The sequence below is a fragment of the Quercus robur genome, chromosome 6 (genome assembly GCF_932294415.1).
Source record: "Quercus robur chromosome 6, dhQueRobu3.1, whole genome shotgun sequence".
Lineage (NCBI taxonomy): Eukaryota > Viridiplantae > Streptophyta > Magnoliopsida > Fagales > Fagaceae > Quercus > Quercus robur.
This window is the reverse complement of record NC_065539.1, coordinates 42,602,131-42,674,219: the sequence shown is the minus strand read 5'-3', so window position 1 is coordinate 42,674,219 and position 72,089 is coordinate 42,602,131. Positions and strand designations below refer to the sequence as shown.

The following is a 72,089-nucleotide window of genomic DNA, read 5'->3' as shown; positions in this document are numbered from 1 at the left end:
ATATCATTGAATAATTAAAAATAATGTTAACGGCAGCTATATTAGTAATTGTAAACTCTTCTATGAAACCCTAGAGTATCTAATCTTTTTATCCAAAACAAGGTAAAAAATAAAATAAAATAAAATAAAAACTCATTTCATTTTATTAACCTTAAATTAAATTTCTAAAACTCTAAATTTGATGCTATTATAAATAAAATCTACGTATAATTTATTTGTTATCACTATTTTAATTTATGTGCTTACAAATATAAAAGTATACTAACCGTGTCAATTTTGAAGTCGAAATTATCAAATAGGTTGTGCCCATTTCAACCAGACATAACTTATTTATTAAACAAATTGAAATGGATCGTGTCTTTGGCAACCCAACATGACTTGTTTATTAAGGGTGTAACATGGATTGTGTCGTCTCCACCCACTTTATAAATTGGTTTGTTGGAGTTGAGGGGTTTTTAGTCTTGACACAATTATTAAGAACTTGTGTTCATGTTGACCCGCATAATTGAATACTCATGTTTCGATACAACACGAACACTATCAACCAACTTGAATCACAAACCATATTGTATTGGATTGTTTGCCTTGTTTCGCCTAGATAGAAAGGTGCCACATTATATCAATTGTAACATGCAAAATCCTCATCCAATTCTTAAGGGTTGTCAATGGGCTAAGTCAAGCGGGCCGGTCCCTTTTTGCTTGGGCCATGGGCTTATTGAGCTAAGTCAGGTGATCTATTGACCAATAACGGGCTGGGCCGTAAGGGAAACCCTAGCCCATGGCCCTACCTATGGGCATTGCCCATTTTGTTTTTAGTGGGCTTGGCTACTAGGCCCAGCCAAATGGGCTACCCATAGGCATTTATAATTGGATTTTCTTTCATTTAAAAAAAAAAAAAAAAAGGAAATAGTCAAATTATTTATTTTAAGGAAAGAATCAAATAAGGACAAAGTTTAGCTATAAAATTGGTTGTAGTCTAAGTCTACAATCTTACTCAATATCTTTTTATTGGAAGTGAATTTTGACAAATCTACTATTGAATTACATTTTCTTCTTATATCCTCTATAGCAAAATTTCTAGAAAATTAAAGATCAATAGGTATGTCATCAATAAATTTTTTTAAATTGCAAGTTTTTATAGTTTAAAATTATGCATAAAATATAATCTTATAGATCATATAGTAAATAATATTCAATTGACACAAAATTTGACATATGTATTAAAAGCGTAAAGAACATGCAATTTAACAGTTACATTTTCGAAATATGTAGTAATGTTAATGATATTAAGTAAAGCTGTAGTCTTAGACTACGATAAATTTTGTAGCTAAATTTGGTCCATCAAATAATTCAAAACTTATTTTATTATTTTTTCGGGTCAAAACCTAATAATTTTTTATATTAATGTTTTAATTAGTTTTTTCTTTTTATATTTTTTAATAAACAAAATGTTTAACATTTATTATTTAAAAATAAATAAATAAAAGTTACTAGACTACTAGAAAAATGTATGTTTAGAAAACATATATTATCATAATAAATTTAGGCATCCTAGTGGTTAGGTGCAAGCTCTTAAAGTATTGCTCTATCACCTCTCAAGTTTGACATCCCTTCCTCACCTCACCCTAACGGGCCGGCCTAATGTGCCCCCATGGACCCAAAAAACTAATTCATGAGGAACTGGAGGCGCCACTAGGCCGATATGGCTTACGTTATAGGAAAATGGGCTTCGCTTTCTTCTTTTGTTGGTTTTATTTGCCGTAGGCTTTCCCTATCTGTTGAAAAAAAAAAGGGTAAGTGGATCCTTTTGTGTTTATTCATTTAGAAATTCTTTTTTTAGAGAGATAGAGAGGACCATGGCAAAACCACGCCCATTTGTATCATGTGAAGCTTTCAAGTGAGGAAATAAGCTTTCAAGAAATTACGTTAATTTTCGTAGCTTATGAGATTATAGTGAAGAATAGAATAATTTAACAAATTCGTGGAGGGGTGGAGTCAATCTTTGCAGGTAGTCACTCTTCCTCATAGATTCTTTAGAACCTAAAATGTAATGTGATAGTCTTTTACAATTTTACTCAATTGATGAAACAAACAAACAGGCAAACCGGCTTTAATACAAATGGCCCCAAAAAAATGAAGTTATTAGTTGAGGTCTTAGACTCTTAGGTCCAATTAATTAATAATTTAATATGCAAACTCATAAACTAAAAAGTCTACACCTAATTTTTATAGGTAATTCACCCTCGTTTGAAAGATTCATCATTCATCTGCACAAGACCAGAATTTGGCATTCCAATTTTCAGTTGTGTCAAGCTCATAAAATTGAGCTATCAATTTGTCATAATGGCTAAGCTAGCTCTGAGTTGTTGTCTTTTGACAATAAGAATATCAATCAGTAAATAACGTACAAGATGAGAAATATGGGCTGGCCGAAAAGAAAGAAAGTATTATTTCTAGGGCGGTGTCTGCAGGTTGAAGTCATAAATATGGGCTGCTTTTACAGTTTTACTATAGAGTTAAAAAATTTCTTAGAATCTTCAAAAAAAAATGTTTGAGTCGGTGTAAAAATGATATTGCTCTAATTACAACTCGATCAATATATATAAAGATACAAAAATTTTCACAATTGTTAAGATAACCTATAATGATTGATGTATAATAAAAATAATACTAGTGTTGGTTTTATAAAAATAATGTTTTAATACTTATAATCTATCATTTTAATAAATTGGGAAAAAATATTGAATTTTTTTAAGAGAATTTCAATTTATGACATCTACTCCTGATGAAAATTCTTCAGATCTCTTATTCAATCATTAGAGACTTTACCAATTAAGTCAACTGAAACTCACAACAAAATTCGTTATATTTGTAGTATTGTTGCAACTTGACATGCCAAGAATTATGAAAATATTTTATCAAAAAAAAATTTGAACTTTTTTTATTTTGTGTGATTAGCATTAGATGGAGCTGTCAACCTGAAATAACCGGGCTTAATTACTCATGGACGAAAATGAGTCTAAGCACTCGGAATACTAATGCCGCTTCTACTTGGGCTGGGCTGGGCTGGTTAGAGTAACGGACTTAGGTTTGCAAACCAAATATGTGGAACCCTCTTTTGAAATTAATCCCTGTAGTCATTTTATATAAATAAACAAATTCCTGTAGTCCTTTAGTGAAAGACGAGCCATGACTATTATATTCTTCAAAATTGAACCAAAAATTGTTATCAGATGCAAGGTTGTAATAAGAGATGCGAATATTCCAGGGATAAATTTTATATCAAAGAAAAGGCATGATGTATTCTCTTTTTCTTTTTCTTTTTTCCTTTTAAGAAAAAGTTAATTAATACCCTAAGGTTTATAAAGTATTTTTATAAAAAATTTATGGGAAAAGAAAAAAAAGATTTTTTTATTATTTTTTATATTTTTCATGAAAATGATATCAAAATTTTTCTAAAATTATCAATTAACAAATGCCATAAAGGTACTAGTTAACCGGCTCTTTCTTTTATTCTAAAATTTTCAATACTTGGGTTTCTCTTTCTATCTCTCCCTCTCATTGATTGTGAAATCAAACCAAAACTAATCTTAAAACTCTTTCATGTAACATCAAGAAACTTTACCAACTAGATTAATTTGACTCACGTAAAAGTGGTGTTATTTTAAAGCGTGACACCTTTTAGTAGTGGCTTGATCTTAGCCGAAAGGTTAGGGATAGTATGACATTTAAGTAGAATAAGTATAAGGGAACATGTTTGTTTTTAATTTTTATAATTTGTTGAGGTGATAAATGGTAATAAATGGACAATAAATTTATTTGATGTGATAGTGATAATTCAATGATTCAAACATTTTATTTTCCTTTATTAGAGGACCAATCCTAACCATTTATGTAAAATGGAGTAGTGTTTTTCCATAGACTTGCCTTTTTAGGTAGTCTCAGTTTTCCTCTCAAAAAAAAAAAAAAGAAGAAGAGTAGTCTCAGTTTCCAATTGATTAGCTGGCCCATGCCCCAGAAGTCCAGTCAAGGTTTTAAGGTCATATCATCAGCTTGAGCCCATTAGCGTTAATTATGAGGTTTGGTCTATGCCAGCTTTCTCAAACTGGCAATAGTGTATTTTCTTCTTCTTCTTCTTCTACTTCTTCTTCATTTTCTTTTCTCCTTATCTTTTCACCCTTATTGAAAAGTGAGGACTGAGAGGATAAGGTCTCTGAGACCTTCTTTTATAATTTTTTTTTGGGTGAAGAAAGTTTCTTTGATCAAATTTGGGTCAATGCCTTTTGAGGCATCTTGAATCCCAGCTGAAAAGACACTAAGACCAACATATTTAAATATTGGTTGAAAGATGACACATTGAATCTGGAATCAAAGTTCTCATTTTTTAGAACATTGCACTAGTACCAATCAAAAACTAATTGATACTTTTCTAAACAGAAATGATGTGACATATATATGTATGTGTTCAAAATTTTTAAAAGAAATAGGTTACTAGTCTTTCTATATGGAAACAGATAAGTCTTTATAAATTTCGATCCTATAAATAAAAATCCCTGAAACCATGTTTTATAGTTGTAATAGTTAGAAATTTTACTGTTACATTTCGTGTTCAATTGCTGTGCTTGCCTAAGTAATCACATTAGTCTTCAACATCCCAACCCCTATTAAAAAATTCTTATATATAGGTTTAACAAACTTTTAATTTAGTCATTTGAACTTCTCATGAATTAAACTAAAATTGTTAGGATTTTGTCCAAATTATTTTTTTTTTAAATGTAATTTTGGACAAATTTTCAATTACAGCTTATCTTCTTTTAGCATGGACTTGTTGTAATTTTTTTTTTTTTTTTTAATGAGTGACCTATCACAATTTTTTCCCACAACTTTTTGATGGTTACATTTTAACCTCTTTAACTTTGGATTAAAATGAAACCGTTATAGAGTTTTGTAATGGAATTCTAATAATTGCATTTTAGTCTAAATTTTAGAAAGTAATGTAACAATTAAAATTTTGTGAATTAAATAATGATAAAACCAAACAATAAGGAGGTAAATTATAATATACCTTAGTATATAGTAGTTAAATAACCCGCATTACCAAAATAAGGCTTTTTTTTTCCTCCTTTAATTTTAAATTTACGTCCCTTTCCACTTCCTACCAAAAGTATACCCATTAGACCAATAAATAAACAATAGCATCTTCTAGGTGAGGTCATTTCTCACCAACGAATTAATTAAAGCACATTCTTTAGGTACCAATTGCCAAATTGCCGGAAACACAATTCAATGATTTGAAACTAAAAAAATGGCACAAAGATTGCAATTTTTATTATAAACTAGTTTGTAAGAGCATTTGCATTAGTTTGTACAAAAAATTTTGTTTATTTTAGTATAAGAACCTACTTTTTTTCATTTTACATTTTCATTTTTCAAAACACCATACATTAGATTATCTATTTTACACTACATTTCATTAAAATATCAAATTTTCTTGATTTTTTTCTAATTGTTTCTCTTACTTCACATACAACAATCACCGTCCACTCTTTCCCTTCATCCTCAAGGTACATAAAGAAAGAATAAACATCTAAATACAAAATTAATAGTGTCAATATAAATTTACATGATTACTATAATAAACTTGTAAATTTAAACAATTATACACAAACTGATGTGATTTATTTTAAAATGGTGTAAATTTTACACTTTTTTTTTCCATTATATACGAACAGATAAAAATGCTCTAATTTGTGCTTACGCACAAAAACATTCAACAACAACAACAATAATAATAAGCGGTCATTTTTGACTTTTGCACTAGCTGCTGACTATTATAAGTGGGTGACTTAATTTTTAAATTAAGAAAATTAAAATGAATACTTAACTGCAATTAAAAGCTAATTTGAATTTGATTTGGACTATGACTATGCTTCAACTTTAATATAATATTATTTAGCCAAAAAAAAAAAAAAAAAACTTTAATATAATATACTAGTTTATTCTTTTACTCTTATGAGTCCGGTTCAGATCATTCAGTGTAATATACGTATAATTTTGCCATTCTGAAGTGTCTCACTTGAATATTGTTATATATGGTCCATAATGAAGAACCACAGGAAATGGATTGCGTCTGCGTAACTGGAACACCTCTGCTGTCCCTATCTTCCATTATCAACCACATTCTGAACTCAATCCCAACATATTTTTCAAAATTTTGATACCAAGTTAATAGCTTAATGATGTGGCTCTTAGACCATTTGAATGATCATTGATTAAACTAATTACGTTTAATATATAGAAGTTTGAAAATTCAATGTCAATCCCACCCAGGAGAACAACTTTTTTTCTTTCTTCTTTAAATAACCATCAATTCTCTCCTTTTCCTTATGTTACTAATCAAATCTCTCATTTTCCAGAGGTTACTTCTGATTGGACTTGAAAACTCTACCTACCCAACCTCAAATTTTTTAATGAGATGCTTCATCAATTTAATAGGTAACTAATAGGATTGTTAATGTTTTAATTACAAGGATCTTGCTCGGATATTCTTATTAACAAGTAATAATAATATATTAAGGTTGCTCTCTATATATGTATTTCTAGATCTTAGCATGTAAAAGTGCAGGTATCTTTTTTTTTTTTTTTTAATGAATTAAAATGAATGTATCTTACATTGCTGAGCTCTAGAAGATGAATTTTAACTTCTCATTCAATAAAAAAAAAAAAAAATATATATATATATATATAATAATATAAAAAAGAGCATGAATATCCACATTGTGAAGGTATTTTCACTCAGTGTAGTTGGTAGGTCCAATGGAGCTTCAATGAAATATTTATGTCTATGCATTTTTTTTTTAACATACCATCCTTTTCATCCAATACAAATATGAAAGCTTTTCACTTAAGCATAAGTTCTTTTGGGAGCTTCAACCTTCAAGTTATTAGCTAAAACTATTTCTTTTATTTTCTCTTGGGGGTGGGGTTTACCTAGATGCATTGCTTAAATCATGTATCAAAATCGAAGTTGACTAGTCTTCCAATTCATTACTAAGGCATGAAAACAGAGTCTAGTTAAAAATATTTTTTTTAAATCTGTTGACTGGGCTTATACTTGGACCCCCCCAAATTTTTGAAAATAGAGGCTCGAGTGTCAATTCTATGCGTTTCTCAAAAACGAAAAAGCAAAAGTCAATTCTATGGGTACCCATCTAATAGAATGAAACAGTATAATTTTGCAGTACATGGGACCAATGAGACTGCGAAGAATAGGTTTGATGTAGAATTAATTTCATGAAAAGTCTAGACGTATCCAATCTCAACTGTGCATTGAAGAGAGTTTATCAAAAAACTGTGCATTGAAGTGAAATCTTCCCCTAGCAACTTAAATGCTTTTAATTTATATAATGCACTTCTCTCCAATTCATTATTCATGCGTGGCAAGCACATTGTAATGTCACATTCAAGTGCTTAATATTAAACAAAAAAAAAAACACCGGTCACCACCAACCCAAAAGATAATATATATAAATAAATAGGTAAATACATATTTTAATAATAAATAAAATGATAGAATTTAAACCTATAACACCCACTTATTTATGATTGTTATTTGTGATTGTTAAACATGGAATAGCCATTATCATGGAAAAAGCAACAATACTAGTATCTCAACAATTACACAATTTTTGTCACAACTTGTCACGTGGTGAGTTATAAGTAGTGAGTGGGGTGAAAGTGTAAACCCACATGGTCGCACTATTTTTTTTATTTTTACTGCTCTCAACTTGCTGCATGATGAGTTGTGACAAAAACCATATAATTTTTTTGTGGTTCTAGCAATTTTTTTTTTCATGAAAAATGATTAACTGCCAACCGATATCTTGGTAGTTGGTAGTTAGTGTACGCATAATCATCGTCATACTTTGAGTCATAGGACCACCTTGCTGCCCATCTGCAACTTTAGATCGGTGAATTATGAAGGTTATTGTTCCCTAAAAAATAGTCTAAATGGCCCCATATATGATAAATCGTGCAATAGGCAAGTTTGCGTATATACATAAGAAATTATATATGATTGTGATTGTTCCCTTGATAGTGTTGATGGGTCCGTCATATATATCATGATTAATGCAATAGGTGAGGTTATGTTTATGTATAGATATGAGCACGTTTTTTAAACATAGATTCTTTCCAGTAGTAACTTTTAATTACCAATCAATAAATTTATCATTCCCCTCAAAAAAAAAAAAAAAAATTAGCATAATGTTTAATTTTTGAAAAATGCAGATTAGCCTCATGAACGTGTTATACGCATATTTAAAAATACAAAATCCTTTTCTTTCTTATTTTTGAGCTAAAATTCTCTTTTAGTATAAAATGTTGCATTTTTATCCTATGAATATAATTATTAGTATCCATACGCAATATGTATCATATCATACCTATAAAGTTAAATAGAAAAAAAAAGAGTTATCATATTGTAAATACGTATCAACCATATTTATAATTGTATAGCGTATAGATATATATCATGGGTTTAAATTGAGTTTTTTTGCTAATTTTTTTGCTTTGACTTTAGTCATCGTTCAAGTTATCCTTTTGGGGTTTAATCGTTCTCTAAATGCTATAAATAAAAAAGCTATATAAGCTTGTTAATTAAAACAAACTATGGTTACAATTATGAAAATTATGATTAAAACTAAGTGTAATTTTTCAAGCGGTTGTTTGGAAATTGTGAGATATATATATATATATATCTTTTTCATTTATTATACTACTATGATTTTATCTTTTTCATTTTTCTGGAAATAAAGAGAGCCTAGTTTATGATTTTAGTTTTCATAAATCTAATGTTATGAATATACGATATCATATCATTTAAAAATATATTATACTAAATGAATGATAATTAATTGTAAATAATGTGTAGGAGCCTTATACTTTAGTGATATTTTTCAATTTTCCTATTAATTAAGAATTTGGGTTCATTCTCTTCCCTTGTTGTTGTAATAATAATTATTATTATAATAATAACTATCAAGTAGATTTCATTTACTAACTATCGAGTAGCAGTAATATATTTGTTATTAACTATCAAATATTTATTATGACATGGATTTTCTTTATTTAATAATAAATTGTGATGATGCTTTTCCGAGCTTCTAAGGATATACAGTATTTGTTAGGATTTTTTAAGGCCGTTAAAATTCAGGAGTCTTTATTTTAAAGTCAATTAATTCATACAATGACTTTACATCAAAGAGAGGCAATTTTCTTATTCCACAACTTAGAAAGCTACTACACATAGAACAGATAAGCATCAATATTAAATTGATGTTTACAGATGTGATCATAAATATAGAGCTAGTTTCGGTCGTCTAATTATTGTGTGTCTACAAATCTCACATTATAAATCGCTCCCATCGATCTCTGTCTGATGCATCATTGTTGTGTTGAACTTTGGGCTACTAGCTAGTGGCACGCCATCAATTGCCGAGAGTGACATTAAGCTGGCAATTGGAGTTAAATTTCACTATGAAATACTCCTATATTAATTGAAAAAACACACATTTAGAAAATTTTAATATAATAACCACTGAGAGAATGAGTGATCCATGATTTGATAGGGATCAACTTTCTGAGTTCCTTCCTTTGAAAGTGCAATGTCAAGTCAAGTGACATGTCTACCGGTTAAAATGATTAGAGTTTCACTAGGATTGAGCTCAAATTACAACTAATAAATTAACCTAAAAGAGAACCCTTTACTATTTTTTTTTTAATGGGAATGAAGTATTTATTAAATACAACAAAGAAGCTACAAATAAGCAAAGACTTTTTGCCTCAACTTTGATAATATACTCAAAACAAGGGAGGTAACAACCTCTCTCTCTCTCTCTCTCTCTCTCTCTCTCTCTCTCTCTCTATATATTCTAACCAAATACATTATGAGAGAGATCATTTATGGGCCCTTATTGTAGCCCGTGCTACTAAATCGGCTGCTTTATTTTTGGTACCAACAGTTAAGAATTTAAAGAGACACACTATCAAAATAGATCCATTTATGAAATTTCTTATCTAAATGGCAATCAAGAAAATTCAAAGTTAGATTTATGAAACTTCTTATCTAGATGGCAATCAAGAAAATTCAAAGTTAGATATATTTAAAGAAATAAAAGATAAAGACAAAGAAAGATTCTTGTTTGAAAGACCTCTTATGACTATTCTTTTCGACTCTAAACAATAGAATCGTCCATTCCGATATATAAAAAATGATTGATTTGAAAATGCTATATAAAATGAAATGTCACAATATTTTTTTCATACATGTAAAAGTGATGGAAAAGAAAGAATATCCTTCACGTATCCACTAGCCTACCAACTTTTCTGAAAATGATACAAAGATAATAACTCTTTACAATCTAGATTCTAGACTTTTCAAACATTAATTTTTTCTATTAGTAAAAGTTATTATAATCACGTTTATATATATCCACGATTAGACACTCCTTTAACATTATTTTTTCATTAACCAAAAAAAAAAGGTCAAATATAATAGTAAGGATTAGCATTGTTGTTGTGTGCTTTTGTGACCAAGCGAGCATTTGGATTGCATTGGGGATGAAGATTTTTTGTGTTTTGCTGAAAAATGGTGCATCCCACGGTACTGTTTATGTATTTTTTGATATTATTCATGAGTCTCACTTCACTTTTTGTTACTATTTATGGACCCTACTGTACTATTTCAACTAAATTTTACCTTTATCTACAGTACTTTTAATAATAAGTTTTTAATTTAAGTAAAATAAACTGTATCCAATAACATCCTAATTTTTTTTTTTTTTTCCTTCATTGTTATGGTTAAGAGGCGACAAGCTGTGACTTCGAAAGAAAGACACAGCATGCTCTTTCCTTTCGGATTTCAAATTCGTTGGCCTTCAATTACCATCGAAGTTTGTGTGTGTTTGTGTATGGGGCTACGAAGTGCATGGAAATGCAAACCCTGTTTCTTTTGGAGTCAACAACCTAATTATTATTGTTATTATTTAAAAAAAAAAAATGAAAGAAAAAAGGAATCTGTCCTTGGTAGGGCATTAGGTGCTTCTGATCATCCTCGTGCTCGAAAATTTTTTTTTACTCAGCTACTTCAATCTGATTCCCACACCACACAGCACACTTAATTAATGATTGATAATGCTCATAATGATAATAGTAGTAAGTGAGAAGTTGGTTTTCTTTCCTTTTCTTTTAAATGGTAAAATAATTCACAAATCAATATCAATAAGTTTAATGACATAAAACATTTTACCAAGTTTAGTTTACAAACAGTTAAAGATGGCATGTTATGATTGATAATGAATTTGGTAAACTCATACTAAATATTGCCCCAAACACAATTTGTTAGCTTAATAAATTGTGAAAACAAATTATGCATATTTTTATATCTCTATCCTTAAGTATTTCACTCATAAACCACCGTTAGGTGTGATTTGATGGTAGGAGTTCTCGAATTGTTTCACTTGGTGAGCGATTCGAGTGATAGCTCCAGTAAGGTCCCAGTGGTACAAGTTGTATTACTCGCGACGTGATGGGGTTAATGAGTCCACACCAGAGACCTTTTTTTTATCCAGTAAAAAAATATATATTCCTCCCATAATGGCATAATTGGAATAATCTTTTTAATTTGAAGAATATTTTGAGAATAATACTAGAATATATATACTTAACCTTATACTTTTTGCTTTATTTCTAATGATTATTTTTTATTATCAAATCAAGATATCAATTAATTTATAGTGCAGACAAAAATTGAATTTTATATCTCTTATTCAGCGATAACCCGCTACCAAAACTTACCTCGAATACTACCATTGGGACTTGCTACAAATGAAATTGGAAAATATATTTATTCAAGCATAAATAAACAAATAAATAAATAAAATAAAAAAGCAAAAGAAACTGCTGGAAACTTGTTACTGTAGTAGGATACTTTGTAGCAAAATCTGTTAATATGAAAGTTGCTAGGAAGGGCGGTTTGACCAGAGAGCTGTACGTTCATATTTACTACTGCTGTTGTGCACAGCATGTTGAGATGCGAGATGAGATGAGTTGGTATCTAGCCTAGAAAATAGAAATACGAGCATCCAATAAAGCTGAGCTACACGTGGAATATAGTGAGATTCTAGAAACATGAGTAAAATCCAACCAGCAAAGCTTGCTCCTTCAAGTTCAACCTCAGATGTCAACACCATGGGGAATAGCCTAAAAGGACTGCCTTGATTATTACAGCCTGTTAATTGATAGCTGGAATTTAATTTGTTCTTTAATTAGTTTTGATAAATAGAAAAATATGGACTAGTTAAGTATTACTTTCTTCTCATCCACAAAAAATAATAATAATAATAAAGAAAATAAAAATTGTGTGTTTAGGCCTTAGTTTAATTTCATTGATTTAAGTTGTTCAAAATATTTAGTAAAAATGACATTTAAACCCCTACAATATAAAGGATGGTACAAATTAATCTTGGTAATTTCAAAAGTAACAAATTAAAATTTTTTAATTAAAAAATAAATAAAGCACTATAGTTTCCAAAAATACTAAATCAAATTCTACAGAGTTGTGCCCAAAAAGAGTGCAATTTAAAAAATTGTACCTAAAAAATAATCCCATTTACTTCTATTTTAATCTAGACCAAACAAAGTATATAACATATATAAACAAGTATAATATAAAAAACAAATACTCATTTTCTTTCTTCATTGATCAAATTTTGAATGTTCGGTTATTTGAAGAATTTGTTGTTATAGATAGTATTAACTAGTCAGTAACCCGTATAATGTATGAGAAAGTTTAACAATATATATATATGTAAGGACACGATTTCTAACGAACCGTAACAGTGTTGGGTTCGCACGTAAAAAGGTCCAAACAATATCATTTGTAGAACGTGGGTTTGAAAGGTTAGGCCTTGATCACCAAACGGTGGGTTTTTTGTGGTGTTCATACATGGTTTAAATCGTATTCGCCCTGGGAGTCGCTCTCCTGGAGGCGGGCTGGGAGGCTCTAGTTTTTGGCCATTTTTCCCAACCTCTTCTCTAGATTGCTTACTTTTCCTTTTATACTAGCTTGCGTTCCTTATCCTTCGTCCACGTGTAGGATCGACATTCCAAGACTGATACTTATCCCATCAGCCCATATCCAGAGTGGTTGGGGGTAGTTGTAAAAGCTAGAGAGTATGGCTCTGTCAGGTGCAGAGTATTGAATGGCAGTAAAAACAGCTTTCCCTGGTCGTTATACTTTCCAGCATACCCTTTTCATTGACACAGATATTTTAGATTTTTTTCCCAAGTTGTTTCTATACCATTTTTGCCCTTTCTTTTTGTGAGATCTCGGACATGCCGAGGACTGAATCGTCATCAGCTGTGTCCCAAAGCTATTTTGTACTTGTATTACCGATCCTGGACTCTAACCCTTCTCGGCTCGGGCCTTTAGACCTCAATGAATAAATGGGCCAGGGCCACAAACTATTGGGCCCCACAATATATATATATATATATATATATATATATTCTTCCTTATTTCTATTAATTTTTTTAAAATATAAAATTGATAATTATGGTAGTTATTAATAGGTATGTACTATGATTATATTTTGTTGGTGCAAACAATAATAATAATGGAAATAACACAAAGATAAGTTGAATAATACTTTTGAATATTATTAATATGAGATTAGAGAATACACAATACTATTTGGACTAGGCGCAGTACTCGCTCTCTATAAGGAGATTCAAGCCCTTGGTTGGCTAATGTTTGTGGATATTAATATGATGGGCTGTTACGTAGGAGGATCCAAGAGGTTGATTCATTTCCATTTTTGACACCTCCTCCTTTTACCTTCCCCTTACGCACGTATCTAACCCAATATCTGAGTCAATACATATTAGCCCATCAATCACCACAATTAAAAATAATCAAATAGTCTCTCTCCTTTTCAATGTGAGATTAAACATTTTCACTAATTCATCATCTTCCATATTCACTCCCACATCTTTAAATTTATGTTGTAATATTTATTCATTTTAATTAAATAATATTAAATTGCTCCAACAATCCCCCATTCATTTTAATATTAAATTTTTTTAGTTAAAGAGAGATTACCAGGCAAAGACAGGTCACTATGCATCATGAAAGTGTGCTTTACATTGAACCTTCACTTAGTAAAACAACGATCTCAACTCTAGAGTCGTAGTGGTCTCCGACTTGAACTAGGACTGCTTTGAAGAAATTAAGTGTCACTGCTTACATATAACAACTTAGGTGTTAACATGAGCTTTTATAGCTAGCACTTTACAGTCACGTACTAATCCTAGTTTCAAGAGTGTATTTGAGATTAAGTCCAAATTTCATAGGAAGCAGCCCCACTCTCACACTCACATAGGTGAAATTTTGTCAAGGATGCTCCTATAATTCTGACACCCCATTCATACGAGCTACAAATTTCATTAAGAGTTTTTTACTCAACCTCTCCATATTACAGGATAAATGCACTTACATCATAGGGATGAACAATTAAAAAATTATTTACAAAATAAATAATTAAAGAAATAAATAGTGCATTTCTTACAACCATCATATGATTCGTTTTTCTCATTGAACCCAATTCTCAGGATCACATGTCCTTAGATTGGGTATCCTCATACATGGCTCATGCAGGTCTGTTTTGTTTTAAGAAAAATTCAAATCTACATCTTATAAAGATGCAGATCTGTTTTGTTTTAAGAAAAATAATTGTTCACATGCAAATTTATTAACATTCAATAAAAAGATTAAAACAATCATATAGAAAATATCATGCTTTAAACAAAAGGACAATTAACAATTCATAGATATTTGAAAAAGAAAGAGATATAATATGCACAATCACATCACAAGAGAAGGGTGAAGGAAACAACCACTTGTATGAGCACACTTTGTTCTTGAGATGATGTTTTAGGGTTCAAATAAATTTTTTCAATTCTCTTTGAAACCTAAAACCCCTAATTTTGCAGCAACACTCATAGAGATGATCAGAAAATATGTGTGGTTTGAGAGTAAAAAACGTATGCCTCTTAGAGAGTAAAAAAAAAGGTGCTGAATTATGAGGTCTAGTCTCTATTTATAGATGCTAAAAGACTCTAAAAAGAAAGGTACGAACGATTAGGGTTTGAATCCGGAAGCATCCTTTTGCGAAAAGGTCGAAAAGGGTGTGCCTTATTGTCACCCAAAGGCCATTGGGCTAAAGCACACATGATGGCAATTCGGCACTCCAAATGTGCCGAATTGGCTCCTGGAGGCCAAACGCACATTCGTGATCGGGTGCCATTTGGTCTCTCCTTCTAGGGTTTTTTGGCCTGTCCTTGTACCTAGACGTGTTTTCAACCTCCGTTTATAATTTTATCTCTTTTCTGGATAATTCAGGCTTTTTTAAAAACAATTATCTTGTGGATAAATCCCTTAAAATAAATCTTGATAATGTTCAGATTATCCCCAATTTTGTTATTATCCAATCATCCCTTTTATTCCTATGTATGCATCCCTATTTTAAACAGTAATTATCAACTAATCACAAAATTATCTAATTAATTTTAATTGTTTAACAAATCAAAATTAATTTTAATTAATCATGTGCGGTCGATTCTACCTAGACACAATGCATGCTGACTGTACAAACTTGATCATGCGATATCTTTCGATCTGATGGTCCGATTCGAAAACCGGAAACACCGTTGCAACCGTTAGAATCTCAAGATCTTTTTTATGATATGCAATGAATGAATTAATGCATGTAATGCAAAGGAAAAATGATGCATGTGATGCAAGAATGACTTTTTTTTTGGTACATGGATGGTCACTCCAGTCATCTTCCTTGATTAAATCATGGGTACAAAATCAAGCATCTACATACTTCTAAATAATATTAATATGAGATTAGAGAATACACTATACTATTTGGACTGAGACGCGGCACTCGCTCTCTTTAAGGAGATTCAAGCCCTTAGTTGGCTAATCTTTGTAACTGGTGTAGACCTTTTCTGACTCGTCTCCCCTAGGATACAACAGCCCAACAAATATTGTATGGCTAGAACAACCTTTGCAAAATGTGTTCGAGCCCAAAGCTCCACCAGAAATAACACATTTCTTTGCCAAGAACCTCTCTGTTTTTTAGTGTATAAGAATGCTTGCAATTGCGGGATTTTGTATGTGTTTTTGTTGTAACTTGTATTGGGGCAGAGAAGACTAAAGTAGAAGAGGACCATTAAAATTTTCATTATATATTTGAACTCTCCAATGGAATTTTGACACATCATATTTTATTTAAATGGTAGTATATATAATTCCATTATAAAAACATAACATGATAAATGCCTAATGGTAGAATATGCTTTTCTATATAAAAATATTCATAATAAATGACAACTAATGTCTACCATAATTATAAAATTTCATATTTACCCAATAAAAAAAAATTCAGCAATTGCAAGCATTCTTATACACTAAAAAATAGATATGTATTGACTCAAGAAATGTCCTTTTCTACTTGAGTCTTCTCAAAGTCAATTAAACCTTTGATTGATTTTTTGTGTGTTTTCGTTGTAACTTGTATCTAGCCCAATATCTAAGTCAATACATATTAACCCATTAATTACCACAATTAAAAAGAATAAAATAGTCTATCTTCTTTTCAATGTGGGATTAAATATTTTCACTAACTTCTCATCCATATTCACTTCCACATCTTTATATTTATATTGTAATATTTATTCATTTTAATTAAATAATATTAAAATACTCCAACATATTTAAATATAGAATAAAATAATTGGAAGTCAGTTGTAAAATATAGTATATTAAAATAATGAAAAGTAGAATTTTGAGACATTAAAAACATAAGTTGCAAAGTATTATGAAATTAACTGAAAGTCAAATGTTTTTAATTTTATATATTACTTGTTATTAATTCGTGCAATGCACAAAATTTTTTTACAAAATATAATTTGTTATTATTATTGTTCTATAAAATATATATGATTTATTTTAATCTCTTTTATTTTTTATTTCTAATATGAAATTTGTTAATAATGGAAATTATTAATAGTCTTATATTTATTGTCTGAATATAAAATTTACAAATTACGGTAGATATTAATAGGTAATTATGGTAGTTAATAATAGTCATTATTTTAATTGTGTAAGTATTTTTATTAAGGTTTTTTTTTTATATATATAAAATGATTTAAGATTTATTAAAAATATGAGGACATGTAAAGTTGTAAGGCTTCCAAAAGTTATGTGATAAAATATTATGGAGCTAACCAAAAGTCAAACAACTTCAATTATATAAATGAATATATATATATATATATATATATTTACATATTATTACTAGTCAATAACTTGTAAAATGCACAATAAAGTTTTTATTTTTTATTTTTTTTATAAATGCAATAAAATTTCAACCTATGACTTTCACTCTATGATAATTGCTCTTTATTTTCAATATAATTGAATTGGAACCTGTAGGGCCGGGGAGCTTATGATCCGGCCCACGCTCTATCCGGGCTCAGGGCCCGTGCCGAGGAAGTAATGTGCCGAGGACGAGTGATCAAAGGTCGAGGGGTTAAGGGGAACAGCCGAGGACGATTCTATTCTCTGCACTCCAGGACTTCGATGAGAAGATCAAAGTCTTACTGAAGGCTATCCCCAAACCGCCCGCTGAAGGGTATGTGAGTGGAGTAGGGCCCACGTGGAGGTACGGTACAAAATTGATTCAAGGAAAGTACGTCCCCTCCACATTAATGAGAAAAGACGCTTGGACGGTGTAACTTCGATCATCGCAACTAACAAAAAGTAAGAGGGGACAACTGATGGGACAGGTACAGAAGTAAGCACCTGCCTGACCAACAAGTGGAGGGCTAAGATCAACCAAGAAGGACTATATAATGTAAAAATTAGTTCGCCAAAAGGAGGGGGGGAAAAAAATGGCTAAAAACCAGAGCCTCCCAGCCCGCCTCCAGAAAGACTCCTACGGCGAAAATGACTTAACCATGCATGAACACCACGAAAAACCCACCGTTTGGTGATCAAGGCCTAGCCTTTCAAACCCACGCTCTACAAATGATATTGTTTGAGCCTTTTTACGTGCGAACCCAACACTGTTACGGTTCGTTAGAAATCGTGTTCTTACAGAACCCATGGAAAAGTTCAACAATTTATTTTATTGGGTAAATATAAAATTTTATAATTATGGTAGACATTAGTTATCATTTATTATGAATATTTTTATATAGAAAAGCATATTCTACCATTAGGCATTTATTATGTTATGTTTTTATAATGGAATTATATATACTACCATTTAAATAAAATATGATGTCTCAAAATTCCATTGGAGAGTTCAAATATATAATGAAAATTTTAAATTTAATTATATATATATATATATATTTATTTATATATAACTAAAGACAATTAATTTTTGTTGACAACTTTTTTATATTTTCTAAAATGATATCAAATTTTTTTTTTTTTTTTTTGAAAATCATCCATTAAAAAAATTCTCTAAGAATATTCGTTAACATGATTACCCTTTTATATATATTAAATATATTGATAAATTATAGATATAGATAACTTTTATAATTTATTATTTATTTTAGGCTAAAATATAATACTGATCCTCTAAGTTTCACTTTTTGTCATTTCAGTTCTCTAACTTTATGTCCTGTTTGGATGTTTAAAAAATGAGGGGGAGTAGGGTAGAGAGAGGGAGAGTAATTCAATTACTTTGTTTTGAAGTTTTTTAAGGAATGAGGGGGAGGGGTTTCAACTACCTCTAACCCCTCATTTTTAATTTCCCAAATTGAAGAGATTTGGAGGGAGAGTAGAGTAGAGTAGATAAATTATTGACCAAATGAATTTTCCAATTTACCATTTTTAAATTAACAAAATTTAAAACTGATTATATAAATAATCTTTGTTTGTTTCTTGACAAAATTTAAGGTGAATGGAAAAAAAAAAAAAAAAAGTCAATTCTTCAAAAAAAATTTTGAAAAATTCAAGATTTGCATAGTATCACTTCCCACAATTTTGAAAATCAGCAATTTGCAATTCAAGAAACATATCAATTGAGTCTACTACAACTAATTGCACTCAAACTAGGTTAAAGAACTTATCTTTCTCTCAATTCCACTTTCTACCTCATTTTCTCGGTAACCAAACAAAAAAAGGAAAGGAAATTTTGGAGAAAGAAAATAAAAACCCTACTTGAGAAACTGATTTGCTATAGGAATAAGGAAGAATACCAGGAGGGTGAGTCTTCTCGTAATGGAGCTTGTACCTTCCTTCTGGGGTTTTGAAGTATGTCTTCAACCCTTGCTGCTGCGTCGATTGCCCATTCGTTGAAACTAAAGAAGGAGACAACGACGTTGTTGTGAGAGACACTGACGTCATCACTCCATTACCGTAGCCATTGTTTCCGTTATTGTGCATCATCATTCGTTCCTCGCCAATTCGCTCTATTCTCCGTTTTCTCTTTCTCTCTCTAAAATCTTTCGCTCTTTGACATTTTCTAGTTTCTCTCTCTAAAATCTTTTTTCCTGTTGGTTTTGGATTTTAATGTTTTGCTTAGTTTCTATTTTGGAAGGTAGTGCCTGGATTTTCTAGTTTCTCTCCCTAAAAATTTTGAAAATTTTTCAAATAGGGGTAAATTTGTCTATTTAAATCATTTCCTCTTCTCTCTATCCTAATTTTTAAAACATCCAAATAAGAGGAATGGCTAGTTACACCATTTCCTCTTACTAATTTTAAAAAAATCCAAACGAGGTAGAGGATAACCATTCCCCTCTACTCTCCTCCCCACTACTATCCTCCCCTACTCCTCTCTTCTCTTCTCCCTCTCTAAACTTTCAAACAAGCCATTAGTTTCAGTCAATTTAGTCCTTTAAGTTTCAAAAGTGTTTCAATTCAGGCCTTCCACTAACTTCTATTAATGCTCTACCATTAAGTGCTTCTTCTTCTTTTTTTCTTCAGTTTTTTATATTAAAAAATGTAGAAAACTAATTTTAAAAAATTAAGAAATCTCGTAACACACCACAAACCCAGCACACAAACAACAAAAAATTTCTTTACATTGATCACCAAAAAGAGAAAAAGAAAAGAAAGCAAACTCACTCACGTCATGTAAATCGGAGATCAAAATGAGCTCCATAGACTTAAGATCAGATGCCTATGCCTCTATCCCCTTCTCACTTTCACTCTCACTGAGCTTCAAACCAAAATGGAGCTAACAACTCAATGCACTTCATGCTTACTATCACGTACCCCTAAACTTCTCAACAATCCTCTCAAAACTTCTCGACGATTGGCATTTAGTACTACTACCACTCTCCGAAACCAAAAGAGAAGCGGTCTTGGTCCTCCTCGATTGAAGATCGTGAATGCGAGGAGAGAAAGTGGTGGTGGTGTTGCTGGTGGAGCCGAGATCGACGCTGCCGTGGTGGTGAAGGAGAAGCCGAAATCGGAGCGGTTCGAGGTGTATAGAGATTCTCCAACGTTGTTTGGTGCCACCGCCCGTGACGGCAGTGTCAATTTTGCTATCTTCTCCACCAATGCCGTCTCTACCACTCTCTGCTTGATCTATCTCTCTGATTTACACGACATGAGTGAATTTGCTTTCTTTTCTTTTTCTCTTTTTGGTGATCAATGTAAAGAAATTTTTTGTTGTTTGTGTGCTGGGTTTGTGGTGTGTTATGGGATTTCTTAATTTTTTTTTTTATTTTAAATTAGTTTTCTGCATTTTTTTAATATAAAAAACTGAAGAAGAAAAAAAAATGCACTTAATGGTAGAGCATTAACAGAAGTTAGTGGAATGCTTGATTTGAAACCCTTTTGAAACTTAAAGGACTAAATTTACTGAAACTAAAGTTAGAAGACTGAAATAACAAAATATGAAACTTAGAGGATTAGTTTTGCATTTTAGCCTTTATTTTATTAAAAGCATTAATAAAATATTTTAAATGTTCTCTCGTAAAATTAAATATAGTCCAATGATAATGGAAAAAATAAGTGAAGCCAAAAGACTGATAATGTGGGAAGATATGGGTCATGGATAAAGCTTACCCTTCTTTCTTTTTTTAAATTTTAGAGCATTTGCAGCAGTGGAGCTATAATGCTATAATGCTAAAATTTAGCTCCACAAACACAAAAACTTGGCTGCAGCAGTGGAGCTAAATCTAAAAAATTTAGCTCCATTGCTATAGTGCACATCTATAAATAGATGTGCACTGTTCATATCATCTAAAATAAAAAAATATTATTTTATTTAATTTCTCTCTCCACTTCTATTAAAAAAATATTTTTTCCTTTTTCTTTATTTTCTCTCTCTCTCTCCGGCTTCTCTTGTTTCTTCCTCTTTCCTTCTCATTTTTTTTTCTCTCCCTCGTCTACTCTCTGCTTCGCCATCGCCGATCTTCATCGTCGCTGATCTTCATAATCGATCTTCATCGTCGTCGCCCAGTTGCCGTCCCACGCCGCTGACCCATCTCGTCATCATCGAACTCAAGCGCGCCACGGACCCATCGAAGCTCTATGCTCGGTCAATATTTTTGGGTTCATGGGTTTATGGGTTCACGGACCCATCGAACTCAAGTGCGCCACGGACCCACGAACCCATGATCAGCGACGGGAATTCTGGGTTCATGGGTTTTGGATTGCTGGGTTTGTGGGTTTTTGGGTGTTTGATTTTTTTATTTTTTGTTGGGTTTGGTTGTGATTGTGGATTGTGGTTGAAATGGAGGTTTGGTGGCTGTGTTGGTGGTGGTTTGGTAACTGTGGTTGTGTTTGCCGTGGGCTATGTTGGTGGTTGTGGCTGTGTTGGTGGTGGTTTGATTTTTTTTTTTTTTTTTTTTCTTGCCGTGGGCTATGTTGGGTTATGGTTGTGGCCGTGGGCTGTGGTGGTCACATGAAGGTTGTTGCCGTGTGCTGTGGTTATCACATGAAGGTTGTTGCTGATGGAGTGTGTGGCTGTGGGTAGTGAATATATTATTTTATTGTAGTGGGATGGATTATTTTATTGTAGTAGTTATATTATTTTATTGTGTTAAAAGCTAAAATAGATCCACTGCTGTAGCATGTATGTAGGTAAAATAGATAAAATAACTTTTGGTGAAATTAAAAAGCTAAATTTTTAGCTCCACTGCTTTGGATGCTCTTATGAAACATGGACAAAGCTTACTTTTTTTTTTTTTTTTTTTGGTAAACTGACAAAGCTTACTTGTAATAGAAGTATAGAATAAATAAATAAAAGAGAGAGTGGGTAAGGTAATAAAGCACAGTCAAAGTCAAAAAAATGTGTAATTAAAGGTCACAAAAAAGTATCTCATTTCACATTTGATCAAATTAAAGGAGATAAAAAGGTCATTAAATTGGGGCAGAGAAATTTAGGTCAAGCACGAGTAAAGAAAGTCAACCTTTTTGGGCGATAGGAACTTGGTAGTTGTACTTTAACCAAAAGTCTTCGATTCCTTAACTCACTTTAAATCTTTTGATATATAATTTGAAAAGTTTAAAGTGATTTTCACTAAAAATAAAAAAGAAAAGAAAGAGAGAGAAAAGTTTAGAGTGACGGTGAGATATTCTTACCATGCACTTCACGGGTTCAACTCAGACTTCGAGTTGATTGGGCACGAAAAGTAATGAACATATTTACTATTTAAGAAAAACTCTATAAACATATTTATCAAAAAAAAAAAAAAAAAAGTCTATAAACCCGATAAAATTGACCACAAATTTTATATTAATTGATGTAGTAAATTGTTAATAATAATGTTAATAGTAAATTCAGATAAAAATTAGTTAAATCTTTTTAACTTAATTGTTGTAATTTTTTTTTTTTTTACATGTAGCATTACTCTAAAGTATTAGATTTAAAGGGTTTGAATTATATTATTGTACCAGTACCATACAATTACTATCTCTACGTGAGATGTAAAAGTTAATAAAGTAAAAAAAAAAAAAAAATTACCTTATTAATTTTGATACATCACATGAGGTGGTAATTATATGATGCATGCAATAATCCTAATCATTGCACCAAATGTCAATCTGTCTTTCTTTTTGCATAGAAAATTCATCAATGTCGTTAGAATATAAGGTTTTTGACAAGAATATGAACTAGCATAGTGGAAGGAAAAAAAAAGATTAATGTAGAAATTGTTTTATTAGGATTTAAACCAAAAATCAATTTAAAGGATATATTATTATTGGAAAATTCTAGGTACTCCCAAAGTACGGAGAAATTGTGCTACATCCTTTTACATTTGTGATATACCCAACTATGAATTTAATAAGTGAACTTCATTATAAATGTGAGAGGAAAAAGTACTATTTTTTATACTCCAAAAGTACCTAAGAATTATTCATTACTATTAGACTAGATAAATATTACCCACCTTTAGAGAATGCATCAAAATAAGAAGATTATATAAACCATACCAATTTCTACCTTCACGCGCATATTATATATATATATATATATATATATAATATTTATATATAACCTCCAATGAAGTAATTGTCTAATTGAAGTCAAATCTCTTTCTTACTATCAAAGTTCTTGTGCCTCACTAATGCTAACCAATGGCGTGGACAAGGGGGCTTATTATCAAAATCGTTTCTTACCCATCTAAGTGATTTTTTATTGTCCACTTTTTAAATGTTATAAAACATGCATCTTCGTACACTAATCATAATAAATTGTAATAAAATAAAAATAGGATTAAATCAGGAAAATAATATATTTCAAAAACCTATTATTAAAAAAAACAGATTCTTTTAGAATATAAAACAGATTCTTTATATTAGTCACTTTTTGCACTACTTAGTATTTAAAATATATATATATATATATATACATGTACTTTGAACTATTAAGAGATCTGAAGTTCAATTCTTATCTATACCAAAAACTGATTTGTGTCTTGATCTTATGATAAAATGCAAAATTAACAAAAGTGAATACCATAGTTTGAAATTCTATAAAAAAAAAAAAATTAACAGAAAATAAATATGAAAAGATGCTTATGCATAAAAAAAATTCCTTTGAATGCATTATGCATGCACACATGTAATAAAACTAATATTTCATTTTAATATGTCTTAATCTAATGATAAAGTGAAAAATTAATAGAAATAGACACCATAATTTGAAATTCTATTAAAAAAATAATAGAGAAAAAATATGAAAAGATGATTATGCATAAAAAAAATAAAAAAATAAAAAATCCTTTGAATGCATCATGCATGCATAACACATGTAATAAAACTAACATTCCATTTTAACATGTCCAACTAAACGTGTATTTGGTCAAGCTTAAAACTTCTCCTTTGACAGATAGTTGTATTTTACCCAGTTTAATTAGTATTGTAAACAAAATAGAATTTAGTTTTTTTTTAGATACAAAAGAATTTTTTATTATAATTTTTTCTGTTTCTTAATTTATTTAATATATATATATATATATATTATTTTTATAATTATGAACAAGACCTACTGACAAAAATAACCATGAGCTCGACCTCATGGTAGCCCCATCTGTATTTTATTTCCTGTTCTTAGAGATTCTCTCTGTTTCACAACTTTAACTCCTGGTCTCCCTCCACCATAAATACCCCATTCTCACTTCTCCAACCCTCCTTACCTCTCTTCATTAATTTACTCTCTCTCTCTTTCTAAACCCATTATTACCAACTCATCACCAACGCAAATTAAAGTCACAAACTTCTTTCACTATTTTATTTTCCTTTCCCATCTCTTTTTTCGTTCTTTCTTTCTTGTCCATCATTCAAACAAATTTTAATATGGTGGTGCCCTCTCCAACCCCACTTGACACCGAAAAAGTTCGAGCTGTCGACCTTCCTATCATAGACCTTTCGGCACAGAGATCAGAGGTGTCAAAGCTCATTGTTAAGGCGTGTGATAACTTTGGTTTCTTTAAGGTCATCAACCATGGTGTCCCAAATCACATTATAGCTAAACTTGAACATGAGGGTCTTAGTTTCTTTGCCAAACCTGTGCCTGAAAAGCTACGAGCTGGCCCGGCTAATCCCTTTGGCTATGGCTGCAAGACCATTGGTTTAAGTGGAGATATGGGAGAGATTGAATATCTTGTACTTAATACTAATCCTCTCTCCATTGCTGAGAGATCCAAAACCATCTCCGATGACCCTTCGAAATTCAGGTATTTAATTAATATCCTTTTCATTCATACTTTATGCATTGCAACGGTTGCATGGTGAACAAAAGGTCGGCCTTTAGTCTTGTTGTTAATTTCGGGTGTTATTTCCCTTTGCAATGGTATCCAAAAAAAAAAAAAAACGGTTGCATGGTTTGCCTTTGTATCTTTCTCAGTGTTTTGTAACCTATATTTTTTTGTTTCTATATTTTGCACCTATTTTTAATTAGGCCCTCAAGTCTCTACCATTTTTATTTTGATTTTTATATTTTTAAATTTGTTGTCATTTTGATCCATGCCCATGTCACAATAGGCGAAGCTAAGGGGTGCCAAGGGAGCTATTGCCTCCCCTAGTTTTTTAAGTTTTCCATTAATTTTCTTTTAAATTTGATAATAAATTCAAAAATTACACAAAAATATATTCAAAAGCTCTCCTGAAAAAAATTCTTGTGCCACTTCATATCATGAAAATTGTTTACGTGGCTAGTTGATTTCATTGCTAGTTAAAAATAAAGTTTTCATAAATGAGATGATATCAATGACCAAAATGACAACAAATTTAAAAATATAAAAACTAAATAAAAGTTGTAAAAACTTGAACCAAATTAGAAAAAGGGCAAAAATATAAAGACCGAAAATGTGTTTTTCTTTTCTTCGTTTGATAGGATTTAAACCTAAAGATCCCTTCCATGACAATTATCTTTTTATCATCCACTTAAGATAATAATGGATTTTTGTGTGTGTGTGTGTGTGTGTGTGTGTTTGTGTGTGTGTGTAGTGGGATTTGAACATAAGCCTCTTGTTTAACAACAATAAACTTTAGCCATTAGAATCCACATAATTACTTCATTTTATTCATAATTTCTTGTAAGTTTTAGGTGGTGTATAATATATGCATGGCTGCCAGATTATGGACAACACATTTCTAAGAAAGGGCAGTGACCAAATAACTAACAAAATTATGTAAAATGGAATTATTGGTCAAATGAGTTTGGAGGAATTTTTTTTAGTACACTTAAATTAATGACCATATAATTTGTTTAGATGAGTTAAAATATCAGTGATAGAGAAATTGGGTTCAAATCAAAATGGAATAAAACTTTGTACAAGTGTGCATATCAATCATATTTTCTTTGCATTAATTGGACCATTGGGCATCACAAAGTTTGCTGGCATACCAGGTGACTTGTTCATTTCAGCAACTTTTATAGAGTGACAGGGAATTTGGAACCATCTTGAAATGAGTTGTAGTTGCCCAATAAACACAAACCAGAAAGAAAAAAGTGTGGGGAATGAGTTGTATCTTTTTAGCCCGACTGGCATTACAATTTCCTTGTTCCTGTGATATATAATGAATCTAAGGACCTTATGCTTCACATTGAAAATTAATGAGGTGGGGTATTATTGTAGCATCCCATAACAACATTTCATTGTACGTTGTACCCTCAGAAAGCAAGACTTTCTGGTCCTCTTGTAATGTTTGAAGTATAATTGTGTCCTTAGTATAATGGAAAATGACCTTACAAACTATGGTAGATCTTAGGAACTTACATCAAGTTTATTACTACAATAATAAGATCTTATGAAATGGCAAACTCTAGCTAAAAAGAGAAATAATACGATATGCATGCAAGCTGAGAAAATACAAAATGGTTTCATAATTTAAGTTGCTAAGCTTGTCATTTGTTTTCGTTGGACTATATGAAAATTTTTAACTTTTCTTTCGTTCTATTTCCTTAAGATAATCTTCTCCAAAATATATATATTTCTACGTAATGGAAATTTATCTGTGCATTTGATATGGTTTATTACGCTTAAAAAATTTGCTTTTTTTGTTAACATCTATAACCTACGTAGCCAATATATAATAAGATTTATAAACTTAAATATTTGTGAAAGGCATTGGTTAGTTTATTCACATGAATAATGTCATGTAAAGCGTACTTTGTAGACAAAAATGTGGCTACTATTTTATGGGAGAAAGTGTACCATTTTTAAGATTACAATGTAAATGAATAATGTAAATGAATAGTGTAAAAAAATATATATTTTTTTTGAAATTGAGGAGCTGTTTGACCGTGTATTTTGAAAAATAGTTTTTAATATTTAAATAATAATATATATTTTTATATAATTTTTTTACTTATACATATTTTTAAAAAATATAAACAATATTAATAGAACAACGTATTAACTATCTAAATTTTTATGAAAATAAATAAAACACAAATGAATTTTTTTTTGGGTAGAAACACCTGAATTTTTATAAACTTATAAAACGGTCCTAAGTCACATGGGACTACGAGATACATTGTTCCTAAAAGGCAGGATAGTCTGTCAGAAACATTTTTTCCTCTTCTGTGCATGTCCCAACTGGCACGGGGGACACCTTCTAATTGTTAAATTACAAAGAAAAATTGGGCAAAGAAAAAAAGAAAAGTAAAGCTAGTTGCAGCCTAGTACAAAGTACTAGCAGAATGACAAGTCAGAGATACATCAAGCAGCCCAATCAAATCAATTTCAGAAAATTTGAAAAGGATAGGGAACCCTGCCAAAAATAGAGAAAGGAAAAGCATGCTAAAATAGAAAATTTTAAAAAAAATATATAGCACTGTCCAATCAAACTGTCTAGAGTCGGTGTTATAGTAGGAGTACAATCTTCTTCTTCTTTTCATAATTATTTATATAATTTGTCTGTGATTGTAAATATTTTATGGATTTGTCTTTATGTCAAGTGGTTTGATGTATTAAAGTTCTGTTGAGAAGTTGGTTGAATTATAGTTTCTGTTTCTTCAAAAAAAAAAAAAAAAAAAATTATAGTTTCTGTTGTTTAAATAATATAATATTTATTTTTATGACACTTAAATAACTTTATTGAAATAAAGTTACCCAACGGGCCTAAACCATTCATGGCTAAAGAATAATTTCATGTTCATGTTTTTGTAATAATGGTAGTGTTGTGTGTATGACAGTTCTATTGTGAGTGATTATATTGAAGCAGTTAGAGGTTTGGGGTGTGAGCTTTTAGATCTAATGGCAGAGGGGCTATTGGTCACAGACACCTCAGTTTTCAGCAGGTTGATCAGGGACGTTGATTGTGATTCAGTCCTCAGGCTCAATCACTATCCACCTATACAAGTGGACTGTAATGATAGGGACACGTCACACCCTTATGATAATAGAAATAAGGTTGGATTTGGAGAGCATTCTGACCCTCAGATCTTGACCCTGCTTGGATCAAACGATGTCGGTGGCCTCCAAATTTCTATAGAAGATGGGGTGTGGATCCCAGTCACACCTGATCCCAACACCTTTTGTGTTAACGTGGGCGACCTGTTACAGGTTGGTACTCTCTTTATCATGGTAATCATAAAATGTTTTAGACTTTATCAAAAAAAAAAAAAAAAAAAAATCATAACAAGTTTTAGAAGATAAGGGTGACAGAAACTGGCAGAATATGCAGGGAATCACTGCAAAAATTTCACAGCTAGCTAAAGATTTGATTGTATGTAGGGGCCCAAATATCAGTTCCCAAAAAGATAAGAGTCAGGCAATTGGGTAAATAACATTACTAGCTAGTAGCGATGTTTGAGAACAAATGGAACTGAAAGGGCTCGGTCCGTTGGTCAGTTTGCCATTTATGGTGTGCCCTTTTATCCAATAACATATCAGTAGAATATACACAGAAGTGAAAAGAAGGAATATCACAATTCACAAGTGCATTTGGTAAATTACCTCTTGCCAACAAAAGGAGCATTTTTTTAAACTAATAAACCAAAGAGAAAGAGGGCATTGCAAATTTCAATATTATGAAAATGAAATATTTTGCTAAGTCTTTCGGAATCTAAGCATGTATGTAACCATTTAGTTTTACAACCCATTTCTATACTCATAAAAGTATTTTCTCTGAAGTTGTTTTTACTTTCTAATTTATAAAACATTAGCCATTAATAACTACCTTATGCGTTTGATATATATATATATATATATATATAGATATTTTTCTTTTCCACAATATATAGTCTCCACAAATGTGGAGTTAGCATGCTGTGTGAAAAAAAGATAAATATACATAATGGAGAAAAACTACCTTCTCTAAAATAACATTTACTTGGTAGAAAAAGGGGGTGAAAAGTAGATCTTAAAATTGTGTAATTGTTTGGATGAGTTTATTTTATTTTATAAAATAAAACGTTTACCTTTTTAGAATTACATTTTTCAAGATATAACAATAAAATAAACCAAATAAATAGATGAAAATAAGGTCATCCAAATTCCAAACACATAGATGTTGAGGAGGTAGGACTTACAAGTAATTGTCAAAACGTTTTTTTTAATTATCTTCTCGTTTTAACTAAAGAAAATAGTACACTGATGTTAATTTTTATTTATTCCTATACTTTGTGAAGGTTATGACAAATGGAAGATTTGTAAGCGTTCGACATAGGGTACTAACAAATTCATGCGAGTCTAGAATGTCAATGGCTTATTTTGGGGCTCCTTCCCTACAAACAAGGATAACTGCACCTCCGGAATTGGTCACACCCAACAGACTCTCTCTCTACAGGCCCTTCACTTGGGCTGAATACAAGAAAGCATCATACTCCTTACGCCTTGGGGATAGGCGTCTTGAGCTTTTCAGGAAATGCATAGAAGACTGAGTTGCTCCCTAAATTTACTGCAAGTTCCATGATATGAAGGGGTTTTTTTTTTTTTTTTTTTTTTTTTTTTTAGTTTCTCTTTTTCTTTTTTGTGCAGGGTGGGTTGGGGTTGCCCTCTATACAAAGCTTCCCATAGTTTTGCTTATGGAACTATATATTATAGACTTTTAATCTCGAAATGGGAAAAGAGATTTGTAGCAGGGTGGGTTGGGGTTGCACTTGAAGGCTATACAAAGCTTCCCATAGTTTTGCTTATGGAACTATATATTATAGACTTTTAATCTTGAAATGGGAAAAGAGATTTGTAGCACTGTTCTACTATAGGAGTTCCGTGTTAGTGTAATTTCAGTCATCAAAGGAAAATGCCCTATTCTCTTCTGTGTGAGTGGATGTGTCCATAGCATTGTTCTACCATGGGGTTCAGTGTTAGTGTAATTTCAGTCATCAAAGGAAAATGCCCATTCTCTTCTGTGTGGATGTGTCCACCCCTCAATACATATAGCCGCTCTTTTACCTCTGTAGGTCTACTAACATTATTTAGAAATTCACAAGGCAACAAGACCTTGATCTTCAATGGCTAGCAAAAAAATCTACGATCTTATTAGATTTTCTATACATGACTAGTTTTACAATCATGAAACCTAATCAAGCACTTCTCGTATGTCTATATGATCACTCACTTGGCTATCAAAAGAGTTGTTTCTTAATAATGCCTCAGCATGCTTATTAACAATAGAAAAGAAGCAAGAGCTGGTAATTTTAACAAAAACAGTAAAGTGCAAGGAAATGAAGAATTGTACAGTAAGTCTTTAAGTATTGTCCAAATAACAACTGCAATTCATGTACAAGCAACTGCTGATCATAGAACAAATAAGAAGCTCTCAAAAAATAGAGCCATCAACATCAGTAAGTCCCTAGTTCAAATAATGGGACAACAAATTCAATTTTTTACAGTATTGCTTGATGTGGAAGAATAACAGTTCCACAACCTAAGATTAGTGCTGAAAGTACTACTAAGAGTCTTGAATTAAATGAAGTCACCTTCACGTAAGATCAGAGTTTTTAGCTGAGAGCACACTACCCTAGCTTTATTTTGCAATTAAATACTACAGAAGGTGTTAAGGTGCTCACTTCTCATTGGACAAGATCTGGGACCTTGCAGCAAAACGTGAGCACTTCTTTCGACCAGATTTGTTAAGTGCACAAACACATGTTTCAAGGAGCTCATAATCCTCCTCCCAGAACAAGAAGGATGCCTTCTCCGGATTTTCCAACAGCATCTTTGATGCTAGAAAACCAGCAATAGTCCAAGTTTGGAAAAGCCGGGATTGCTTCCCTATGAATCTCCCACTGCGTGTGTCATAATATTCTGGCCACTGATCAGCTGAAAGCCTCTTCTCTGCCAAAGAAACTGCCTTCTGAGCTAATTCTGGCCTCCCCATCTTAATGCAGGCCAATGTGAACTAAAAATAAATGTAATAGAATGTTCAACAAGTCAGATCATTGATAAAGCCAATACCCAAATCAACTTTTACAGCATGACCAGGTTCAAAGAAGATATATGGAACCTCTCGAATTGTACAACAATCAACTTACCTGCCAAAGCAGTGTCGGCCAAGATCCACCATTGTGATATGACCAGGGGCTGCAAGCAAGCAGAAAGAATCAGATTTGTGCAATAGGAACAATAAGAAAAACAACAAACTTCAAGAGTCTCACGTATTCTTTGGGTCACTGCCAGTGATGATACGCCATTCCTCATATTCTAAAGCAGGATAACAAATTTTAAGAGGCATTTGAGCCACAAGATCATCCCATTTAGCCTCGATCAAATTCAGAATTCCATCATTCTGTTGGGGGGTACCTAAAGATGAAACAATGGCCCACAGATTTCCAAGTGTGAAAAACCTAAAATCCATATGAGCAGGTTGCAGATTGCCAATGAGGTAGCCACCTTCCTCAGGAAACCAATCTACTAGCCAAGAAGGAATTTGATCTGGATAAATATTGAACTTGTTGGTAGCATCCATAGAGTATTCCTCTGTCTTGTAACGATAAATCTCATTGATCTTCTTTATATCCACCCAATAATACTCTCTAATATGAAAGGAGAGTGCACTGAGTCGATTATTGATAGCAGCCACCAAATTCTTGGTTCCATCATTGATAATAAGCATCTCACGGGAACAGCGTAGAGCTGAGTAGAATAGTGCCTGCAAAATGAGATTTCTTGAGCAAATGGTAAACCTTGAGATGAGCAAAAGTGTGACATAACACTAATAACAGTGAGGAAAAAAAGGAATGGGAGAACATCAAAGATGAATAAATCAAGCATATTTGCAATATTACTGACACCAATGAAATCGGCCTGGCAAAGTAAACATAGAACAGTATAGTCCACCAAAATTTAGCTGGAATCTGATTTATACCAAGCACAGACATTAGAGTTTGAAGTAACATCTTTCTCTACTTACTTGGATTTCAAGGGGGTGTCCATGAATTCCCATCCGTCTATCAATCATACAGGAACCATCAGTGACTAACAGAGTGGGAAACATGTCAAACCCATCAGCTAAACACAGATTGAGGATTAATCTTATGCCTGTCTGGACATCCACTCTTTCTTGCAACGCATAGTCGCCCGTGATCTTCCCATAAGCTCTCAACAAAATAATCCACCACAATCCTATCAAAGTGGTAAATGAATACTTCAAACTCTATTTTTTTTTCCCCTTATGCCAACACTAATGTGAAATTTGTAATGTCACAAAGAGTTGAGAATAATATGGTTTTGAGCTTAGGCACTCATTGTACACAAGAAATAAATAAATAGTACTCAAATTCGAAGCATCAACAAATAAAAAGCAAGATTGCCAGCAACCAAGCAATTATAATTGAAGCTTATGCCGTGATATTTATGGAAAATAACTAGTAATTTAAAATTACTATAGTGACCAGAACTATGATTATCTTACCAGAATCAACAGGTGCAACACGACCAATGGCTGATTCACCAAAATCAGGATCCAAAACATCCTCAAATGCTTCTTCGTTTCCATCAAGAGGGACTGTTCTAACTTTAAAGCTTGCTGGCATCAACCCCTGCCCAGGACTGTAGCAATCCACAGTCTTCTCCCAGCTCTAATAATGAAGCAGAAAACAAAGGATCAGAATAGGAAATTTAATAAATTGACAATACTCACTCAATAGACTACATGATTACAAGCTAATTTTCCAAAACCCAATCAACAACCTCATCATTATGCTTCCTGACTCAAGCATGGTATTTCAAAAGGTACCAAATTCCCTAGTCAAAAGCAAGGAGCTTTTTTGATACTCACAAACAATGAGCATAAATGCTATCTCATTTGGCAAAATTCCACCCATGAACCGAAAAACAAAACCAAATTAGCATTATATCAAGAAACTTTCTAACATACCATATCAGCAGCTAACTTAAGCAAACCAAGCTAATGGTTGTACCTCAAGGATCAGTTTGGTTAAGCATTTTGGGAGATTAAAATAGTATTTTTAAAACCCAAAACTCTATTTTGCATCCACAACTCCCCACAATTTTTTTTATGATGCTCATTTTAAACTCAAAACACAGTTTTCCAACAACTTAAAAACTGTGCCTAAGTTTTATCCTAGTCTCTTATGCCAAACAATTGCTATCAATTACTTACAATGTGCACGTAATAAAATAGTCGAAACGATTAAGATCATAAAATAAATTACCTGCAATTGCAATGTGTGAAGAAGAAAATTCTTCACAATCTCCTCTTCTCCATTAAGCAAGAACGCGAGCGCAGACGGGACAAAGTCCCGAATAAACACCTGATCATAATTCAACGGCTGCTTGTCCACGGGATCATTAGCCGCGACAGTCCCCACGGGATTCCCACAATAACTCACCACAGCATTTCGAAGCAACCTCCACGCCTCTTCCTCGATCTCCGAAACCTTCCTCTCACCCAAACCCTTCGAATCCTCATCGGTATTTACACCCGACCCATCTAACCCTACCCTACTTGACTCTTCCTCCTGAACCAAACCATGAACCGCCTCGACCACCTTATCGAGCACCAGAGGCTTCACATTCAAACCACCTTGAATGTAAATCCTCTCGAAACCCTTCTCGTTAACAACATTAGCTGTTGAGTCCACCGAGGTGGACGTCGAGAGGTTCCTTAGGTCCGAAGCAACATGTGAAATTACCAAACTATCCCTACCCCTACCGCTACTGCTACTCCAAATCTTATCAACGTGGTCAAGGAAAACCTTAGACCGACCCCAATTCGAACCGGAGACAATAAAACATCTACGGTTCGATTCGATTACGCCTATGTACCCTGTGATTTGAGAATCACAGCTACGAAATCGACGGGAATTGAATTGTTTGGTTTGTGATTTCGACAAATTGTTAAAGTTACCGAAAATTGAGGAGCTCTTGTGGCTAATTAGAATTCTACAATAGGGTTTCATTGTGGAAATTCCAATACAACTGCTAGTATTCATTTTTTTTTTTTTTTATAAATTAAATGGTTTTATATATTAGTACTATTTTATTTCAAGCTCCGTTAATCTTTTTGAAAATTTGAAAAACAGAGACTGTGAAATGAAAACAATATGTTATATACAATAGTGTTATGAGAAAGAGAAAATGGAAACGGAACTGGAAATTTGGTTAGAAAGTATTTTTACTTACAGTTGATGGAGCGAACGGTTTGAATGAGAGAGAGATTTTTATTGTGTGTGGGTGTTTGTTTGTGTGTGAGAATAGTAAATTTCAAAATGGCTGCTCAAACCATATTTTATAGGCGCAAATGGGAAAGTTCGTGGATGGAGAGAGAAAAAGGATGGAATTAGGAAAACATTGAATGTGAATTCAAAAGTGGATATGGTTTTTACATTACTGTCCCTGCACGTGTAAAGTGTTTGATATTGTTGAGAATGGAATGACGGATATGGGCTTTCATTTAGATCTTTTGAATTTATCATAAATTTCTAGTAGTGGGTTTATTATTGGCAGCATTTTTTTGACCATTTATCCTTTTGACTTTTATTGAGTAAAATTTTAAAATTGAAACTAATAAAATTTGATATATTTTGCATAAAATGACAGCAGTAGAGCTAAATTTTTTTTCAAACTGCTAATAACAGTAGAGCTAAAAATTTAGCTATTTAGCTCCTACAAAAATCACTTTATTTATTTTACTTTTTCACACCTAACATCAATGGATCTATATTTTTAGTTATTTGATTAAAATAATACAAATAAATCATTAGAATAATAATAAAAACATCCACCACAAACTTCAGTAACAAACCACAACCACCTCAACCATTAGCCCACAATAAGAAAAACAAAAACAAAAAAAAAGCAACCAAGTAGCTCAAAATGGGTCGGTGACGTTGAGTTTCGAGTGGAGAAAAAATAATAAGCACAACAATAAATTATTAATACCAAATCCCCAATCTTTTTCCTCAACCCAGACTATCAAAAATCACCAATCACAAACAAAATCAAAAATCACCTATCACGCCTGCATGGGTCGATGATGGCTGATTGCATAGAGAGCTTTGGTGAGAATAATGGATGAACAGAGCTGGGCTTCGGTGAGGAGGATGGTGTCGGCGTGGATCGGATATATGACGGTGAGGGTTGGCGAGCTGGGTCAGCGGAAGGGGTGGGTCAAAGTTGGGCAGGCGAGCTAGGTCTGTGGTGGCGTGTGTCGGCGGCGTGGGTCAGGGGAGTGGGCCGGTGAGAGTTAAGCTTCGGGGTGGGCTGGCGACGGTGAGAGGATGATTGAGCATCGGGTGGGCTAACAGTAGTGAGAGTTGAGAAAGAGAGGTGAGAGTTGAGAGAGAGGTCTGAAAGGTCATTGAGTAAAATGAAATAGAAAAAAATAAATAAATGAATAAATAATATTTTAATCAGAGGTAGAATAATTTTTTTTTTATAGCTTTCAGCTACAGTGCACAGCCATATATAGCTATGCACTATAGCAAGGTAGGTAAAATATTTACCTATAGCACCACTATTGTAGTGCCTTTTTTGTATATAGTGGTGTTAAAAATAGCTTTTTAGTTTTTTAGCTCCACTATTGTGGATGCTCTAAAGACACTAGTTATGCCTTTTGAATACAATAATATTTTTCACATTTAAAACCCATCTAAAAAAAACTCAGCAAATAAAAAAGAATAATACTACAGACACAAACTATTTTACAACATTTTTATAAACTACTGATGTGGCAAATTCTTACTAGTTCTAATATGGACCCATCACTAACATCACATTTTTACTTGCAATAACTATTTGGAAAATACTAAAGCCACATCAACAGTTTGTAAAAATGTTGTAAAATAGTTTATATCTATAGCATTACTCGATAAAAAAAAAAAAAAAAAAAACAATGTTTTTGTATTATTTTTTAAACCATATTATCAAAATTAATGAAATCATAATAATCCCTATAATATAAGATATTAATAAGCCATATAAGTTGTAAGCACCTGATCTTGTTCTTAGCCCAAATGATAGATGAACTCAAGTCCAAAAAGCCCAAAATAATGAATTTATAGAGAGTGGGTTGGAGAACTGGGTTTAAATGAGTTGGATGACAAATAAAGTGGGTTCCAATGACAAGAACAAAAAGACAAATTGACTCAACTAAAGAAAATCGCCCTCGGCATAGTCCGAGGAGATCAGTTATTATATATTTCTCTTAGGTGTGATTACAAGTTTGTTTCTTGATTGTTACAGTGTTTTTCTCTTGATTCTGATCCCTCTCTTCCATGGAGGGTCTCTTACATTATATAGTTCCCTTTGAATGATCTTGGCCCTACACTTGTTGATCATCTAAGCCATTACTTGAGAGCTTGTCCCATTGGACACCCTCTTAGGCCTTTTGTGAGTTGGGGTAGCCAAGACAGCACTGTTTAGGGGTCTTCTCCACATTAATGCAGGTAGAAAGTTAGTTGCAGAGCATTTAATGCAGTGACAACAACCTTTCCTTAGATATTTCTGAGCTTCCATCCCTCTTGTACGTTCATAATGCACGTTCCTATCAATGGAATTTCTTGGAAGGTCACCTTGAACGATAGGGTATACATTTGATCTGTGCTTTGTCTATCCAAGGAGATACTCCTCCTCGGACCACCTTTCCCAACCTTTCCATTTGCATCCTAGTTATGGGACTCCGAGCTTAACGCCCTCACTACTGTTTATTCATTCTCGGATCAACCAACGTCCTCGGCCAAGCCCAAGGCCCAATATATAATTCGGGCCCATATCCCTACATAAGCTATTTACCACCCAAATATTGTGGACACAAGTATGTTACTTTAGAAATTGCGTCTCCTAATTGAATTATTAAACACGGTAAATAAATAAATTTAACATGTGTTTTTTTTTAAATAGATATGATATGATTAAAATTAAAATTTTGATGTGCATGATAATTGCTAGTCATCACTAGCATAAGTGTAGAGTCATAATATAAGTCACAATTGTCTGTTGTGGTAAGTTGTGATTCTTGTGAATAGTGAATAAAAAATTAGTGACAATGGTGGGGCCATATGAGAATTAATAATAACTTTTCAACTTTTCAACTTAGAGCGATGAAACTACTTCCTATCTCCTGATAGGTTATTTCCCCTTCAAGTGGGACCTCTCTCTTTTTCTTCTACTATACCAATCCTATCTTTCTCCACTTTCTACTCCTTTACCCTCATCCCACCTCACACCTATACTCTTGTCTTCTCCCCAATCTATACTATGGATGATATCACTCGTAAATGGGACTGCTTATCACTGAAACCGAAAGAAAGTTAGACAGTCCCTTTAACTTCTAATCTCACCGGCGATAGTAAGGTACTTGTGGCCAAGTTCTTCAGCAAGCAACGCATCAACACGAAAACGGTCTTTCGAACCTTAAAGAGCATATGAAAAACTGAAAAAAGTTTTAACATCTGTGATCTTGGCTCCAACACAACTATGATTCTTTTTATGATGAATACGACCTAGATCACATATTGATGCGAGGACCATGGTCTTTTGGATAAGTACCTACTTGGCCTCTACAAACCAAGGAAGAATGATGCGGTCAAGAATGCCAAGTTTGACAGGGAAATCTTTTGGGTACAGGTTCACGATTTGCTAATCCAACACATGAGTAAGGTAAACACTGAGGCTATAAGCAGTACTCTTGGAGTTGTTGAACAAGTTGACACAGGCCCAATGGGAGACTGTCGAGGGCAATGTCTCCAAGTAAGGATCAATGTGGATATCAGCCAACCCCTCTATCGAGGAAGGATGGTGGACATAGGTGACTCATCTCCTTCATGGGTATCCTTCAAGTATGAGCGCATGCCAATCTTTTGTTACTGATGTGGTATACTAAACCATAATTAGAAATACTGCAAAATGTGAATACGTAGTAAGGGTACTTTATGTAAGGATGAGCAACGCAACAATACGATGCATGGCTGAGAGCTAGTAATGAACGACTTCAGAAACACCCAGTCCAGCCCCCACAACCACCACCACCATAGCTACCAGCAAGTCACTGGCCACTCCAGCCATTGTCACAACCACTACAAGAGAAAAGGAAAATGCTAAAATCTCGGTGACGGATGCCCATCAACATATCCCAACAAACATGGAAATTTTGAAAAGCCATGATCTTTTACGTTTACATCTCATGGAGATTAATCAAGACTTGAATGCTAATGATGACCCAACTGAGAGGAATACGAAGATAACAACTGGCACTTTCAATTCAACAACAGAAAATACGGAATCATGTATGATCACACATGATGCCATAATGGTCACATCATTTGAGGGAACACATGTGTTGGATGGACCTCACAATGGGCCTATTGATGCCACACAACCTGCTACAGCCCAAAACCAAAAGAAGTGGAAAAGAATTATCCCAACCCAACCCCACACAAACTCCATGGAAACAGACACAGCCCAGCTAGGCTCCAAACGCAAGTTTGAGGACATGGATTGGGACGTTGACGGTGATAAAAAGCAGAAGTTTGAGACTAAAACTCGTATGTTGGGTAAGATTTTTGCAGAACAACTAGGATCAACAGTGGTTGCAACGCAGCACCACCGGGTTCAATGAGTACCATTAGCTAAAACTATCGAGGGCTTGGGAACCCTTGTACAATTCGTGCTCTCCAATGAGCATTGAATAAAGAAGCTCCTTATTTGGTTTTCTATATGGAGACCAAACTGTCACAGGAAGAAATGAAATACAAGAAGCAACAACTTGGTTACACTCAAGGCCTAGTCGTATCTAGTATGGGTAAAAGTGGTGGTCTAGCCTTATTATGGAAACTGGAAACTAAAGTGGTAGTCCAAGGCTTCTCACGTTGGCATATTAACGCTCATATCACTTGTAACACAACTGGTACAAAGTGGCGTCTAACCAGCTTTTATGTGCAACCAGACACTAGTAAACAAGAGGAGACGTGGTCCCTCTTAGAATCTCTTAGCCGAACAAACCAACTATCGTGGCTCTGCATTGAGGATTATAACGAGATTATCAGCCAATCTGAAAAATCTGGAGGTAGACTTCGACCAAGTAGACAGTTAGACCGATTCCGCCGAGCCATCAACCTCTGTGGTTTCACAACTTAGGCTTTGTTGGTTCACCGTTCACTTGGTCTAAAACTGATTGCATTGAAGGCCGCTTGAAGATAAGACTTGATAGAGCACTAGCCAACAATGCATGGCGGTTGCTCTTTCACGGTGCTGGTATACACCATATATCCATGTCAACGTCGGACCACTCTATGCTCTCTCTTCACCTTAAAAGTAACCATCATCACCGATGACAAGTCAAAAAGTTTTTCTGATCCGAGGAGATGTGGTTGAGGGACCCCCGCTGTTCTGAAGTGGTTCAAGAGTCATGACAAGAGAGCCTTTATAAAATTGAAGGCTTCCCTTTCACGAACTGCCTTAAGAGATGCTGTACAAGGCTGCAAACTTGGAACAAGATGGAGTACGGCCATGTGGGATAGAAAATAGAGCAATTGCAAAGCAAACTACAAATGTTGGAGAACCAACCCAGTAGCATGGAAACAGATAGTGAGATCAAGGATGTTCGAAATGCACTGAATGTTTGGCTAGACGCCGAAAGTACTGTGTGGAAACAACGCTCACGTAACTTTTGGCTCACCGATGGAGACCGTAACATGAGCTTCTTCCATGCCAAAGTCACCAATCAAAAGCAACGCAATGCGATCCTTGGTATATGTGACTCAGATGGGGTTTGACAGGATGATAAGCAGCAGATAGAAAGTATCATTGTCAACTATTTCATAGACATTTTCCACTCACAAGGGCAGACAGATTCAACCACTCTCATAGATGTCGTGGAGCCTATGGTGTCCACTAACATTAATGACTTTCTTACACAAGAATTCAGAGCTGATGAAGTTTACAGAGCATTGAAACAAATGCACCCCAAGAAATCTCATGGCCTTGATGATGTGCCCTCTCTCTTTTATCAGCATTTTTGGTCTTTAGTAAGTGATTGTATTACAAAAACTGTCCTGGACTTCCTCAATCATGGCATCACCCCCCCCCCCCAAATTTTATTGAGACTCATGTTGTGCTTATACCAAAAGTAAAAAGCCCAAAAAAGATCACCCAAGACCTACCCATCAGTCTTAGCAATGTCATATCATGTTTAGCCTAAAAAATCCTAACAAACCGCCTAAAACGCTTCCTCCCAAAAATTATAAGTGAAAACCAAAACGCCTTCATGTCTGACCGCCTCATCACTAATATTATCCTAGTTGCCTTTGAAACCATGCACCATATCAACCAAAAGCGTAGTGGTAAAGTTAGGGAAATGACCTTGAAGCTTGATATGTGTAAAGCTTTTAATAAAGTGGAATGGGGATGTTTAGAAAAAATAATGTATAAAATGAGTTTCCATGAATCATGGGTGAAACTTATGATGAGATGTGTTAGCATTGTCACATATTCTATAAATATCAATGGTCAACCCTGAGGACACATTACCCCTTCTAGGAGTTTGCGTCAAGGGGGCCCCTTCTCCCCTTTTTTGTGCAGAAGGTTTATCAGCTTTAATAAAAAAATCAGTGGATTTGGGACTTTTGAGTGGTGTCGCCTCATGTCCAAGGGGTCCCAAAATATCTCATCCTTTTTTTTTTTTTTTTTTTTTTTTTTTTTTTTTGCAAATGATAGCCTAATCTTCTGCAAAGCCACCATTGAAGAGTGTTCCACACTTGAGGAAGTATTGGAAATCTATGAATCCTCATTTGGCCAACAACTAAATCATAAGAAGACCTCTCTATTTTTTTAGCTGAAACACCTCCTAAGATATCTAGGATGCCATCAAAAATCGTTTTGGGGCTGAAGTCATTCGACAACATGAAATCTATTTGGGGCTGCCGTCCTTGATAGGAAAGTTAAGGTGCAACACTTTGCAAGCTTTGAAGGAAAAGTCAAACACTAAGCTTTCTGGTTGGAAGGAAAAATTGTTGTCTCATGTAGGGAAGGAGATTATCATAAAAGCGATGGCTCAAGCAATCCCAACATATACGATGAGTGTGTTTCAACTCCCATATGCCCTATGTGATGAACTAACAAGTATGGTTAGAAGTTGTTCGGGGGCCTTTTTTTGCTGCCCGACCACGTGTTGTTCGCTAGAGGGCTAACCTTGTTAGGCCCGGGTTGTGTTTAGGGAGTTGCATCCGGAACTCAACATTGGGGCACGTGGCCCAATGGCTACCAGTGTACTTATAGGCCTACAAAATGTGTAAAACCCAAAGTCTAAGAATCATGATAATAGTTGAATAAATATGTAATATGTGTTTGATATAATAGCTTTAGTTAATAATTGTAATAGTAGTTGAAATAAAGTAATATGTATTTAAAGGTGAAGTAATCATGTGCTTAATGATGTAAATTTAAAGATATGGAAGCAGAATCATTTATCTTTGTATGATTTGTAGCTCTAGCTGTATAGCATCAATGAGTTGATAGTATTCCAGCAGAATGACTCCAAAGGTGGAGAGACAGTTTATCATGATAACTTCAAAATTGGATGGGAAAAAAGGGTGCAACTGAAGAGAGAGAGAGTATATCCAGCTGTGTGTAGAGGCTGGTCAAGTTTATCCCCTTTATCATGCACTTAAATGAATTTCCTCTTGACAATGCTCTTTTAGTTGTTGTGAAGTTATGAATAGTATTGCATTCCATGAGAAGGGCTTTTGTAAGATAGGTTTGTGTCTTCCATGAGAAGGGATTTTGTAAGAAGTATTTGTGCCTTCTAAGAAAAGGGCTTTATGTAAGACAGATTTGTGCCTTCCATGAGACAAGTTTTGATATGAGATCTTGGTGCCTTCTAAGAGAAGGGCTTTAGTATCATAAGTTTATGCCTTCCATAAAAAGGGCTTTTATAATAGAGATGGAGAAGAGTATTGAGATGTGTTTATGGGTAGCAAAACAGTAGAATTTCAGAGTGAGAGAGTATGAGAGTGGAGTTTAGAAGAGTTGTGGTGTGTTGTATGTAATGGTATAGTAAGTGTGTATAGGATTGTGAAAGAGAAATGAAGAAAGAGATGTTTAGAGATATGGACAACAAGATAGATGTATTTTCTGAATATGGAGAGTAAGAGAATGTGTACAAGAGAGTAATGGTGTTATAGTGTGTTTAGCAATGCTGTTGGGATTTTCTGCTAGAGGATGGATGGGGGCTTATGAAGGGCAGTTATGAGCTAAGGGTTGAAGAGTTTAGTTCCCAATTTGGAAACTAAAAACTCAGAACCTCAGAACTTCAAGAGCTTAAGAAGATGATTAAAGAGAGAGAGAATAGAGAAGTTTATAAGAGGGTTGTTCTTCTCTATTGGTGTGTTGATGAGGGGTTTTATTTATAACTGAGTTTAAGGGGGTATTTAGCAAAGAATCTCAGCCAAAATCTGTCCCAATCAGCAATAAATCTTTAGAAAATCATTCCTAGAATTTGGCCAAAAATGGTATATTTAGCTTTAAGATGTTCTTGTTGTGTTGGATAATAGTTGCTGGAGGAAAAAGCAGTAGAAAAGGAATGTATTTTAGCAAGAAAAAGATAGTTTTTTTAATTGGTTTTAGTTTTTAGCCAAATGAGGAAATTCAGTAATGTTAAGGCTGCTAGGTCAGCTATCTGAAAAAGTTGTCACAACTGTTAAGAAAAGTTGTCACAACTGTCATAAGATAATTGTTGCTTGGGGTAGAAGTAGATGAGGTCAGGTGGATGATGTCAAGCTGCTGGAGAAAATATTCAGCATTTATTTCAAGGGTTTGGCTGAAAATGGTAAGATCTCTTTTAAGGATATCTTATCATTTTGGGTATAGTAGCTAGCTGCAGGGATTTGAGCATTAAATGGCTAGTGATGTCAGTTTCAGCCAGGTGTCAAGTGCTGAACACACTGCTGGTGTTCTGCTGGAAATGTTTCATTTTTTGGGTGTTTGTATTTTTGGTCCAAGATTCTATTACAACACATTTTTAGTAAGTAATAGAATGATTGATTGATAGTTAATGAAGCTTTAGAGATCTAGTCAAAGTCTCATTGTGTTGTGACTTAATCTTGGTAAGCAAGAAAAGCATTTAATGCTCTACTCTAATAGCTGGCTGAAGAATATTTGGTCTGATTGTGGCAGATGGCAGCTGGGTATTAGTGATATCATGAATATTTTATATATTTGAAGATTAAAGATAGCCAATCAGATTAGGCCATGTGTTTGAGTTAGATTTTAGCCGAAAGTAGTAATAAGATTATGTGGAATAATATACTTAGGTTTCTAGATTTGTATAGGAACAACTGGAGATTGAATGAGTAGTTATTTATTCAGCATTTAGATGGCTGGAGTTTTTGAGTATGTGTCATATGATGAATATTAAGTTTTAGGAAAAGTGCAATGCTGAGTTTTATCATGTTAAGTACTATGTGATAAGAGATGCTTACCATATGTTACTCGCTACACACAGACTTGTCAGAGTTTAGGGAGTTGGAGAAGACACGCCAAGTAACGTTTTTCTTTTATCAACTTTAAACCGCTGGAGTTTTACAACACATATCTCTTGGCCTTCTAAATCATGACTCCTAAAGTTTCCCTAAAGAGACCCATGAGCTTGGATCATAAGCTGAAGATGAGATGACATACCTTGGGTTTTGTTGTCATTTTGTGTAAATATAGACTTTTGTTGAAGAAGCCGCTTTCCATGAGTGTGAGAGAGGTAATATAGGCCGTGAGCTTTGATTCATTGCTTTAGCCTGATCCATATGTTGATGTTGATGATGTTGTGGGGTCATGATCCCAATTGATGAAGAGGAAATGTGGACCATGAATCCGCCTCTTGAAGTAAGGATCTTGTGGGCCATGTGAGCCCAATCTATGTAGTTGAATGAGATATTAGCTTATTTTGGGCTTTAAAAAGATATACCCAAAAAAATTAATAATATGTTGATGTGGCGTGGGTTGCCAATGAAGTAGTGCCATGTGGGGTGAAAAAAGAGTAATCAACAGAAGTTTTTGGTGGGGACAAAACAATGGAAGGAATAAGGTCACATGGACCAGCTGGGATAAAATTTGTGTACCCAAAATTGAGGGCAGCTTGGGATTCCGGGAACTAAAGGCTTTCAACCTCGCCCTTCTAGCCAAGCAAGGTTGGCGCCTACAAACAAACACTTCCTCACTAGTCCACAGAGTCTTTAAAGCCCAGTATTTTCCCGAAACCGATTTCCTTAAAGCCTAAATAAGGGTCAAACCCATCTTATGCATGGAGAACCATCATGGCTGCTCAGGGGATAGTCAAGCAAGGCTATCGATGGCAGGTCGGCAATGGGAACTCCATCAAAATCTGGACTGATAAATGGCTACCCACTAGTTCTACTTTCTGCATCACCTCCTACCAACATTCCCTGCCAGTGGACACACATGTAAGCACCCTCATTGATCATGATACTGGAAATTGGAGGATTGACCTCATTAAAGAAATCTTCCTACCACATGATGCCCAGGCAATCTTAAGCATTCCACTGAGCCTTTGCTGTCCACCAGATTGCATTATTTGGGCGTACACGCCGAGCGGTCACTTCACAGTGAACTTGACCTATAAAGTTGCTCTCTCCCTTTCACACACTCCAAATTGGTCTTCTGGTGGTCCATCGAATAATCAAAATAATGGCATGTTTTGGAAAACTTTGTGGCACCTGAATGTTCCCAACAAAATCTGATCTTTCACATGGAGAGCGTGCAAAAATTTACTCCCAACGAAATACAACCTGCAGTGCAAAAAAATCCTAGAAGATCGCACCTGTGACACCTTGGCATTGCAATGGAAAAAAGCAGACATGCGTTACGGGTGTGTGAGAAAGCTCAGGCTGTTTGGCTTATCTCGGGCCTACCTATCCATAATCATGGCCTATGGTTTGATAATTTCCTTGAATTTCTCTAGCATCTTTCTTTCCACCAATATGTTGGGGATGAGCTACTGGGACTTAGTATCACTATCGCATGGAGTTTATGGAAGAATTGGAATGTAGCTTGAACAAGTGGAACCTGGCAACCTAACACACTCATATTTCAAATGGCAGTCAAATTGATAAAGGAACATCGACTCTCAAACCACAGGATTACGGTACCAAATGTCACCACAAATACCAACTGGGACCCGCCACAGAGCCCCTGGTACAAGGTGAACATCGACGGCGTTGTTTTCAGCTCTCTTCAAGCTACAAGTGTCGGGGTCGTCGTTAGAGACCATGCAAGGCAAGTAGTTGCAGCAATGAGCAAGAAACTATGGGTGGGACTTGGTCCATTGGAGGTAGAAGCAAAGGCAATAGAGGAAGCTATTGACTTTGCCTGGGACATTGGACTACAGGACGTGGTTTTCGAATGCGACTCGAAGGTACTCCGTGGTGCCCTCACTAGAGCTAACACACCCTCTGTAGCTATAGTGAATGTCATTTCCTCGTGTCTTCTGCGACTCCAAAACTTCAAATCAGTAAAACTCTCACATGTTCGACGTCAAAGGAATAAATTGGCTCACATCTTGGTACAATATGCCAAAAGTTTAGAAAATTTTGTAACTTGGATTGAGGATAATCCTATACCTATTCAGTCCGCGTTGGCTCAGGATATAATGACTTTTGCATCATATTAATAATGCTGAAGTATTTCTTACCAAAAATATTTATATATATAAATTTTTTGTGAAAACTTTTATTGTTTCCGTAGCGTTACTCTTATCATTAGGACTAAAAACTAATGAATTCAATATCATTTTCATGTCCCTTATTCAACTTTAAAATAAAAAAAAAAAAAAAAAATTTTACACATTAAACTACAATAACTCTATAGAAATTTTTTTTTTTTTAAATCACAAATGTCAGGATGAATACCCCCCCCCCCCCCCCCCCCAATTCAATGGGCAAAGTTTTATTTCAAGAAAATTAATACATCAGTTCAATACAAGGACACCATAGAAGCATAGCTAGAACAACTAGCATCATAGGAAAAAACAAAGTAACATATAGCAGAGAACAAAAAGAAGGGCAAAGCAATTTGTTAGTAGCACTGCCGACTCTACACTATAAGTGGTGGATGCGGTCGCTTAAGGCCCCAAGTAGGAAAAAAACAAAGTCCCCTATTTCTTTCATTGTAATAGTATTAATTAAACCTAAATATTAGCCAATAAATAAAATAATATTTGTTAATCAAATAAAAACAAGGAAAAGAGAGAGAGAGAAATGTTATGTCCATAACATTTTTACAATAAATTTTAAGTAGCAAGTTATTACAGGTTGTTATTGATGGCAAAAAAATAATTTCTGTAGTGGATTCAAATTAGAATCAATAACAACTTTAACACCTAGAATTTGTTGTGAAAAATATTATAAATGTAGTAGCACTTCTTAAAAAAAAAAAAAAACAATGCACAAAAAAATTCACAACATTTTTTACAATAATCGAGTTGACAAACTTTTACTAGTTCTTACTATTAGGTACCCATATTTGGGTATAAAATGCTTATGCCCACCACTAATATCATTCTTTTATTTACTAGTATCAATCTATCACATCCACATGTGTGAAAAGTTTTGTCAATTTTTTTGTGTCTATAAACTTTCTAAAAAAATAAAAATAAAAATACTACATGGCTCATGTTAATTAGTAATAATTTTGTATCTAAAACGAGATAATAGAGTTTAAGTAATATTTAATTTTTTTTAAAAGTCATATTTAAATATATAAAAGGCCTTAATTTTAGTTTTCGTTTTAGGTCCCAAGAATATCACAAAGCTCTGTTCAATACAAAATTGCGGATCCATCCTTTGCTTTCGACCCCTTTCTTAACTTCCCACTGGATAGCTTTAATGATAACTTCTTCAGACTTGATCATGTCTGAACTAAATAATAGCTTTTCCAACAATTTTTTTTTTTTGATCCACTGTAATTGTCTTCATCTCAGTTTAAAACATTGAAGAAAAAAAAAACAAAACGATATAGTGGCAGCAAGAAAAATTGAGAAAAGAAAAATAAGAAGAACAAGACGAGAGACTGAGAAACAGAGAATGCACTAGTATCCAGCCATTTGAAACTTTGAAAAGAATATTGAGAAGTGTGTGAGACAATTGAAATAAGAGTTGTGTTAACGGGCATCACAAGGTGCCCGCCAACAACTTCTTGAAATTTTTCAGACAAATTTTTTTTTTTTGTCTTTTTTACAGTTTTATCTTCTTCTTTTTTAAAGCTTTATAAGTACTGCTTGGTGTCTTTTTTGACTTTTTATTTTTTGTCCTTTTTACACCTTAACAAGCACCGATCAGTGCTTGTTAACATTTCCCTTAAAATAAATTGAGTAGGTGAGAAAGAGTGGTTCACGTGGGTGGGTTTGAGAAATGGGAAAGTGAATTTCAAGAACGTTCTTAGTTTTTAATTACTCAAAATGTTGGCTTTGTTTATAAAAATGCCATAAATGATTTTTTTTTTTATTATTAATAAAAATAACCATGCACTGATGTGCTTACTTTTACTAAGAGTTGAAAAAAAAAAACTAACATATTGAATTTTTTATTTTTTATATATAGAAATGATATATATATATATATATTTATTTATTTATTTATTTGTGGTAACCTTAAAATGGTACACTAAAATAGTCCGGTACTAATTTGATATCGAAATATTTCATTCCAATTAACAAACTGAAATGGTTTCCAAAACGGCATTTATAGTGTGTGTTTGAGTAGCGGTAGGTGTGCGCGTTTTGCGTTTTTTTCTTGGATCCCGCGCACTGTTTACGGACCAGCAAATACGGAAAAATGTAGCAATAACTTTAAAACTGGATTCCACATGCACTATTCATAGTTTAAAAATTATTTTGTTACAGTTTTTTCAGCAATAAATTTTTAATTTTCAGTAATAAGTGGTATCCAAACAAACCCGTAATTTATCTATACTATTATTTAAGGGGCTTCCTCTGTTTGGATTCCTTATTTTTTTAGTTCAAAAATGCCCCATACCCCTATATTTAAGTAGAGATAAAATTAAAGGACAATCCGGTAAAAATGCAACTCTAACTCCCACTAAAATATTGCCTAAAAAATAGGACCACTCTCTTATTAATTTTCAAATTAATTTATTCCCTTATAAATTAGATTTTCAAAATAAAAATTATATATATAAAAATGCAACCCTACACAGTGTTTTTTTCTACAAAATAAGACCACTAAAAAAAAAGCCTCATCGCACGCGCGAAGCGCGTGTGACAAGGCTAGATTCTCAAAAAATATATATATATATATCTATATATAAAAAATAAAGACAGTTTTTTTTCTATAAAATAGACCACTAAGCTCAACATTTTCACTAAACCCAAAAAAAAAAAAAAATTAGCATGTGTGATAATACTAGTATTGATATAAATATTGTAGTGCCTGTCCCTGTGAAGTAAGTAATAACTGAAACTCACAAATTTCGCTTACATTATTAACCTACTAGAAGAGGGCATTTTAGGCAATTCGTCAAAACAAGGTGAATTGAACCGGTCCATGTGCTGGTGTAATGAGGGGGTATAATCGTCATATTACTATTATATTTCTGAACGGATCAGAAATGTCGGTTGTTGACATGTTGTCCACTACTTCCAGACTTTTGGAAAAAAAGAAAAAAAAAAAAAAGAAAAGAAAAAAAAAAAGTGCAGAATTGAAGAAAGCAAAAATATTTGGCAATTTTCTAATACGGCTTCGTATCTACGCGCACTAAAATGTTTAACACGTGACAACCTCTCATTGGCAGTATTATGGGCTACTACGGATATTTTATTCTATTTTACTTTGGACAGCTACGGATATCTATGCAAACAAAAAAAAATCGCGACGTGATATTTCGAGCTAAGATTTTTTTTTTTTAAATTTTAATTTATAATTTTAAAATCTCTGCTGATTCTCATTGAGAGAGAGAGAGATATATATATATATATATATTTGTTTGTTTTTCTGGTGTGTGTTGTGTCTCGCACGTGACGCGTACGTTACGGTAATGTATCTTTGTCATCCGCCTCACCTCTTGAGAGAGAAGTCCAACACGTTTTAACAAAGAAAGAAAACAAAAATACGCACTTGTAGTTGTTGTGGAGCTTTTCCTTTTCTTTATAGACTTTTCCCCTCCTAAATTTTGTTGCCATGTCAAAATTTTTTTTTTTTTTTTGGATAAGGTTGTCGTGTCATTTTTTGTAAAAAGGAAAATCGTAATATATATTTAATCTATCTATGGGATTTTTTTAGGCACAAAATGTAAAATTACTGATAATATTTGGTGAATTATAAAATTAGTTACAGTAAATTTCTTTTAAAAAATTAACATTACTACATATTTTGAAAATCTAACCGTTGGATTACATATTTTTTACGCTTTTAATACACATGTCAAATTTTGTGTCAATCGGATATTATCTACTATAAGTATATGATCTACAAACTTATATTTTATGCATAATTTTAAACCACAAAAACTTGTCATTTAAAAAATTTATTAATAACATAGCTATTGATATTTAATTTTCTAGAAATTTTGTACGTACGAAGGATATTAGAAGAAAATGTAATCCAATAGTGGATTTGTCAAAATTCATCTTCAATAAAAAGATATATAACAAATTTTGCAACAAAAAACTTTGTCTATTTAAGTTGGCTTGGTCATTTGATAGCTTGTAATCTCTTGTACAAGTAACCATATTACAATTTGAAATGAGTGATTTAGATTTGTCACGTTATAAAGTATAAACATTTAAATAATGTTACAAAAGAAAATAAACAAACATTGATGATCATCATTTTGGTATTTATGAAATCTTTTCTATTATCACATTTGAAAATGAATAGAGTGAATTTTTAAAACCATGCAGGAAAGTCAATTAGAGCCCACAATTTTCAGTGTTTAAACACTGAAAACTATTGTTTGAATTATCTTACCAAACAGGACACTGTATTAAGTAAAGATTCAGAACATATTTTCAGATGTATGTGATAAGATGGTTTATCTAACACCTTTTGAATCAGTATGACCTAATGCAATGGATTGTTGATTATTATATACTTATAAAATGAAAGTACTAATGAGTGGGTTTAGGTTTTATGGGAAAAAAATCTATCCAAAAAAAGAGAGAGAGTAGGTCTAGCCGTTTACGTAAGGCCGAAAGAGGTCCAAAACAAGCTCGGACTTTTATTTTGGGCCACAAAAGTTTTGAACGCCCCAAAACAAACAACTTACCCCTATGGAAAGAGTTGGTGGGCTGAATTGGCCCAATTGGGTCACGAGTCATGACTTATATAACCTATTTTCAGAACTTATTGCGAATTTGACAAAAAGTCACGTGGTATTGGGATAAGAAATTTCAACTTTCCCTATAATAAATTTTTTTTCACTTCCATGATAGTGATGGGAGCATTGGAAAAAGTCGTTTAAGCAGGGCAACAAGAAGGATGAAGGTAATGCAATATTTGATAATTAATTCCTATTAAAAAAATTCAAATTATAGAGCATCCACAGCCGCAGATCATATGATACTTATGTTCAAAACTGTTGACACGTTGCATAAATAATGCTAAAGACACAGCGTTTTAAAAACAATTTTACCAAAAAAGAAAAAGAAAAAAGAAGAGGCAATTTTACAAACAAATTACACGTGGCAACATGTTAGTAGTAGATAAAAAAATGTTATCAGTGGTGGACCCAAATAAAAACTAATAACAAATTGCCGTCCAATTAAAATCCAACAACAAATTGCCGTTTAAGATTTGTTATGAAATTGTTTCGAATATATTGTAGATATAGGATGGTTTGACTAAAATTTGTTCTATGATGCATACTTTTCTCTTGTGGACTAATATTGGACATATGATGCATACTTTTCTCTTGTGGACTAATATTGGACATGTAAGATAAAAGTCTTGCAATTCATTGACATTATTTAATTCTTCCAATCAGAAGAATCTGGAATTTCAACCCCCCTCCCAAACTTTTTCTAAATAGATATATTGGATCTGCTGCATCTGCAAGAACGCTACAGGATCCATATTCTTAGTATTTATCAGACTAGAGACAAAGGCTTGGATCCATTAAGCTTTGGAAATGCCAGCCCACATCATTGTCCTTAATGGGCTAACAAAGTAACTATGGGCCTATCCCTGTACTTGGATTTTCATGCAAACTGAATCAAATTAAAGAACTACAAATATGATAGGCCCAATTATGAGCCCATTTATATTCAGCCTCATGATCACCTCAAGATAAATGGAATGACCTTTTCAAAGCACATTCCAAAATGGAAATTTCTCAATAAATAGATAGCAACGAGAACCTCCAACAACTTCTTCTTCTTTTTTTTTTTTGAGAATCAGAACCTCCAACTTGTAGGTTGAGATAACTTTTTTTATAAATAAAATCTCATTTGCACATACCAAAATGGAAATTTCTCAATAAATAGATAGCAATGAGAACCTCCAACAACTTCATTTTTTTTTTTTTTTTTTTGAGAATCAGAACCTCCAACTTGTAGGTTGAGATAACTTAGTTTATAAATAAAATCTCAGTTTCCCTTTGTTTAAATAATTTCCCTACTCTATGCCTAGCCCCCCAAAAATAAAGCATGGTACTAATAAAATTGTTAAAATAGACCTCCTCTTGGATAATTTTTCAAAGTTTCATTCATTATTTGAGTCTACGTCCTAGATGGCGTAAGCAGTGATTCCAAATTTGCACTCACCGAATGCCCACTAATTGTTCACATAAAATAAGATTAAAAATCAACTATTTGATGCATTTTTTTATTTTATGGCTTTATTATAATGTTAAACCTGAGCTCAAGTCAAGGAACGCACTAATTAGCTGCTAATATCAAATAATATTAGCTTATTTGGTAAAAAAAAGCAAAGTTTAGAATATTTAAATATTGTTTCCGTACAATGTTGAATCACCTGTCACTATATTTTTTTTGCCATTTAGTCTCTCTCCCACACTGAAATGTGTTCAATCTCAGAAGGTAAAACCTTATAGTTTCAAAGTTCAGCAGTGAAATCAGTGACGTTCTTTGACTCAATTGTCTTGTCTTGTCCTGTCCTGGCTTTAGGTTCTGGACGGTTGAATTTGTATCATTTTTCCTAGTTTTCCACGAAAAATAGTGAATTCTTTGGAGATTGATTGAAGGGTAAAGCTTTCTTTCACTGTTCCATACTTCCATTTAGTTTTACTATTAGGTTTTCTTGATGTACTTATTAATAAATTATTTTATAAAAAATTTTATGAAAAAATAACAAAATTTTTTGACAATTTTTTAATTTTTTATAAAAATTTTCTTAAAATAAATTATTAACGAATGTTCTAAATACATAAATTAACTAGACCCTTACTGTTAATATTGAATTGTTTTTGAACATGTATGGATTTTTTTTTTTTAAATTAAAAATTAAACATGTATGGTTTCTTTATTGATCACTAAATGCAAATCAATTCCTAAATTAAATTATGTGATTATGAATTTATGATTGTAAAAGTGTTTTATGAAAATCATTACCATTTGTATTACACATTTTGAGGACACAAATATTTCCTTTTCCTTAATCATTTTATCAATTTCATTGCTTGCGTGCCGCATTAATATTTCTTTGTATTAATCCGCTTCAATTTTCAAAGCCTAACCATGAAGTGGCACAGTTATGACTTATGAGGTCTGACAATTTGCTTTTGCTCAAATTATGCACCCAGACAAGGAGCCGCATGGGGTACTAAAAAGGGTCATGAATTTTAATTATAGCAAGTAGGAAAGGATAACAAAGCTCGAGATTACTGATGGCACAGTGGTGATAGTAATAGGCCTATCACATTCATTAACGTTAATCAAGTGAAAAGGAAAAGATGTACTATTAGTTACATGCCAAAAGTCCATTTTGGCCTTATCCAAAATATATGGGGTCAAGAAGAGGTGCATTTTATTTGTTTTATTCTTATCGAGGCTTAACTTTGAGCCCCTCTTTTTTTATTTTTCTTTTATTTATTTATTTAGATATTGGTGCATTATATTCTGATTCATAGGATAGCAACAGAGAGGGCAGCCAAAATGAAAGAAAGAGAGAGAGATAATTATAGAGTAATGCGACTTGCTTAAATAATTTATTGAGTCATGTGATTTAAGTGAATTATCTTATAAATTGTCATATAATAAATTTGATTTGAAGGAAAACTTTGTTCTTCAAAAAAAAGAAGGTGTGGATATGATTTGAAATATAATAGAATAATAGGATATAAAAGTACATAGGACCAAAGTTGATTATCCTGTTGGGAATTCATATTTGTTCTCAAAATTTTAAAACTAAAGTCTGGTTACAGTTGTATTCTATTATGATTCACAAACTGATTTCATTATCCATCTTTTCTAATTTTGCTGTTAGGCTCTATAAAGGCATTCAACAATTGCTTAAGGGGAAAAACCCACACCTTTAATCAAAAACCACATTGTATGCTAACTTCATTTAGATTATTTTCCTTCTATGTTTGCTGAAACTATAATCCATCTGTTTCCTATGGTGAAGATAAAAACACATTGTAGCTGGTGATAAGATGAGTGGCGGTAACTTAGCAATTGGAGGTTCTAGGTTGAAAGCTTTTAATATAAGTTCAACACCTCAAGTTCCTGCATGTAAGGAGCACGACACCACAATGGGCGGCAATAAGCACTCCAAAGTTTAAGTTAGCAAAAACAGAAGTGGAAAAAGATTTCTTCATGGGTGGTTGCGTGAGTAATTAATGCAATACTAATTGATTTGGTTATTGTGGGTTCCAGTTAGCTCAATTAGTAAAGTTTCTGATAGTTGTATAAGAGATCTGAGTTTCAATCCTTACCTACACCAAAAATTGATTGGTGTCTTGGTCTAATGATAAATAGTTATTATCAGGAACGGACACTATAGGTTGAAGCTCTCTAAAAAAAAATTGATTTGGTTATTGAGTTTGGCCAATTTTGGGCTCTTGTAGTGTGTGTTTGGCATTGGCTTAAAAAGTCAATTTTTTTTTTATTATTTAGCTTATTTTTCTATTATTCAAAGGTCCCATTGCACTTTTTAGTACTATTCATAGGTTTTACTGTACTATTTTAGCTACTTTTTAGCTTTATCTACGGTACTTTCAGCAATAAATTTTCAATTTCAGGTAAATAAGTTGTTCACAAATGAACTTGTAAACGATTGATTCCCCAATGACGGCCTTTTTAAGTGAAGTTATGGAAATGTCCCCAGGCCATGTATCTCCCGCCCACACAAATTTACGTGCATTATCAAAAAAATCTTCTCTAATTAAAGACGTACACTATTATGGTTGAACGACAAAATTAACAATCATAATAATATCCAAAGGACTTGGAATCCGAATTATGTGGTTCCTCTCATTTGCTTGTATGCAGTACAACCCTATTCAACCACAGAAATGAAACCAAAATTTCCAAATCTTCATTAGACATTTAAATCGGCTTCGTAAAGTTATTTCCAGAAAAAGATAAGCATGTAGATTCATAAATGCAACCTATCATTCATGCTTATAGTGGAATGCTAACATGACCACTTTGCTTTTTTGGTTGCGCGTCGGCAAGATCCTCTATACATTTTAGGGCTATTACCTAGATGTTGAAAGAGATAACACCAATAACTTTCGTTGAAGCCCCTTGAACTTGTGGTTGAGAGGGCTCTTAAAACCTACACCATGTTACTCTCACTCTCATCACATAGCTTCACGCAAGTGATAAATGAGAATGAAAAGGAAATGGTGTGATATGTCAAACGGCTCAAAAGGCAATTAAAGAGAGAGGATAAAGTGCACCATGTGGGCTCATTTAAATAATTTCTCTTTTGAAAGAGAATAATATTAGAGAATAAAAAAAAAAAATTCACAGAATTTCACAACTTATTAAGTTGACAAATTATGATAAGAAAAATAACACTTTCACATTGGTCGACTACTAATATAGTTTTTATGGTACACCAATCATAATTTGTTTACTCAATATCTATAAAAATTTTGAAATTTATTATATAAGTAGATTTATTGTTTGAGAAATTAATTCTTGCTTGCCATTTTGGTCTGCAGTGGCTTTCGAATATTACGGTGGCCTTTGAATTGTAATATGTGGTCCAATTTTTGTCGAACTAAGGGAAAGATCCCTGTTTTTTAAGGATACGAACGATGTTGATTTTGTTAGCAAAAGAGAATTTGATGAGGGGGTAGGTTCATAGTCAAATTTGAAGCTCAAAATTTCAATAAATTAGATTGGCATCCTAACTAAACCACCATGACATGAATATTCCTTTGAAAATATACAAACGAACTAATTTCATTCAGTGGGAGAAGATCTGTTAAGATTCACTAATTGAATATAGAGCTCTTTTCTGAGTAACCATTTATAAAATATGTTTACAAGTCAGTATGTTGGAGGAGATATTTCTTCATTCTCTTAAGACTTGAGTGCACTGCAAGTATAATTTCATGAATAATTCAACTTTTAAAGTGGCATTCTCTGTCAACAATAGGATAGTATTCATTTATTTCAAATCAAAGAAGTTCAAACCCATTTAAAAGGCAAGTCAACCCAAAGCTTAAATCAACTTAAATTGGATATTCTATAGTATTTTTCCTTGGTCCCTGTTACTTGTTTTTTTTTTTTGATGATATTCTGGACCCACAGGGACAAAATTCATGTATAATTCAATTTTCTCCTTTCATCATCCTATCTACTACTACTAGTACTAATTTAATCCCCCCAAAAACGTCGATCCAATTCAAAATTGTGAATGTGACATAAAGAGAACATTCATGGTTTTGGCCTATAGGTACCTCAAATTATATAGTCAAGGGCTATCTCTCTTAAACCAACCACCTATAGCTATAGTTTGTCTTGGCTCCAACGAAAATAAAAAATCAAAGTTTTCAAGATATGACACCCATTCTAGGGTTACTATTTAAATTATTTAATGTGACATGAGTTATTGGCTACTTTCTTATTATGAGTGACACTCTTACTCTCTCTCCAAAATGATTAAAACAACAAAAAATTTATCATATAGCAAAACTTATTATTGGATTTGATGTACATACTGTTTTATTTGACGCACTCTTAGTCCCAAATTTGTAATGGTCGGATATGAATTTTGAATAGATAAGTCAAACTTTGACCATATGTATACTTTCCCACGATTTTATTATATTTAAAATCATACACAATTTTATTATATTTGAAATCTTACTCTATGTTAACCAAAAAAAAAAGGAAAAAAGAAGAAGAAATCTTACTTTATGTTACCACTACACACTCTTGATATGATGGTCACTCCACAAGTATAAGTGTTTATGGGATGTAGGGGGCAAGAGCCGGAGTTCAAGTCTTTAAGAGGAAGTTTCACATACATAACATTTAGATTAGGTTACAGTAGAATTCTATCTTGTATATAATTTAAAAAAAAAAAAAAAATCTTACTCCATGTTCTTTCATTAATTAACCAATCCTTTTTTTTTTTTTTTTATGGCTTTTACTAATATTATTTATTGTCCTCACTCTTTCTTTGCCAGTAAATTAATCGCCCTACATTGAATATAATTAAACTATCTTAAGTAACTCTCTTTAATTTTTTCATCAATATGGGCCTATATAATTAAGCAATTTTTCTCATTGTGAATGCTATCTTTCTATCTTTTTCCACTTATTCATCATAATATTCTTATTTTAATTTCACTCATTTTATGAATGTGGTTCTTCTTAATATTCCAACATTGAACAAAGCATAGCTAATCTTATAGTAATATAACAAATTATAGTAGTAAAAATTCATCTTCTAGCTTAACAGTTGTATATATATATAAGCTATAAAATTAGTGCTCAAGGTTAAGTGAATTATCATCAAATTTAACAAAACATTATCATATACTAGTGATATGTAACTTTTTAGCACAACAATTTTTACAAAAAATTTCATAACTATTAAATTAACAGGTTACTATTGTTTCTCATATAGATTCACTGTTGACACTATTTTATTAATCGCTATTAACAATTTGTCTTTTCTCACTATTGTAAAAGAGTAATACTTCATACATATATACACAAAAAATTTTACAATATTTTAAACAAAAATATAATTAGTATACCGTTACCAATATTAAATTTTCACTTAATATTAATAATATGTCACTTCAACAAATATGAAAAATTACCAAAGTGTTTATAGACTTTTTTTTGGTGATAAAATTTGTGAAATTTGCGGTGATTAGATTGTGAGTATTCAATGATTTTACTTGTAGATATGCCATTCCAGACACACACGCAACCAAAGTATTGATTGTGATCAATTATGAGTCGCGCGGCCCTCTATAGTACATTTGATTGGTCCCACAAGTCATAGCATCAGATGCCACTTAGAATTCGCACGTGGGAGTTGAGACTATCACTGTCCCACTTTTTGACCGGGAAGTCATTTTACAGGGTCGGGTCCCAAGTAGAAGAAAGATTAATTTGAATTGTGGAGGAGAGACTTAAGAAATCAACGTGACCCAAAGAAATATATCATTGTGGTGGCCAGTTGTACATTCTTTTCTGTACAGGTTTACTTATATATATATATATATATATTTTTTTTTTGGTTAATGGGGAATATTGCATTAACTAGCCATAAAAGGCGAAGTGTTGGCTATAAGCCTTAAGGAGTATAGTCTAAGAGCATCAGAATTTAAAATAATACAAAGATCTTCCGAAATAGGAGTGTCCAAAACAACAAAATTCCCATCAAGGGTGCAGCCTCCTTTAGCAAGATAATCCGTACATCTATTCGCTTCCCGAAAAACATGGCTGACCCTGACTTGCTGGAACTGGCGAAGGAGGTACCTGCAATCATTAAGCAGAGAAGAAAAGGAGTTATTGTAAGGTCTGGAAGAGTGAAGCAGGTTGACCACAGTTTGTGCATCCAACTCAACAAAAAGCTTAGAGATGCCAAGTTGGGAAGCAAGCAGCAACCCATCCTTCAACGCCCAAAATTCTGCTATGATACTAGAAGCAAAACCGATATGCCTCATGTACCCTTTGACCCATTTCCCTTGATAATCACATATTAGACCTCCCCCACCCGCCTTACCCGGGTTTCCAAGAGCAGTCCCATCAGAATTTAGCTTAAACCAGCCAACAGGTGGACTGAACCAGCGCACTTGAACAACAATATTATGTTTGGTCTTTTGAGTTTTGCTTACACAGTAAAAATACTCTCTCACAGCCTGGATACAAAACAGATAAAGCTTTGGGTTAGCTAGACAGTTTTCAAAAACAACCTTATTTCTATGTTTCCATAACCACCAAGCCGCAAAAGGGAAGATAAAGCACCAAGGAAGACCTTTAGCTTGAACATTTCTGCTGCACAGGCAGTTAATTCTAAGCCAAACCAGCAGATCAAGACTGAGAAAATCAGTAAGAACTTGAGGCACTCCAATGGATAACCAAAATTTCCTCGCAAATGGGCAATCTCTGAGTGTATGTATGATAGACTCCTCTTGCACATTGCATAAGGGGCAGAGAATAGAGCAATCAATTCCCCTATGTTTAATCACTTGCCTGGTAGGTATGCTAGCATGATTGCACAACCAAAGAAAATGCCTTATTTTTGGCAATGTATCCACACCCCAAACCCAGCAACCAGAAAAAGATAGAGGTTTAGGCTGATCTAAGATAAACAAACGGTAGGCTGAGTCCATACTGAATTCTCCATCAGTTGAAAATTTCCACATCAAAGTATCCTCCCTCTCACCAAAGGATTGGATAGGAATGGCTTGAATTCTATCAATGACCACCTTAGGAAGGACAAAAGAAATTTTCCCAAAGTTCCAATGCCCATTTTGGTGAATATCAGAAATAGTAAGAGACTCCTCATGTTGGGGAAGTGTAAATTACACCTCTAAATATTATTTTTTTGGTTAAAGTGTAAACTACACTTCTAAAATGCAAATTACAGCTCTAAATATTATTTTTTTGTCATCATGACTCAAAGATATATCATTGTGGAGACCAATTGTACATTATTTTCTTGCGTATATTTTGGTGTATCGTTGCATTGGTTGATAAATATTTGCCTCAAAAGTTATTTCTTTTTTCTTTTTTTTGGCTAAAGTACAAATTACAACTTCGAATATAACTCTTTGGTCAACGTGACTCAAAGATATATATTACGGTGGAGTCCGGTTATACATTTTTTCTGTACAAATTTATTTATATTTTGGTGTATCGTGGAATTGGTGAATTGTAAATTACACATCTAAATATTATTTTTGGTTAATGAGATTCAAGGATATATCATCGTGGAGGTCAGTTGTACATTCTTTTTTGTACAAGTTTACGTATATTTTAGTGTACCATTGGATTGATGGATAAAAATTTGCTTCAAATGTTATTTATTATTATTATTTGGTAAAGTGCAAATTATACCTCTAAATATTACTTTTTAATTAAAGTGAAAACTACACTTCTAAAGTTTGGAGGTCGTTGAATTTTACACCCTAATATTTCAGAATTTAAATTTTACCATCTAAAATTATATTTTATTTGTATTAGTAGCCTTTCCATCCATATTTTCTGTTAAGTAATATATAAACTTGCCACGCTTATTTAGTTTGTCCAATAAAATAATGTTATTTTATTTTCATTATGCCATTTGGTATTATTTTATTAGACAAACTAATACGTGACACTTAATGGAAAATATGGATAGAGGGGCTGTTGTTGCAAACAGAATATAACTTCAGGGATAAAATTTAAATTCTAAAATTTTAGAGTATAAAATCCAAAGATTCATAAATTTTAGGAGTGTAGTTTTCACTTTATCCTTACAATAATTAGGGATGAAGAATCGAACTCTTGTTACTTTCTTTAGAGAAATCAGAGGTTATTATTGATTGTAACTTTAAATGCACATTGCTAATTGTTTATTTTTTAAAATTTGGTTAAAGTAAAATTGTACTTAAAAGAATGCGACCTCAAGAAGATTATACATAACCAAATATGTTTAAAAGTTCAAAGAACCAATACTCCTCTTTCACTCATCGAATTGTCAAAAATAATAATTAAAAGAGAGAAAATGATAACAAAAGAATTTGAGTTACAACATTCTTGATAGAATTAATCATATAGCTTATTTAATCATATAAGTGAATAAATCAATGACATTTCATGTGTCCTTGTAATTCGATGATTTATCTATTAGTAATATGATTTGTTTGGATGATTTAATGTGTCATGGAATTGAAATACATGTAGATATTATTTGGACAACCATATAATTTATTGGAGGAATTTTTCTCTAAACTAGTTTGGAAGATTGGATGAAAAATTTGTCCATTTTCTTACACAAGTAAATATTTCATAGTCAAATTTTCTTCCAAACAAATTTAAAGGAAAAATTCTCAAAGCTATTAAGTGGTAATTCAAAATTATGTACGTGAATTTTAATTGCACAACTCATTAAATTATCAAAACAAGCGACATGCCGACATTACTATTGAACAATTTATGTAATTAAAATAACACGTAAATGGTTAATAAAGTAGCAAATATTAAATTGGATGAGACTTCTCCAAATCATTTCAAAGATAAGTATCGTTTATGTAATACCAACTTGGCAAGTTAATGCCTCTCTTTTAATCTTTTCTTTATACCATGCGGATTGTCCTTATACCTTTTACACAAATAAAGGACTTTTGATCCCCAATAACTATATTTTAATTATTATGTTAGCCCTATTTTGGATGAAACTACGGTATCAAGTTCCCATAAAAATTTTAAACTATTGTTTGGATTAAAAATTCTATTTCTAAAAATATTTGAAAATTAATTAATTTAATTATTAAAAATTGTTAATTTTTCTCCATTTTACATATAAATTTTAGAGATTAAATTATATAACGATGTGGTGTAAAACTCAAGTTTTGCTCATTTTAATCCCAACATGTCACATCATCATATTGCATATTAAAAAATAGGCACAATCACACTCAATTGATTCTAATATCCATTTGAAAATCTAACTTAACTATAAGTTTATTAACATGTTATTATGTGTGGTATGATCTACTGAGTTTTAAGTAAAAAAAAATAATATAACAATCTCTTATTATGAATTTTATATCTTATCCTTATCGAATCCAAACTCTAAATTTTAGTATTAAATCAGTAACTCAACTATTAAGTGGTAATTCAAAATTATGTACGTGAATTTTAATTGCACAACTCATTAAATTATCAAAACAAGCTACATGCCGACATTACTATTGAACAATTTATGTAATTAAAATAACAAGTAAATGGTTAATAAAGTAGCAAATATTAAATTGGATGAGACTTCTCCAAATCAATTCAAAGATAAGAATTGTTTATGTAATACCAACTTGCCAAGTGAATGCCTCTCTTTTATTCTTCTCTTTATACCATGCGGATTGTCCTTATACCTTTTACACACATAAAGATCTTTTGATCCCTTCCCGTTGTACAATAACTATATTTTAACTATTATGTTAGCTCTATTTTGGATGAAACTATGGTATCAAGTTCCCATAAAAATTTTAAACTATTGTTTGGATTAAAAATTCTATTTCTAAAAATATTTGAAAATTAATTAATTTAATTATTAAAAATTGATAATTTTGTCTCTGTTTTACATATAAATTTTAGAGATTAAATTATAGAAGAATGTGGTGTAAAATCTAAGTTTTGCCCCCTTACAACCCTAACATATCACATCATCATATTACATATTAAAAAATAGACACAATCACACTCAATCGATTCAAATATCCGTTTGAAAATCCAACCTAACTATAAGTTTATTAAAATGTTATTATGTGTGATATGATGTATTTGGTTTTAAGTAAAAAAATAATATAACAATCTCTTATTAAATGGTATAAAATATGAATTTTACATCTTATCCTTACCGAATCTAACTAGTAAAATTTCTTATGATTAAATAGGATATTCAATCTTCACATACACCTAAAACTGATTGGCATCTTACTTTAATAATAAAGAACTATAATAAAAAGCGAGTGACCGACTTAAAACTCCCATACAACAAACAGTACTATTAATACACACAGATTAATGTAATAAATTACGTATTTTTATGTGTACTTGTACATAGGGCCAATAAAGAAAGAGAAAGGAAGGAAGATAATAGGTATGTGGAAAAACGTGATACGTGGTGGACTGTATAAAAGAACGGGGCTGTTTCAAGGGTTGCGGCTGTCAGTGCTTCAGTCCAGGAAGCCTAAAAAGCCCATAGCCATAGACTTTTTCAAGTTTTAGAGTTTGGGAGTTTAATCAGACTAACTTTTAGAATGAACACGCGTCTCATTTTCAACACTTAACTCTTTCTGGGGACCACCTCTGGAGGTGGCTTCTCTTATAGGCACGCGGCCCACAAAGATTCCCCGCCGCCATACCTATCCCACTCCATCTTACTATTCCATCACGTTTTCACTATTACTTGGAATTTTTTTTTTTTTTTTTTTTTACTTTTTTTTTCCACTAATGCTCTTGTTAGGGTCTGTTTGGTAATATTGTTTTAATAATATTGTTTAAATGTTGTAAAAATATGTTGTTAGGGCCGGTTTGTTCTTACTAATTCACATACTTTTTTTCCAGCTTACATATTAATTTCCCTCTAAAACCCTTCTCTTTGTAATTGGGTTGACATTTTTCTTTTAGCTTATTAATTTTTTTATTTATTTAAAATTTATTATAATCTTACTTTTATCAACTTCCTATTCTGTTTTCTAAAATTCATTTTTAATCAAAATCCCTTTATTTTTGAGAGATCATAACGGGTGAGAGCATAAAATTAAAATTTAATCTAAATAGGCACTTCTTATGGGTGAGTTTGTTTCGATCTTTTTGATTTTGAAAAGTGTTACATTTACAATATTTTTACAATAAATCATAGGTGGTAAGTTGTTATTGGTTCTAATTTAAATCTACAACTTAAATTATTTTTTTGTCCACCCATAACAACCAATAATAACTTGCCACTTTAGATTTATTATAAAAATGTTGTGGACATAACATTTCTCTTTGATTTTAGACTTTTGTAAAAAATTGGTGATTTGCAATTGTTGTCCAAATGATACAACATAAAAATGTAGTTAAATCACAATTACAAAAATGAAAAATACGATTTCTAAATTTTACCTAATGCCCAAATTAAAAGTGGCAATTTGAAGATTGAAACCACCATTATGATTTTGGCCAAAAAAATCTAACAAATTGGCACCCAAAAAAAAAAAAAAACACTTTCTTTTTGCTTAGGCTTCTTTTTATAATCAAAATCCCCTCAATTATGAAGACACAGATGGTAGAGACTGAGGCCACTAGCCTTCTCTTTGTTTCTCTTGTTAAAATTAATTATTAGGACAAGAAGAGAATGAAAAATTAAAAATTAAAAACTTGGATTTACATAATGGCCCATGTCAAAGAAGGATTCATATTAGATGGACTTTACAATAAAGTTTGTCTTGCAAAATGGGTTCTATACACTTTGTCCGTACGATGGCAAACAAGCAAGAATTCCTTGGAATTGTACTTATGGCCTTGATCATGTAACACGATAAGATCATTTTAAATTTAACTTTGAAACTTTGTCCTTAATGGGCTAACTTAAGTTATACGTCGGCCAATCACATAGAGACACAACTCAAAAATCATTGCGAATAACCTTTTTGCAATCTAGAACATGGGGACTTTAATTCCCATTCAGGCCCCATGGACAAGGCTTCAAATGTTACACGACTTAAAAACCAATATAATAATACTTTAATAAGGACTTGCAAGCTTAGTGGTGGAACCAATTATGCACATCTTTAATTTTATAAAATTATCCAAAACCATGCTTCGTTAATGCAATCAGAAAGAAAAAAGCATAAGAAAACAAAAAAAAAAAAAAAAAACTACACGGTCAATTTCAAAGAATGAGATTGTAAAAAACCTCAAATTACAAATTTCCCCACCCCACAAATAGAAAGAAAGAAAAAATGAAAAATGAAAAACAAGGTACAAACTGAATAATCCACAATTAGACCTCTCGGTTATGTCTTTCACAAATCTATAATTAAGTATCCTAAATTAATTATTCTAGCTTCATAATTCTCACTTTTTTCGTTTTCCCCATGTTTTTTTTTTCCCTTCTCTTCTTGTTCTCTACACATAAATTCCACTTTCCACCTTCTCTTTTCTTATTTTTCACATTTCAAATGTTGTTGTTGTTGTTGTTGTTGTTGTTGTTGAGTTGCTGCTGTAAAAACCACAAGTCATCAACATTCCACAAATTGTCTGATGTGTCCCCACCATCTAGCCACTGATTGCTCTGCTCCATAGCTTGGAAATCCAATCCATTATTGAAGTACCCAGATGGGCTAGTAAGGCTGCCTTGGTACCCAACCTGGCTAGCTTGGAAACATTCAAGACTAGGGTTGTTATTAACCGGGATATTGTAATAATCAGTCAAGTCCGAGACAGGTGAAACCTGAGCCCCAAACGAGTCTGATGAGCCAGTATTACTAGAATTTTCTGGGGTGTTGTAACTTGGTGTAACTTGTGCACCCCTAAAGTCATGGCCAATAGCAACCCCATGTGGTAAAACCATTTGTCCAGTTTGGACATCTAGGTTATTATTGTTTATGTGGTAATTATTGCTGTTGTTGTTGATGGTGGTTGTGGTGGAGGTGGATGAACCTTTTGAACATGCTTCAGTGGTAGCAGTGGTGGTGGTGGTGGCGGCGATGGAAGTGTTGGCTGGGGCAACAGTCGCGGCCTGAATACGCTCAACCAGCCTTGGCATCCACAAGTACCTCATGGTATCCTTGAATTGCTTGCTATTCACGTCACATTTGAGCTGTTTGGCATGTTTTTGGACACGGGTTCTCCAATAGTTTTTGATCTCATTATCTGTTCTCCCTGGCAAGTGTTGTGCAATTTTGGACCATCTGTCAGTTCACAAAACAATCTCTTTTAATAAGAACTAGGGTTAAAAATCAAAGAAACAATTGGTTTGAAATTAACTATAAGTATATAAAATCAAATTAAGAAGTAATATACTAGTAGTGAATAAAAAATGGTGTGGGATTATCCATATAAGATAGAACATATATATATATTCTTCAGTTCTCCTTTTACTTACCGGTTTCCCCAACGAGAATGAAGCTCAAGAATCAAAAGCTGCTCTTGTAGGGTTATGTTTCCACGTCGAACATCAGGGCGTAGATAATTAAGCCACCTTAATCTGCAGCTCTTTCCAGTTCGTTTCAAACCTGTTTGAGAAAAAAATTTGATTAGATTTAACAATATTTTTGGTAAAGTTCTTAGCTAGAGCATTTTTCTTTGATGTACTTACTTTTTTAGCCTGTATGTGACTTTATGTGGGTGAGTGCTCTAACAATTATATATGCTTTACAAATATCTGAGTGTACGGTTAAAAGAACAATAATCTAGCATATCACTTGTTCATTCACACATAGATAACCTTACAAATCTATTATCGTGGATGTTGTTTTCCAGAAAAAGGTGCACAGCTTGTGATTTACATATTCATATTCTATAATGGGTCCTGGTCCATAATTGATTAAATTTGAGAAAAAAAGAGAGAAAGTGGATCCAATTTACCAAAGGTTTCAAATCAGAGACGTAAAGAATAAAAATTTCTGTAAAGCTAGAAGCATGAGCTAAACAAGTGAATCACATATTGACAACATGTTGTTTGGCTTATTCATGAAAAAGAAAAGAAAACATTTACTACTTCTTGGGCTTTTTTTTTTTTGCTATGGTATTGGAATAGTATGTGAATATAAAAAGTAAATATAAATGGTTATATTTATATTTACCTGCACAGCGAGCAAGAGAGTTCCAGCGACCTTCACCATGATTAGCAATGTAATTGATGAGAGTGAAGTCTTCGTCAACAGTCCAGGGACCTCTCCTAAGGTCCATATCTTCATCGATTTGACTGGTGGAACTCATGCTTCGGCCTCTTCCTTTAACATCCATTACCTCAAATGGAGGAACTTATTGATTGAAACAAAAGGGTGTTTCTGTATTGGATTTAAAGAGTTTTGTTTTCTTGAGAGAGAGAGAGATAGAGATGAAAGAAAGAGAGCGAGAGAGAGAGAGAGTTAGATTAATACAATAAGGAAAGAAGGATAGGCTTTTATAGAGAGGAAGAGATTGGTTTGAAAAGAGAGAGAGAGCCGCAATAGGGACTTTCATTAACTTAATGTTTTAAATAACACATAAGTTTGAGAGTAATTATAGTTAGCAAGAGAGCTTCGAAGTTTGACACTTTGACTTTCCATCTTTTTTTTCTGTGTGTGTGTGCGCGTATGTTAGTGGGAGTCGGAGCCAGTTTTATTGGTTTGCGAAAAAGGATTTTTTTTCTCCTTCTCGAAACTTGTCTACAACTATTTATTTACAATTGGGAAAACAAAGTTGTACTTGAAATCGTTTCTAAAAATGCATTTCTGCCATTATGAAAGTAAAATAATGTTTCTCGCAATATTAAATATTTACTCTTAACGATTCTCAAAAAAAAAAAAAAAAAAAAAAAAAATTATTGTACTTGTATTCTGCTTTATTTATTGGGTCATGCTAACGAGTACTGGGCACTGATTAAGAATCCATTTTCGGAAAATTTTAATATCATTTTTATGGGAAATGAAAAAAATTGTCAAAACATTAATTGTTTTTTTTTTTTCCGATAAAAACTTTCTTTAATTGGATTCTTAACTAGTGTCATAAGGACACTCATTAGCATTTCCCTTATTTATTTATTTATTTATATAAATAATAAGTTTAAGTTTGTTTGCAAAATATTTGACTAACTTATTTTTTTCCTATATTAAATACCGCAACAACATTCTTTTCTACTTCTTCACAAATCGATGCTATAATTAGAAATTAAGTTGTAGTTGGAATTAATTATTTGAGTTAATAGATGAAATGACTTTTGTTTATAAATTTATAAAAATTAGATTAGCAAACCTTTTATTATTAAAATATATATTTATAATTTTTACTATAATTTATACTATTCATATTATTTATAAATTATATATAAGATTATTTAAAAACTTACAAAATTCGGTCTCAAGTCTTTATAAATATTTTTATACATTTATTCATAAAAATAATATTATATATTTAAATAGAGTCACATATTCATGAGCTTGTTTATGCACATGTACTTATGTTTAAACTTAATTTGTTTAATAGTTGAGTCTAAACTTGAACTCGATTTTTGTCTCATTTGTTAAATAAATGAATATGAACAAACTTTTTCATGAGTCGTTCAAACTATTTGCAAATGGATCGGTTTATTTATAACCCTACACACATCTATAGCTTAACACTTATTCAAAAAGTCTAATTTAATTGATACAAAGTCTGCCTTTTTCATCAATAATATTTTAGAGAAATAGATTTCAATTTCATTTCATAGAGGTTTTTGCTGATGGATGTGATACATTTGTCAAGAACTCATAATACACTTTGGGAGAAGAACTCATAACAAATTATTGGTTTCAGTTAACGGGTGTCCTTAAATCAAAATTTTTTTTTTCATTAAAACTTTCTAAAAACACTTCTTAATACAAATTAATATCTTTAAGGTATATGTTAACTTTTTTTTCTTATTATTATTATTATGTTACAGTAAGTAGAGGAGCATGCATTTCCTAGGATTTGAATCTGAACCCTTTGAAGTGAAGGATCAAAAGACCATTTTTTTTTCCAACCAAAATAGACCACTCAAGTTAAGAGACTCAGTGGTGGACATGTGCACTTGGTACCATGATCCTCTAAAGTAGCAGGTTGGATGTATATATCTTTGTTTCTTCAAAAAAAAAAAAATCATGAGTAGCAGCTCATCATAGACTCTCATTCTCACCTCATGAACCCCACACTCTATCCTATTCCTATACCGACGCATTGTACAGCATTTGACGGCTAGCTAGTCTCTTTAATTCTAAACGTAACATCTCCTAAAACAAGCTCGTCAAACTCAAAATGCCAAGATATTATCTATGTTACCAGTACTTTCATCTCAGTATCAATTAATACTATTTTCTTATGTCAATGTTAAAATCTAAATTAAGATCTATAAAACCCACCTCTTCAAATCCTTTTCTCTAGATTTTAGGACGGCTTTTGTAACTTCTTAATTGATTTAGTAAAAAGGATTAGAGGAGAGGGACCAATTTCTCATAACCACCACAACCCCTCGAAGGACCAGTCATTACGTAGCCCAAAAATAAAGGAACTTGGTACTTAATCATACCTTTGCTTTATTGCAAATTGTACTTTTGGTTAGTATTTGATAGGTATATGAAGCCCCTGTTGAGGGGCATTTCTATTTTTGTCCATTTCTTGTATCGCCTAAACACCACTTAATTACTGGTTTTGGCAAATATGCAGTGCATGTTGTTCATGATCAATCACAACTGGATAGATTAAATACTTTGGTGGCATTGCAGAAAGGATAATGACAGCTTTAATTAATTATTTGCTTTTGATGTTTATCCTCTAAATTATAAAGAAGGACCAGTCCTTGCATGCATGCCCCAAAAAATAGGTAAATAATAGAGGTATTACTCTTTATTAATTAGGAAAAAAAAAAATCAAATTTAGTATCAATGGTGCTGTAAGTGTTTAACAAAGAGGGATGTTCCGGATATAATAAATTTTACCATATTAATCTTTTTCTTTTCTTACAAAGAGAAGGGCGAGAAGAATATTTGAACAAAATTAGATTTTTTTTCTAATGAAAATGAACAATACTATTGAATCACAAGACTCGTGTTATAAGTCCTACAAATTAATATAGTAAATTGAGAAATTTATTTAATATGTTGTTGAGAGACAACACCAATTACATTCAGTTTGTAAACCTTATATGATAAAAGTGGTGCTAATTAATTTTAGTAGTTTCCTTCAATAAAACAATAACCAGGTTCAGGTTGATCAAAGATTGTTTTAACCCTAAAACTTCTTAAAGCCCAGCTTTAAAGTGACAATCCTGCATGACTTTTTTGTTTTTTTAGCGATTTGCAAGTAGTGTGTATATATATATATATATATTTATATTAATAACACGGGCATTAAAGTAAATCCAAAATAGCATTGGAAATGTTCAAGTTGACAGTGGCTGAAAAATTAGTGATTGGTGAAACGAGATTGAGCCAATCTGCCCTTGTGAATAGTACGAGCCACATTTGACGAAGACTGATTGTTTTGTATATGCACGCAAGGAATTTAATTGCCGAATGTTATTGCGGATTTGTGGCCATTATTATTATTGAGATTACGTAATGCTCTCTTTCACTTTCAAAGCAGCTGAGTTTTTTCTCACCTCTTGAAACTTACTATTACTTTTTTGCTGATGAAAGGGTTTGGTGGATTGGTGTAAGCATTCTGTTGGCAGGAGGGTTTCTCTTTCTCTCATATCTTAATTTGTATTCTTATTTTTGTTTAATATATCCAATTTCGAATCTTTTTTCCTCCTAATCTACAAATGTATTAGTGGCAAACAATAGGTATTTACGTAGAGCATGTATCATTCATGGGTTTTAAAAGTTTTATGTTTTAAAAGTTTTATGTTTTAAAACTTCAAATATTCCAAATAAGTATCAAGCTTTATGTTATTATTGGGGCCTTAAAGTTAAGCCGCGTTGCATGATTCTTTCTTTGGAAAATTCTTGGATTCAAATCCCTTCTCCTCTTCTTATTATAAACCAATTAAGGGTTATTTTACAAATATCATTTTTGGATATTTTGACATAAGTTTTTTTTTTTTTTTTAATTTTATTTATTTATTATAGAGTTTCAGTCTATAGCATTTGCTTCTAATGATTGTACATCAGAAATATTTTGACATAGTTATAACTTATAAATAGTGGCTTATACTTATCAAAAATGAAAAAAATAAAAAATAAATAATGGCTCATATTTTTCATGAGAAATAACATTGGTCTCTAGTTTAGGAGTCTCGTGGGCTGAATTATTGGTTGGGGGGTGTGGGGGCGAAGCTCTTGAGGTATGATAAGGGTATATTGCAAAATTTCAATGAACTAGATTATTTTGGAGGTATATAGTCATTATAAAGTATAAACTCTTTTATGAATTTCTCATCGCTCTTGCTCTCTTGAATGTAGGTATACTGCTGTGGGGTCATGGGCCCAGGTCATACAATTGGGTTTTGGGCTTAAGGCCCAAGCCAAGGATAAGGGGCCATCCGAGGATGGGTAAGTATAGCTAAGGAAACCCATGCTAGTGGATAAGGAAGACAATATTGAACATAATGGCCTAGGAGTTTGTGCCGAGGATGAATTTGTCCTCGGCTAGCCAAGGCCAAGGTCCATAAAGGATGCCTGCCATCTAGAGGTGCGATCCATGAAGTTCTAGAAATATAGATAAGCATTGCAGGAACAAAAGACAGAAGAATCTCAAAATATCTTGGGAAAAGCTGCTATCACCGCATTGAATGCACCCCAGCTAACTCCCTGGCCGCATTAATGAGGAAGTGACCTCTGCACAGTATTATTGCAGCCTTACAACCACCCCAGAAGACTTCTAGAAGGGGCTGATGGGACAAGTATCAGCATAAACCATCAACTATCCACGTGTAGGGTGGAGATAAAGGAAGATATGTGGTATAAATAAGGGTAGAGACCCCAGAGATCGAGGGGGAGAAAAAAGGAGAAGAGAAAGCACTGGAGCAATCTCAACAACTCCTGTAACCATTATCATCCAATATATACTAGAACAGAACTCCTCAGATTGTGCCGAGGACAAACTTTCTTGTACAAACTTGGTTCGTTTCTGTTTGATTGTCTTGGAAACTCATCATAACTATTATCTCATTCACTAAAACCTAGTTCTTCTATCCACTCTCTACAAATTTATTGTACTAGATTCACTGGACCAGTATCCCATACATTTTGGGTCTGGGTTGAAAATCGTGTCCCTACAACTGCTAAATCACATAAATCTTTGTATCATCTCTCTCTCTCTCTCTCTCTCTTCATATTTTGAGTGATTTCAATTAAGATAAAATATCTTATAACATACATGAATTTTATTTTAGTCCATACACTTTCAATTTGAGCGATTAACTCCTTGAACTTCAGGTTTGTGAGAAATCAAACCTTCTGTTAGTATTATCTATTAAGTATTAGATTTTGACAAAAAATATTATCAGAATCTTAATTGTTTAAATTGAAAGTCTAAAAACTAAATTAACACTCACATGCCAAAATTTAAAGGTGACATTTGTTTAACATAGAAATAAACAAAATATTTTGATGTATGTTCTTGACACTATGTAGTATCTACCCTCTGATTCGACTTGGCGTTGTCGATCGAGGCTAGGATCTACAAAGTAAATAAAATATAGAAAATTATCTTTGGACGGAGAGAATGAATACTAAACATGATCAAAATATTATATATAATGGGTTTCATTAGGAACAACAAGTGGCGTACTGTTTTTCTTGATTGATTATGAGAG

General features: G+C 32.7%; 4 protein-coding genes across 4 annotated transcripts; 2 read left to right on the top strand and 2 right to left on the bottom strand.

The window, feature by feature from the left end:
- The first annotated feature begins 24,681 nt into the window (after positions 1-24,681).
- On the top strand, positions 24,682-30,402 carry LOC126688854 (gibberellin 2-beta-dioxygenase 2-like). The gene is made up of 3 exons (XM_050383729.1): positions 24,682-25,278; positions 28,245-28,614; positions 29,682-30,402. Exons 1-3 carry the CDS (start codon positions 24,899-24,901, stop codon positions 29,931-29,933), a joined length of 1,002 nt encoding a protein of 333 aa, XP_050239686.1. The 5' UTR covers positions 24,682-24,898; the 3' UTR covers positions 29,934-30,402.
- Positions 30,403-30,720: 318 nt separating this feature from the next.
- LOC126688852 (alkaline/neutral invertase A, mitochondrial) lies at positions 30,721-34,724 on the bottom strand. Its single transcript, XM_050383728.1, has 6 exons — positions 33,672-34,724; positions 32,909-33,074; positions 32,408-32,619; positions 31,653-32,146; positions 31,530-31,578; positions 30,721-31,396 (listed from the first exon to the last, which is right to left on the bottom strand). The coding sequence occupies exons 1-6, from the start codon at positions 34,449-34,451 to the stop codon at positions 31,061-31,063; spliced, it is 2,037 nt and encodes a 678-aa protein (XP_050239685.1). The 5' UTR covers positions 34,452-34,724; the 3' UTR covers positions 30,721-31,060.
- A 10,835-nt stretch (positions 34,725-45,559) lies between these two features.
- LOC126690221 (uncharacterized) lies at positions 45,560-46,135 on the top strand. The gene has a single exon (XM_050385344.1). The coding sequence runs from the start codon at positions 45,560-45,562 to the stop codon at positions 46,133-46,135; it is 576 nt and encodes a 191-aa protein (XP_050241301.1).
- Positions 46,136-64,471: 18,336 nt separating this feature from the next.
- Positions 64,472-66,714, bottom strand: LOC126688851 (transcription factor MYB108). The gene is made up of 3 exons (XM_050383727.1): positions 66,415-66,714; positions 65,715-65,844; positions 64,472-65,520 (listed from the first exon to the last, which is right to left on the bottom strand). Exons 1-3 carry the CDS (start codon positions 66,575-66,577, stop codon positions 64,785-64,787), a joined length of 1,029 nt encoding a protein of 342 aa, XP_050239684.1. The 5' UTR covers positions 66,578-66,714; the 3' UTR covers positions 64,472-64,784.
- Positions 66,715-72,089: the final 5,375 nt, after the last annotated feature.

Bases quoted from the DNA above. Each gene is read 5' to 3' on its own strand.
- LOC126690221 (XM_050385344.1), top strand. From the start codon at position 45,560: ATGGCAGTCAAATTGATAAAGGAACATCGACTCTCAAACCACAGGATT.
- LOC126688852 (XM_050383728.1), bottom strand. From the start codon at position 34,451: ATGAATACTAGCAGTTGTATTGGAATTTCCACAATGAAACCCTATTGT. The intron at 33,075-33,671 runs GTAATTTATTTT...CTTCATTATTAG, and splicing joins TTCACACATTGCAATTGCAG to AGCTGGGAGAAGACTGTGGA. The intron at 32,147-32,407 runs GTAAGTAGAGAA...CTCATTTTGCAG, and splicing joins GACACCCCCTTGAAATCCAA to GCACTATTCTACTCAGCTCT.
- LOC126688854 (XM_050383729.1), top strand. From the start codon at position 24,899: ATGGTGGTGCCCTCTCCAACCCCACTTGACACCGAAAAAGTTCGAGCT. The intron at 25,279-28,244 runs GTATTTAATTAA...TGTGTATGACAG, and splicing joins GATGACCCTTCGAAATTCAG to TTCTATTGTGAGTGATTATA. The intron at 28,615-29,681 runs GTTGGTACTCTC...TACTTTGTGAAG, and splicing joins ACGTGGGCGACCTGTTACAG to GTTATGACAAATGGAAGATT.
- LOC126688851 (XM_050383727.1), bottom strand. From the start codon at position 66,577: ATGGATGTTAAAGGAAGAGGCCGAAGCATGAGTTCCACCAGTCAAATC. The intron at 65,845-66,414 runs GTAAATATAAAT...TTTCTCAAACAG, and splicing joins CTCTCTTGCTCGCTGTGCAG to GTTTGAAACGAACTGGAAAG. The intron at 65,521-65,714 runs GTAAGTAAAAGG...GTGAACTGACAG, and splicing joins CATTCTCGTTGGGGAAACCG to ATGGTCCAAAATTGCACAAC.